The 65,872-nt window shown below is 64.1% G+C and overlaps 1 protein-coding gene across 1 annotated transcript; it reads right to left on the bottom strand.

Moving 5' to 3' along the window:
* Positions 1-27,905: 27,905 nt before the first annotated feature.
* On the bottom strand, positions 27,906-51,235 carry LOC138825160 (filaggrin-like; the record flags this gene model as incomplete). Its single annotated transcript, XM_070019565.1, has 3 exons — positions 27,906-27,950; positions 30,141-30,191; positions 51,173-51,235. Coding segments are annotated over 3 exons (159 nt in total), but the record flags the coding sequence as incomplete, so codon positions are not given.
* Positions 51,236-65,872: the final 14,637 nt, after the last annotated feature.

Genomic DNA, 65,872 nt, shown 5'->3' with positions numbered 1-65,872 from the left:
TGTCCCGCTGTGTCCTCTCTGTGTCCCCGCTGTGTCCCGCCTTGTATCACGCTGTGTCACGCTGTGTCCCCCCATGTGTCCTGCTGTGTCTCGCTGTGTCCCCCGCTGTGTCTCGCTGGGTCCCGCTGTGTCCCGCTGTGTCCCGCTGTTTCCTCGCTGTGTCCCTGCTGTGTCCCTCCATGTATCTCGCTGTGTCAATCTGTGTCCCCCGATGTGTCCCGCTGTGTCCCGCTGTGTCCCCCGTTGTGTCCCGCTGTGTCCCCGCTGTTTCCCCGGTGTGTCCTGCTTTGTCCCGCTGTGTCTCACTGTGTCCTCGCTGTGTCCCCCGCTGTGTCCCACTCTGTCCGCCGCTGTGTCCCCCGCTGTGTCTCGCTGTGTCCCGCTGTGTCCCCCTCTGTGTCCCGCTGTGTCCCGCTGTGTCCCCCTCTGTGTCCCAAAGTGTCCCCGCTGGGTCCTGCTGTGTCACAGCTGTGTCCCCGCTGTGTCCCTGGCTGTGTCTCGATGTGTCCCCGCTGTTTCCCTCGCTGTGTCCCCGCTGTGTCCCCCACTCTGTTCCCCGCTGGGTCCCACTGTGTCCTCTGCTGTGTCCCGCTGTTTCCCACGCTGTGTCCCGCTGTGTCCCCTGTGTCCCCGCTGTGTCCCACTGTGTCCCAATGTGTCCCGCTGTGTCCCCATGTGTCCTCGCTGTGTCCCCGCTGTGTCCCACCGTGTATCCCGCTGTGTCAAACTGTGTCCCCCAATGTGTCCCGCTGTGTCCCCCTGTGTCCCGCTGTGTCCCGCTGTGTCCTGATATGTCCCTGCTGTGTCCTGCTGTGTCCCAGCTGTATCCCCGCTGTGTCCGTCGCTGTGTCCTGATGTGTCCCCTCTGTGTACCCCGCTGTATCTCTCTGTGTCCCCCGCTATGTTCCGCTGTGTCGCCAGCTGTGTCCCCCTGTGTGCTGCTGTGGCCCGCTGTGTCCCCCGCTGTGTCCCGATGTGTCCCCGCTGTGTCCTGCTGTGTCCAAGCTGTGTCCCCACTGTGTCCCCCGCTGTTTCCCGATGTGTCCCCGCTGTGTCCCCCACTGTGTCCCGCTGTGTCCCCCGCTTTGCCCCGCTGTGTCCTGCTATGTTCTGCTGTGCCCACTGCTGTGTCCCGCTGTGACCCCGCTGTGTCCCGCTGTGTCCCCCGCTGTGTCCCCCCCTGTGTCACCACTGTGTCCCCCTGTGTTCCACTGTGTCCTCGCTGTTTCCCGCTGTGTCCCGCTGTGTACATGGCTGTGTCCCCGACTGTGTTCCGCTGTGTTCTGCTGTGTCCGGTGGTGTCTTGATTTGTCCCCCGCAATGTCCCCGGCTGAGTCCCCGCTGTGTCCCTGGTGTGTCCCGCTGTGTCCTCCCTGTGTCCCCCGATGTGTCCCGCTATCTGTCCCTCAGTGTCCCCCGCTGTGTCACACTGTGTCCCGCTGTTTCCTCGCTGTGTCGTCCGCTGTGTCCCGCTGTGTCCTCGCTGTGTCCCTGCTGTGTCCCCCCTGTGTCCCGCTGTTTCCTCGCTGTTTCCCCCGTTCAGTCCCGCTGTGTCCCCGCTGTGTCCAGATGTGCCCTCGCTGTGTTCCCCGCTGTGTCCAGCTGAGTCCCTGGTGTGTCCCGCTGTGTTCCCCGCTCTGTCCCCCGCTGTGTTCCGCTGTGTTCCCCTCTGAGTCCTGCTGTGTCCCGCTGTGTCCTCCGCTGTATCCCCGCAGTTTCCACACTGTGTCCCGCTGTGTTCCGCTGTGTCCCGTGGTGTCCTGCTTTGTCCCCCGCTGTGTCCCCCGCTGAGTCCCGATGTGTCCGGCTGTGTCCCGCTGTGCACCGCTGTGTCCTCACTATGTCCCCCGCTGTGTCCCCACTAAGTCCCACGGTGTGTACCTCTGTGTCTCCGCTGTGTCCCGCTGTGTCCCATGCTGTGTCCCGCTGTGTTCCTACAGTGACCCGGCTGTGTGCCCGCTGTGTCCCGCTGTGTCCCCGCTGTGTCACATGCTGTGTCCCGTTGTGTCCCCAGCTGTGTCCCGCTGTGTCCCTACATTGTCCCCGCTGTGTCCCGCTGTGTATCTCGCTGTGTCTCCCGCTGTTTCCCTCTGTCTCCCCGCTGTGTCCCGATGTTTCCCGCTGTGTCCCAGCTGTGTCCCCTCTGTGTCCCCCGCTGTGTCCCACTGTGTCCCCCGCTGTGTCCCGCTGTGTGCCGCTGTGTCCCCCTGTGTCCCCTGCTGTGTCCCGATGTGTCCCTGCTGTGTCCTGCTGTGTCCAAGCTGTGTCCCCGCTGTTTCCCCCGCTGTGTCGCTATGTGTCCCCGCTGTGTCCCCCACTCTGTCCCCAGTTGGTTCCTGCTCTCTCCTACGCTGTGTCCCGCTGTGTCCCGCTATTTCGCCACTGTGTCCCCCGCTGTGTTCCCGATGTGTCCCACTGTGTCCCGCTGTGTCCCGCTGTGTCCTCGCTGTGTCCCCCGCAGTGTCCCGCTGTATCCCGCTGTTTCCCCCTGTGTCCCCTCTGTGTCCTGCTGTGTCCCCCGCTGTGTCCCGCTGAGTCCCCCATTGTGTCCCCGCTGTGTCCCATGCTGTGTCCCGCTGTGTTCCCTCTGTGTCCCCCGCTGTGTCCCGCTGGGTCCCCGCTGTGTCCAGCTGTGTCCCACGCTGTATCCCGCTGAGTCCCCCGCTGTGTCCTGCTGTGTCTCAGCTGTGTCCCCGCTGTCTCCCGCTTTGCCCCCCCTTGTGTCCCGCTGTGTCCCGCTGTGTCCTGCTGTGTCCCGCTATGTCCTGCTGTGTCCCGCTCTGTCCTCTCTGTGTCCCCCCTGTATCCCCCTCTGTGCCGCCGCTGTGTCCCGCTGTGTCCCCCGCTGTGTCCCCCGCTGTGTCCCGCTGTGTTCTCTCTGTGTCCTCCACTGTGTCGCGCTATGTCCCCCACAGTGTCCCCCGCTCTGTCCCGCTGTTTCCCACGCTGTGACCTACTGTGTCCCGCTGTGTCCCGCTGTGTCCTCGCTGTGTCCCACGCAGTGTCCCGCTGTGTCCCGCTGTGTCCCCGCTGTGTCTCCGCTGTGTCCTGATGTGTCCCCGCTGTTTCCCCGCTGTGTCCCCGCTGTGGCCCACGCTGTGTCCCTCTGTGTCCACCTATGTGTCTCTCAGTGTCCCGCTTTGTCCCGCTCTGTCCCCCGCTGTGTCGCCCGCTTTGTCCCGCTGTGTCTCCCGGTGTGTCCCGCTGTGTCCTCGCTGTGTTTCCGCTGTGTCCCGATGTGTCCCGATGTGTCCCCCGCTGTGTCCCGCTGTGTCCCCCGCTGTATCCCGGTGTGTCCCGCTGAGTCCCCGCTATGTCCCCCGCTGTGTCCCGAAGTGTCCCCACTGTGTCCCCCGCTGTGTCCCGCTGTGTCCCCGCTGTGTCCCCGCTCTGTCCCCGGCTGGTTCCCGCTCTGTCCTCCGCTGTGCCCCGCTGTGTCCCGCTCTGTGTCCCACTGTGTCCCCTCTGTGTCCCCCTCAGGGTCCCGCTGGGTCCCCGCTGTATCCTGCTCAGTCCCGCAGTGTCCCGTTGTATCCTGCTTTGTCCTCGCTGTGTCCTCGCTGTGTCCCCGTTGTGTCCCGAAGTGTCCCCGCTCTGTCCCCCGCTGTGTCCCTTCTGTGTCCCCCGCTGGGTCCTGATGTGTCCCCTCTCTGTCCCCCGCTCTATCCCGCTGTGTCCCCGCTGTGTCCCCCGGTCTGTCCCCCGCTGGGTCCCGTTGTGTCCTCGCTGTGTTCCCCGCTGTGTCCCCATTGTGTCCCCGCTGTATCCCGCTGTGTCTCACTGTGTTCTCTCTGTGTTCCCTGCTGTGTCCCCGTTGTGTCCACGCTGTATCCCGCTGTTTCCCGTTGTGTCCCCGCTGTGTCCCCCGCTGTGTCCCGCTATATCCCCCGCAGTGTCCCCCGCTATGTCCCGCTATGTCCCGCTGTGTCCCCCGCTGTGTCCCTCGCTGTGTCCTGCTGTGTCCCCTTCTTGTTCCCCTGTGTCCCGCTGTGTCCCCGCTGTGTCCCCGCTGTGTGCCGCTGTGTCCTCGCTTTGTCCCCTGCTGTGTCCCGCTGTGTCCCGATGTGTTCCCTGCTGTGTCCCCACTGTGTCCCTGCTGTGTCCCTCTGTGTCCTAGTTGTGTCCCGCTGTGTCCCCGCTGTGTCCCCACTGTGTCCTCGCTGTGACCCCGCTGTGTCTCCGCTTTGTCCCGCGGTATCCCCGCTGTGTCCTGCTGTGTCCGCGCTGTGTCTCCCTCTGTGTCCCGCTGTGTTCCGCTGTGTCCCCCGCTGTGTCCCGCTGTGTCCCACTGTGTCCCGCTGTGTCCTGCTGTGTCCTCACTTTGTCCCCGCTGTGTCCCGCTCTTTATATCGCTGTGTCCAGCGGTGTCCTCGCTGTGTCCCGATGTGTATCCCGCTGTGTCCCGTGCTGTGTGTCCCGCTGTGTCCCCCGCTTTGTCTATACTGTGTCCCGCTGTGTTCCCGCTGTGTCCCCGCTGTGTCCCCACTGTGTCCTGCTGTGACCCGGCTGTTTCCCACTGTGTCCCACGCTGTGTCCTGCTGTGTCCCACGCTGTGTCCTGCTGTGTCCCCGGTTTGTCCCGCTGTGTCCTCGCTGTGTCCCCCGCATTATCCCGCTGTGTCCCGCTGTGTCTCCGCTGTGTCACCGCTGGGTTCCGCTGTGTCCCGCTGTGACACCACTGTGTCCCGCTGTGTCCCGCTGTTTCCCCCTTCTGTCCCTGCTGTGTCTCGCTGTGTCCCCGCTGTCCCCAGCTGTGTCCCCCTGTGCACTGCTGAGTTCCCCGCTGTGCGCCGGTGTTTTCCTGCTGTGTCTCCTTGTGTCCCCCGCTTTGTCCCCCGCTGTGTCCCGATCTGTCCCTGCTGTGTCCCCCGCTGTGTCCCGCTCTGTCCCCCGCTTTGTCCCGCTGTGTCCCGTTGTGTCCCGCTGTGTCCAGTCTGTGTCCCCCGCTGTGTGCTGCTCTGTCCCCACAGTGTCCCGCTGTGTTCCCCGCTGTGTCCTGCTGTGTCCCCCGCTGTATCCCGCTGTGTCCAGCTGTGTCCCCGCTATGTCCCGATGTATTCCCGCTGTGTCCCCCGCTGTGTCCACTGCTGTGTCCCCCGCTGTGTCCAAGCTGTATCCCGCTTTGTCCCCGCTGTGTCCCGCTATGTCCCCAAGGATTCCCGCTGTGTCCCGGCTGTGTCCCACTGTGTCCCACCTTGTGTCCCGCAGTGTCCCCCGCTTTGTCCCGCTGTGACCCGCTGTTTCCCCACTGTGTGCCCCGCTGTGTCCCTGCTGTGTCTCACTATGTCCCGCTGTTCCGGCTGTGTCCCCGCTGTGTCCCCGCTGTGACCCCCGCTGTGTCCCGCTCTGTCCCCGCTGTGTCCTGCTGTGTCCCCGATGTCCCCCGGTGTGTCCCTGCTGTTGCCCGCTATGTACCCCATTGTGTCCCGCTGTGTCTCACTGTGTCCCGCTGTGTCTCTGCTGTGTCCCCGCTGTGTCTCGCAATGTCCCCGCTGTCCTCCGCTGTGTCCCCGCTGTGTAAAGTTGTGTCCCGCTGTGTGGCCGCTGTGTCCCACCTGTGTCCCGCTGTGTCCTGCTGTGTCCCCCGCTGTGTCCTCCGCTGTGTCTGCGCTGTGTGCCTGCTGTGTCCCGCTGTGTCCCCCACTGTGTCCCCGCTGTTTCCCCCCCTGTGTCCCGATGTGTCATCGCGCTGTCCCTAGCTGTGTCCCGCTGTGTACCCGCTGTGTCCTGCTGTGTCCCTGCTGTGTCCCACTTTGTACCCGCTGTGTCTCGTTGTGTCCCCCTCTGTGTCCCCGCTGTGTCCCGATGTGTCCCCGCGCTGTCCCCTGTTGTGTACCCTCTGTGTCCCCAGCTGTGTCCCGGTGTGTCCCTGCTGTGTCCCACGCTATGTACCCACTGTGTCCCCGCTGTGTCCCGCTGTGTCCCCCGCTGTGTCCTGCTGTTTCCCCGATTTCCCCGCCTGTGTCCCCGCCTTGTCCCGCTGTGTCCCCGCTGTCCCCCGCTATGTCCACCTGTGTCCCCCGCTGTGTCCCCCTGTTTCCCCAATGTCCCCAGGTGTGTCGCCGCTGTGTCCCCCTGTGAAGCTGCTGTTTCCCCGCTTTGTAACGCTGTGTCCCCCGCTGTGTCCCCCGCTGTGTCCCACACTGTGGCCCACTGTGTCCCCGCTGTCCCCTGCTGTGTCCCGCTGTTTCCCCACTGTCCCCCGGTTTGTCACCACTGTCCCCGACTGTGTACCCCGCTGTGTCTCGATGTGTCCCGCTGTGTCCCACTGTGTACCGCTGTGTCCACACTGTGTCCCCCGCTTTGTCCCCACTGATTCCCACGGTGTGTCCCGCAGTCTCCGCTGTGTGCTTGCTGTGTCCCGCTGTGTTCCGCTGTGTCCACACTGTGTCCCGCTGTGTCCCCTGCTGTGTCCCGCTGTGTCCTGCTGTGTCCCCGTTGTATCCCCCACTGTGTCCCGCTGTGTCCCCCTGTGTCCGGCTGTGTCCCCTGCTGTGTCCCTGCTGTGTCCCCGCTGTGTCCCTGATGTGTCCCCGCTTTGTCCCACTGTGTCCTCGCTGTGTCACCCGCTGTTTCCTGCAGTGTCCCCGGCTGTGTCCCCCGCTTTGTCCTGCTGTATACCCGGGTGTGTCCCCGTCGTGTCTCGCTGTGTCCCCGCTGTCCCCAGCTGTGCCCCCTGTGCCCCGATGAGTTCCCTGCTGTGTCCCGGTGTGTCCCTGCTGTGTCTCCTTGTGTCCCCCGCTGTGTCCCCCGCTGTGTCCCGCTCTGTCCCCCGCTGTGTCATGCTGTGTCTCGCTCTGTCCCCCGCTTTGTCCCGCTGTGTCCCGTTCTGTCCCGCTGTGTCCCGTCTGTGTCCCCCGCTGTGTCCTGCTCTGTCCCCGCAGTGTCCCGCTGTGTTCCCCGATGTGTCCTGCTGTGTCGCCCGCTGTGTCCCGTTGTGTCCCGCTGTGTCCCCGCTGTGTCTTGCTGTGTCCTCGCTGTGTCCCCGCTGTGTCCCGCTCTGTATCCCGCTGTGTCCAGCTGTGTCCTCGCTGTGTCCCGATGTATTCCTGCTGTGTCCCCGGCTGTGTCCCGATGTGTCCTCGGTGTGTCTGCCGCTTTGTAGCGCTGTGTCCCCTGCTGTGTCCCGCTGTGTCCCCGATGTGTCACGCAGTATCGCGCTGTGTCACGCTGTGTTCCCCGAGGTGTCCCGTTGTGTCCCGCTGTGCTCTCCGCTGTGTCCCGCAGTGTCCCCGCAGTGTCCACACTGTGACACGCTGTGTCCCCCACTGTGTCCCCCGCTCTGTCCAGCAGTGTCCCCCGCTGTGTCCCACTGTGTCCCACTGTGTCCTCCACTGTGTCCCGCTGTGTTCCATGCTGTGTCCCGCTGTGTCCCCTCTGTGTCCCCTGCTTTGTCCCGCTGGGTGCCTGCTGTGTCCCGCTGTGTCCCCGCAGGGTCCCCGCTGTGTCCCACGCTGTGTCCCGCTGTGTCTCGCAGTGTCCCGATTTGTCCCGCTCTGTCCCCTATTGTGTCCCCCGCTGTGTCCCGCTGTGTCCTCCGCTTTGTCCCCCGCTGTGTCCCGCTGTTTCCCCGCTGTGTCCTGTGCTGTGTCCCGCTGTGTCCTCGCTGTGTCCCTGCTGTGTCCCCCCTGTGTCCCGCTCTGTCGTCGCTGTTTCCCCCTTGTGTCCCGCTGTGTCCCCCGCTGTGTCCCCGCTGTGTTCCACTGTGCTCTCGCTGTGTCCCACGCTGTGTCCCATTGTGTCATCGTTGTGTTCCCCACTGTATGGAGCTGTGTCCCCCGCTGTGTCCCACTGTGTCCCCTCTGTGTCCCCGCTGTGTCTCGCTGTGTCCCCTCTGTGTCCCCGCTGTGTCACGCTGTGTCGCCCGCTGTGTCCAGCTGAGTCCCCGCTGTGTCCCGCGGGGTCCCACTGTGTCCTCCGCTGTGTCCCGCTGTGTCCCGGCAGTTTCCCCACTGTGTCCCGCTGTGTTCCGCTGTGTTCCGTGGTGTCCTGCTTTGTCCCCCGCTGTGTCCCCCGCTGAGTCCTCGCTGTGTTCCGCTGTGTCCCCCACTGTGTCCCGCTCTATCCCCCGCTGTGATTCCTGCTTGGTCACCGCTGGGTCCCGCTGGGTCCCGCTGTGTCCCGCTGTGTCCCCCACTGTGTCCCGCTGTGTCCCTGCTGTGTCCCGCTGTGTCCCCGCTGTGTCCCGCGCTGTGTCCCCTGCTGAGTCCCAGCTGTGTCCCCACTGTGTCCCGCCGTGTCCTCCCTGTTTCCCCCGCTGTGTCCCGCTCTATCCCCCGCTGTGATTCCCACTTTGTGCCTGCTGTGTCACGCTGTGTCCGGCTGTGTCCCGCTGTGTCCCCCTCAGTGTCCCGTTGTGTCCCTCTGTGTCTTCGCTTTATCCCCCACTGTGTCCCGCTGTGTCCCGCTATGTCCCGCTGTGTGCCCCGCTGTGTCCAGCTGTGTCCCCGCTCTGTCCCGCTGTGTCCCGCTGTGTTCCCCGCTTTGTACCCGCTGTGTCTCTCGCTGTGTCCCGCTGTGTCCCCGCTGTGTCCCGCTGTGTCCCCGCTGTGTCCCCGCTGTGTCACCCGCTGTGTCCTGCTCTGTCCCTGCTGTGTCCTGCTGTGTCCCCACTGTCCCCCGGTGTGTCCCTGCTGTTCCCCGGTATGTACCCCACTGTGTCCCGTTGTGTCCCGTTGTGTCCCGTTGTGTCCTCGCTGGGTCCCCCTCTATGTCCCCACTGTGTCCCCCGCTGTGTCCCGTTATATCCCGCTGTGGCCCCCGCTGTGTCCCTGCTGTGTCCCGCTGTGTCCCGCGCTGTGTCCCGTTGTGTCCCCGCTGTGTCTCCTGCTGTATCCCGCTGTGTCCCACTGTGTCCCCGCTGTGTCCCGCGCTGTGTCCCCTGCTGACTCCCAGCTGTGTCCCCGCTGTGTCCCGCCGTGTCCTCCCTGTTTCCCCCGCTGTGTCCCGCTCTATCCCCCGCTGTGATTCCCGCTTTGTGCCTGCTATGTCACGCTGTGTCCCGCTGTGTCCCGCTGTGTCCCCCTCAGTGTCCCGTTGTGTCCCTCTGTGTCTTCGCTTTATCCCCCACTATGTCCCGCTGTGTCCCCAGCTGTGTCCCCTGCTGTGTCCCGCTATGTCCTGCTATGTCCCGCTTTGTGCCCCGCTGTGTCCAGCTGTGTCCCCGCTCTGTCCCGCTGTTTCCCGCTGTGTTCCCCGCTTTGTACCCGCTGTTTCTCACCCTGTGTCCCGCTATGTCCCCCACTGTGTCCCGCTGTGCTCCCCGCTGTGTCCCGCTGTGTCCCATCTGTGTCCGCGCTATGTGGCCCACTGGGTCCCGCTGTGCTCCCCGCTGTGTCCCCGCTGTGTCCCAGGTATGTCTCGCTGTGTCCTGCTGTGTCCTCCGCTGTGTTCAGCTGTGTCCCGCTGTGTCCGGCTGTGTCCCGATGTGTCCTCGCTGTGTCCCCCGCTGTGTCCCGCTGTGTCCCCGCTGTGTCCCGCTGTGTCCCCACAGTGTCCCCACTGTGTTCCGCTGTGTTCCGCTGTGTCCTGTGGTGTCCTGCTTTGTCCCCTGCTATGTCCCCCGCTGAGTCCCCGCTGTGTCCCGCTCTGTCCCCCGCTGTGTCTCCCGCTTTGTCCCCACTGTGTCCCGCTGTGTCCCGCTGTGTTCCCCTCGGTGTCGTGTTGTGTCCCTCTGTGTCCTCGCTGTATCCCCCACTGTGTCTCGCTGTGTCCCCAGCTGTGTCCACTGCTGTGTCCCGCTGTGTCCCGCTATGTCGCGCTGTGTGCCCCGCTGTGTCCCGCTGTGTCCCCGCTCTGTCCCGTTGTGTTCCCCGCTGTGTACCCGCTGTGTCTCTCACTGTGTCCCGCTGTGTCCCCTCTGTGTGCTGCTGTGTCCCCGCTGTCCCCAAGTGTGTCCCTGCTGTTCCCTGCTATGTACCCCACTGTGTCCCGCTGTGTCCCCGCTCTGTCCCGCTGTGTCCCGCTGTGTTCCCCGCTGTGTACCCGCTGTGTCTCTCGCTGTGTCCCGCTGTGTCCCCGATGTGTCCCGCTGTGTCCCCGCTGTTTCCCCCGCTGTGACCTGCTCAGTCCCCGCGGTGTCCCGCTGTGTCCCCCACTGTGTCCCCCTTTATCCCCCGCTGTGATTCCCGCTTTGTCACCGCTGTGTCCCGCTGTGTCCCGCTGTGTTCCCCACTGTGTCCCGCTGTGTCCCCGCTGTGTCTCCCTGTGTTCCTGCTCTGTCCCCACTGTGTCCCACTCTGTGTCCCCTGCTGATTCCCCGCTGTGTCCCCGCTGTGTCCCGCTGTGTCCTCCCTGTGTCCCCCGCTGTGTCCCGCTCTATCTGCCGCTGTGATTCGCGCTTTGTTCCTGCTGTGTCCTGCTGTGTCCCGCGGTGTCCCGCTGTTTCCCACTGTGTCCTCGCTGGGTCCCCCTCTATGTCCCCACTGTGTCCCCCGCTTTGTCCTGCTGTGGCCCCGCTGTGTCCCGCTGTGTCCCTGCTGTGTCCCTGCTGTGTCCCGCTTTGTCCCCGCTGTGTCACCTGCTGTGTCCCGTTGTGTCCCGAGCTGTATCCCACTGTGTACCCGCAGTGTCCCCGCTGGGTCCCGCTTTGTCCCGAGGTGTCCCGCTTTGTCCCCCGCTGTATCCACCGCTGAGTCCCCGCTTTGTCCCTGCTGTGTCCCGCTGTGTCCCGCTGTGTTCCCCTCGGTGTCGCTTTGTGTCCCTCTGTGTCCTCGCTGTATCCCCCATTGTGTCTCGCTGTGTCCCCAGCTGTGTCCCCTGCTGTGTACCGCTGTGTCCCGCTATGTCGTGCTGTGTGCCCCGCTGTGCCCCGCTGTGTCCCCGCTGTGTCCCGATGTGTCCCGCTTTGTTCCCTGCTGTGTACAAGCTGTGTCTCTCGTTGTGTCCCGCTGTGTCACCACTGTGTCGCGCTGTGTCCCCGCTGTTACCCGCTATGTACCCCACTGTGTCCCGCTGTGTCCCGCTGTGTCCCGTTGTGTCCTCGCTGGGTCCCCCTCTATGTCCCCACTGTGTCCCCCGCTGTGTCCCGTTGTGTCCCGCTGGGGCCCCCCGCTGTGTCCCGCTGTGTCTCCGCTGTGTCCCTTCTGTGTACTGCTGTGTCCCGCTATGTCCCGGGCTGTGTCCCGTTGTGTCCCCGCTGTGTCTCCTGCTGTATACCGCTGTGTCCAGCTGTGTGCCCCTGTGTCCCGCTGTGTCCGCTGTCTCCTCGCTTTGTCCCCCGTTGTGTCCCGGTGTGTCCTGGCTGTGTCCCCAGCTGCGACCCGCCGTGTCACCGCTGTGCCCCCTGCTGTGTCCCGCTGTGTCCCCACAGTTTCCCCGCTGTGTCCCGCTGTGTCCCGTGGTATCCCGCTTTATTCCCCGCTGTATCCACCGCTGAGTCCCCCCTTTGTCCCCGCTGTGTCCTGCTGTGTCCTACCTGTGTCCCCTGCTGTGACCCGGTCTACCCCTGCTGTGTACCCCGCTTTGTCCCTGCTGTGTCCCGCTGTGTCCCGCTGTGTTCCCCACTATGTCCCGTTGTGTCCCCAGCTGTGTACCCTGCTGTGTCCCGCTGTGTCCCTGCTGTATCGACGCTGTCCCCCGCTGTGTCCCACGCTGTGTCCCGCTCTGTCCCCGCTGTGTCTCGCTGTGTCCCGCTGTGTCCCCGCTGTGTCCCACTGTGTCCCCACTGTGTCCCGATGTGGTCCTGCTGTGTCCCCGCTGTGTCCCCTGCTGTGTCCCCCGCTGTGTCCCCGCTGTGTCCCCTGCTGTATCTCTCGCTGTGTCCTGCTGTGTCCTTGCTGTGTCCCGCTGTGTCCCGCTGTGTCCCCCCTCTGTCCCACACTGTGTCCCGCTGTGTCCATGCTGTGTCCTGCTGTGTCCCCCGCTGTGTCCCGCTGTGTCGCGCTGTGTCCCCCGCTGTGTCCCTGCTGTGTTCCCGCTGTGTCCCGATGTGTCCTGCTGTGTCACTCTGTGTCCCGCTCTGTCCCCGCTGTGTCCCACTTAGTCCCGCTTTGTCCCCGCTGTGTCCCGCTGTGTCCCCCGCTCTGTCCCCCGCTGTGTCCGGCTGTGTCCCCTGCTGTGTCCCGCTGTGTCCCTCTGTGTCCCGCTGTGTCCCCCGATTTGTCCCGCTCTGTCAACGCAGCGTCCCCTCTGTGTCCCGCTGTGTCCCACTTTGTCCCCTGGTGTCCTGCTTTGTCCCCCACTGTGTCTCCCACTGAGTCCCCTCTGTGTCCCCGCTGTGTCCCGCTGTATCCTCGCTGTGTCCCCCCCCTCTCTCCCGGTTTGTCTCCCGCTGTGTCCTGCTGTGTCCCGCTGTGTCCTCGCTGTGGCCCCAGCTGTGGCCTCCTGTGACCCCGCTGTGTCGCGCTGTGTCCCAGCTGTGTCTGCGTTATGTCCCCCACTGTGTCCCGCTGTGCTCCCCGCTGTGTCCCCGCTGTGTCCCAGCTATGTCGCGCTGTGTCCTGCTGTGTCCCCCGCTGTGTCCCGCTGTGTGCCGCTGTGCCCCCACTGTGTCCCGCTGTGTCCCCGCTGTAACCTGCTGTGTCCCCGCTGTCCCCCGGTGTGTCCCTGCTGTTCCCCGCTATGTACCCCACTATGTGGCGCTTTGTCCCGTTGTGTCCCGTTGTGTACTCGCTGGGTCCCCCTCTATGTCCCCACTGTGTCCCTTGCTGTGTCTCGTTGTGTCCCCCTGTGACCCCCGCTGTGTCCCTCTGTGTCCCCGCAGTTTCCCCACTGTGTCCCGCTGTGTTCTGCTGTGTCCCATGGTGTCCCGCTCTATCCCCCGCTGTAATTCCCGCTTTGTCCCGGCTGTGTCCCTCTGTGTCCTCCCTGTGTCCCCCGCTGTGTCCCTCTCTATCCCTCGCTGTGATTCCCGCTTTGTCCCTGCTGTGTCCCGCTGTGTCCCGCTGTGAACCCCTCCGTGTCCCGTTGTGTCCCTCTGTGTCCTCGCTATATCCCCCACTGTGTCCCGCTTTGTCCCCAGCTGTGTCCCCTGCTGTGTCCCCTCTCTGTCCCGCTGTGTCCCGCTGTGTAACCACTGCTTAGATCGCTGTGTCCCAATGTGTCACCGCTGTGTCCCGCTGTGTCCCCGCTGTGTCCCCCGCTGTGACCTGCTCTGTCCCCGCTGTGTCCTGCTGTGTCCCCGCTGTCCCCTGGTGTGTCCCTGCTGTTCCCCACTATGTACCCCACTGTGTCCCGCTGTGTCCCACTGTGTCCCGTTTTGTCCTCGCTGGGTCCCCCTCTATGTCCCCACTGTGTCCCCCGCTGTGTCCCGTTGTGTCCCGCTGTGGCCCCCGCTGTGTCCCTGCTGTGTCTCCGCTGTGTTCATGCTGTGTCCCGCTGTGTCCCTGCTGTGTCCCCCTGTGTCCCCGCAGTTTCCCCACTGTGTCCCGCTGTGTTCTGCTGTGTCCCATGGTGTCCTGCTTTGTCCCCCGCTGTGTCCCCGCTGAGTCCCCGCTGTGTCCCGCTGTGTCCCCCACTGTGTCCCGCTCTATCCCCCGCTGTGATTCCCGCTTTGTCCCCGCTGTGTCCCGCTGTGTCCTCCCTGTGTCCCCGCTGTGTCCCCAGCTGTGTCCTGCTCTGTCCCCGCTTTGTCCTGCTCTGTCCCCGCTGTCCCCCGGTGTGTCCCTGCTGTTCCCCGCTATGTACCCCACTGTGTCCCGCTGTGTCCCGCTGTGTCCCGTTGTGTCCTCGCTGGGTCCCCCTCTATGTCCCCACTGAGTCCCCCGCTGTGTTCCGTTGTGTCCCGCTGGGGCCCCCGCTGTGTCCCGCTGTGTCTCCGCTGTGTCCCTTCTGTGTACCGCTGTGTCCCTGCTGTGTCCCGCTGTGTCCCGCGCTGTGTCCCGTTGTGTCCCCGCTGTGTCTCCTGCTGTATCCCACTGTGTCCCACTGTGTCCTCGCTGTGTCCCGCGCTGTGTCCGCTGTCTCCTCGCTTTGTCCCCCGTTGTGTCCCGGTGTGTCCTGGCTGTGTCCCCAGCTGTGTCCAGCTGTGTCCTCGCTGTGCCCCCTGCTGTGTCCCGCGCTGTTTCCCGCTTTGTCTCCCGCTGTGTCCCGCTGTTTCCCACTGTGTCGCCGCTGTGTCCCCGCTGTGTCCCGCTGTGTCCCCGCTGTGGTACCTGCTGTGTCCTGTTGTGTCCCCAGCTGTGTCCCGCTGTGTCCCCACAGTTTCCCCGCTGTGTCCCGCTGTGTCCTCGCTGTGTCCCCCACTGTGTCCCCCGCTGTGTCCCTGCTGTGTCCCTGCTGTATCCTGCTGTGTCCCCGCTGTCCCCCGGTGTGTCCCTGCTGTTCCCCGCTATGTACCCCACTATGTCCCCTTGTGTCCCACTTTGTCCCGTTGTGTACTCGCTGGATCCCCCTCTATGTCCCCACTGTGTCCCTCGCTGTGTCTCGTTGTGTCCCGCTGTGGCCCCTGCTGTGTCCCTGCTGTGTCCCGCTGTGTCCCTGCAGTTTCCCCACTGTGTCCTGCTGTGTCCCATAGTGTCCGGCTCTATCCCCCGCTGTGATTCCCGCTTTGTCCCTGCTGTGTCCCGCTGTGTCCTCCCTGTGTCCCCCGCTGTGTCCCTCTCTATCCCCCGCTGTGATTCCCGCTTTGTCCCTGCTGTGTCCCGCTGTGTCCCCGCTGTGTCCCCCTGTGTCCTCCCTGTGTCTCCCGCTGTGTCTTGCTCTATTCCCCGCTGTGATTCCCACTTTGTCCATGCTGTGTCCCGCTGTGTCCTGCTGTTTCCCGCTGTGTCCCCCTCGGTGTCCCGTTGTGTCCCTCTGTGTCCTCGCTGTATCCCCCACTGTGTCCCGCTGTTTCCCCAGCTGTGTCCCCTACTGTGTCCCGCTGTTTCCCGCTATGTCCCGCTGTGAGCCCCGCTGTGTCCCGCTGTGTTCCCCGCTGTTTACCCGCTGTGTCTCTCGCTGTGTCCCTCTGTGTCACCGCTGTGTCCCGCTATGTCCCCGCTGTGTCCCCAGCTGTGTCCTGCTCTGTTCCCGCTTTGTCGTGCTCTGTCCCCGCTGTCCCCTGGTGTGTCCCTGCTGTTCCCCGCTATGTACCCCACTGTGTCTCACTGTGTCCTGCTGTGTCCCGTTGTGTCCTCGCTGGGTCCCCCTCTATGTCCCCACTGTGTCCCCCGCTGTGTCCCGTTGTGTCCCGCTGGGGCCCCCGCTGCGTCCAGCTGTGTCTCCGTTGTTTCCCTTCTGTGTACCGCTGTGTCCCTGCTGTGTCTCGCTGTGTCCCGCGCTGTGTCCCGTTGTGTCCCCGCTGTGTCTCCTGCTGTATCCCGCTGTAACCAGCTGTGTGCCCCTGTGTCCCGCTGTGTCCGCTGTCTCCTCGCTTTGTCCCCTGTTGTGTCCCGGTTTGTCCTGGCTGTGTCCCCAGCTGTGTCCCACTGTGTCCCCGCTGTGTCCCCTGCTGTGTCCCCCGCTGTCTCCCCCTTTGTCCCGGGCTGTGTCCCGCTGTTTCCCACTGTGTCGCCGCTGTTTCCCCCACTGTGTCCCACTCTATCCCCTGCTTTAATTCCCGCTTTGTCACCGCTGTGTCCCGCTGTGTCACGCTGTGTCCCCCACTGTGTCCCGCTGTGTCCTTGCTGTGTCCTACTTTGTCCCCGCTGTGTCCTACTGTGTCCCGTTGTGTCCCTCTGTGTTCTGCTGTTTCCCACTGTGTCCCCGCTGTGTCCCGCTGTGTCCCCGCTGTGTCCCCCTGTGTTCCTGCTTTGTCCCCGTTGTGTCCCCCGCTGTGTCCCCCAATGAGTCCCCGCTGTGTCCCCGCTGTGTCCCGCTGTGTCCTCCCTGTGTCTCCCGCTGTGTCTCGCTCTATCCCCAGCTGTGATTCCCGCTTTTTCCGTGCTGTGTCCCGCTGTGTCCCGCTGTGTCCCGCTGTGTCCCCCTCGGTGTCCCGTTGTGTCCCTCGGTGTCCTCGCTGTATCCTCCACTGTGTCCCCAGCTGTGTCCCCAGATGTGTCCCCTGCTGTGTCCCGCTGTGTCCCGCTATGTCCCGCTGTGAGCCCCGCTGTGTCCCGCTGTGTACCCGCTCTGTCCCGCTTTGTCCCGTTGTGTTCCCCGCTGTTTGCCCGCTGTGTCTCTCGCTGTGTCCCTCTGTGTCACCGCTGTGTCCCGCTATGTCCCCGCTGTGTCTCCAGCTATGTCCTGCTCTGTCCCCGCTTTGTCCTGCTCTGTCCCCGCTGTCCCCCGGTGTGTCCCTGCTGTTCCCCGCTATGTACCCCACTGTGTCCCGCTGTGTCCCGCTGTGTCCCGTTGTGTCCTCGCTGGGTCCCCCTTTATGTCCCCACTGTGTCCCCCGCTGTGTCCCGTTGTGTCCCGCTGGGGGCCCCGCTGTGTCCCGCTGTGTCTCCACTGTGTCCAGCTGTGCTCCCCGCTGTGTCCCCGCTGTGTCCCCCGCTGTGTCCCGCTCTGTCCCGCTGTGTTCCCTACTGTGTCCCGCTGTGTCCCCGCTGTGTCCTGCTGTGTCCCCGCTGTGTCCCACTTTGTCCCGTTGTGTCCTCGCTGTGTCCCACTGTGTCCCTCTGTGTCCCAGCTGTGTCCCGCTGTGTCCCCGATGTGACCCGCTGTGTCCCTCTGTCCCCCACTGTGTCCCGCTGTGTCTCGCTGTGTCCCCCGCTGTGTCCCCTTGTTGTCCCGCTTAGTCCTCGCTGTGTTCCGCAGTCTTCCACTGTGTTCTCGCTTTGTCCCCCGCTGTGTCCCGCTGTGTCCTTGCTGTGTTCCCCGCTGTGTAACGCTGTGTCCCCCGCTGTGTCCCCCGCTGTGTCCCCGCTGTGTCTCCGCTGTTTCCCGCTGTGACCTCCTGTGTCCACGATGTGTCACGCAGTGTCCTGCTGTGTCTCCGCTGTTTCCCTTTGTGTCCCCAGCTGTGTAACCCGCTGTGTTCCACTGTGTCCTCGCTGTGTTTCCCGCTGTGTAGCGCTGTGTCCCCCGGTGTGTCCCTCTGTGTCCTGCTGTGTCCCGCTGTGTCCTGCTGTGTACCCGATGTGTCACACAGTGTCCCGCTGTGTCCCTGCTGTGTCCCCACTCTGTCACGCTGTATATCACGCTGTGTCCAGCTGAGTCCCCGCTGTGTCCCGCTGTGTCCCCCACTGTGTCCCCCACTGTGTTCCGTTGTGTTCACCGATGAGTCCCGCTGTGTCCCGCTGTTTCCCCCGCTGTGTACCGCTGTGTCCCCACAGTGTCCCCACTGTGTTCCTCTGTGTTCCGCTGTTTCCCGTGGTGTCCTGCTTTGTCCCCTGCTATGTCCCCCGCTGAGTCCCCGCTGTGTCCCCGCTGTGTCCGGCTCTGTGCTCCGCTGTGTCTCCCGCTTTGTCCCCACTATGTCCCGCTGTGTCCCGTTGTGTCCTGCTGTTTCCCACTCTGTGTCCCGTTGTGTCCCGAGCTGTGTACACCACTGTGTCCCGCTGTGTCCCCGCTGTGTCCGGCTGTGTCCCGCTGTGACCCATTCTTTGTCCTGCTGTGTCTTGCTGTGTCCCGCTGTGTTCCCAGCTGTGTCCTGCTGTGACCCCGCTGTGTCCCGCTGTGTCCCAGCTCTGTCCCAGCTCTGTCCCCCGCTGTGTCCCGATGTGCTCCCCGCTGTGTCTCTGCTGTGTCTCCGCTGTGTCCCGCTGTGTCCCGCTGTGTCCCCGCTATATACCACTGTATCCCCGCTTTGTCCCTATGTGGCCGCGCTTTGTCCCCGCTGTGTCCCCTGCTGTGTCCCCTGCTGTGTCCCTGCTGTGTCCCCGCTCTGTCCCACGCTGTGTCCCCCTGTGTCCATGCTGTGTCCTGCTGTGTCTCCCGCTGTGTCTTGCTGTGTCACGCTGTCTCCCCCACTGTGTCCCTGCTGTGTCCCCGCTGTGTCCCGCTCTGTCCCTGCTGTGTCCCGCTTTGTCCCCGCTGTGTCCTGCTGTGTCCCCCGATCTGACCCCGTTGTGTCTGGCTATGTCCCCCATGTGTCCCACTGTGTCCCGTTGTGTCCCCTGATTTGTCCCGCTCTGTCCACGCAGTGTCCCCTCTGTGTCCCGCTGTGTCCCACTTTGTCCCGTGGTGTCCTGCTTTGTCCCCCACTGTGTCCCCCGCTGAATCCCCTCTGTGTCCCCGCTGTGTCCCGCTGTATCCTCGCTGTGTCCCCTACTCTTTCCCGCTTTGTCCCCCGCTGTGTCCCGCTGTGTCCCGCTGTGTCCTCTCTGTGTCCCGCGCTGTGTCCCGCTGTGACCCCGCAGTGTCCCGCTGTGTCCCAGCTGTGTCGCGCTGTGTACTGCTGTGTCCCCTACTGTGTTCCGATGTGTCCCGCTCTGTCCCGATGTGTCCCGATGTGTCCTCGCTGTGTCCCCCGCTGTGTCCCGCTGTTACCCCTCTGTGTCCCGCTTTGTCCCAACTGTGTCTGCGCTATGTCCCCCACTGTGTCCCACTGTGCTCCCCGCTGTGTCCCCGCTGTGTCCCAGCTATGTCCCGCTGTGTCCCGCTGTTTCTCCAACTGTGTCCCGCTCTGTCCCCGCTGTGTTCCTTTGTGTCCCCGCTGTGTCCCACTGTGTCCCGCTGTGTCCCCGCTGTGTCCCGCTGTGTCCCTCTGTGTCCCCGATGTGTCCCGCTGTTTCCCTGCTGTGACCCGATGTGTCCCGCTGTGTCCCCCGCTGTGTCCCCTGCAGTGTTCCGTTGTGTTCACCAATGAGTCCCGCTGTGGCCCGCTGTGCCCCCCGCTGTGTCCTGCTGTGTCCCCACAGTGTCCCCAAGATGTTCCGCTGTGTTCCGCTGAGTCCCGTGGTGTCCTGCTTTGTCCCCCGCTATGTCCCCGGCTGAGTCCCCGCTGTGTCCCCGCTGTGTCCCGCTCTGTCCCCCGCTGTGTCACCTGCTTTGTCCCCACTGTGTCCCAATGTGTCCCGCTGTGTCCCGCTGTGTCCCCACATTGTCCCCACTGTGTTCCGCTGTGTTCCGCTGTGTCCCGTGGTGTCCTGCTTTGTCCCCTGCTATGTCCCCCGCTAAGTCCCTGCTATGTACCCGCTGTGTCCCAGCTGTGTCCCGCTCTGTCCCCCACTGTGTCTCCTTCTTTGTCCCTGCTGTGTCCCGCTGTGTCCCTCTGTGTCCCGCTGTGTCCCTCTGTGTCCCGCTGTGTCCCCGCTGTGTCCCGCTGTGTTACCATCGGTGTAGCGCTCTGTCCCCCGCTGTGTCCCGCTGTTTCCCACTGTGTCCACTCATTGTCAACCGCTGTGTCCCCCGCTGTTTCCCCGCTGTGTCTCCCCTGTGTCCCGCTGTGTCCCGCTATGTCCAGGATGTGTCACGCAGTGTCCTGCTGTGTCCCTGCTGTGTTCCCGCTGTGTCATGCTGAATACCCCGCTGTGTCCAGCTGAGTCCCCGTTGTGTTCCTCTGTGTCCCCCGCTCTGTCCCCCGCTGTGTTCTGTTGTGTTCACCGATGAGTCCCACTGTGTCCCGCTGTGTCCCCCGCTGTGTCCCGCTGTGTCCCCGGATTGTCCCCACTGTGTTCCGCTGTGTTCCGCTGTGTCCCGAGGTGTCCTGCTTTGTCCCCCGCTATGTCCCCCGCTAAGTCCCTGCTGTGTACCCGCTGTGTCCCCGCTGTGTCCCGCTGTGTTCTCCCTGTGTCCCTCGCTGTGTCCCGCTCTCTCCCCCGCTGTGTCTCCCGCTTTGTCCCTGCTGTGTTCCGCTGTGTCCCGCTGTGTCCCCCGCTGTGTCCCGTTGTGTCCCCAGCTCTGTACCCCGCTGTGTCCCGCTGTTCCCCTGCTGTATCGACGCTGTGTCCCGCTGTGTCCAGCTGAGTCCCCGTTGCGTCCCGCTCTGTCCCCCGCTCTGTCCCCCGCTGTGTTCGGCTGTGTTCCCCGCTGAGTCTCGCTGTGTCCCGCTGTGTCCTCCGCTGTGTCCCGCTGTGTTCCGCTATGTCCCGTGGTGTCCTGGTTTGTCCTCCGCTGTGTCCCCTGCTGTGTCCTCCCTGTGTCCCCCGCTGTGTCCCGCTCTATCCACTGCTGTGATTCACGCTTTGTCCCCCCTGTGTCCCGCTATCCCGCTGTGTCACGCTGTTACCCACATTGTGTCCCGCTGTGTCCCCGCTGTGTCGTGCTGTGTCCCCGCTGTGTCCCACTGTGTCCCCGCTCTGTCCTGTTGTGTCCCGCTGTGTCCCCTATTTGTCCCGCTGTGTCCCCACTGTGTCCCATGTGTCCCCGCTCCGTCCCTGCATTTTCCCCCGCTGAGTACCCGCTTTGTCCCCACTCTGTCCCGCTGTGTCCTCCCTGTGTCCCCCATTGTGTCCCGCTCTATCCCCCGCTGTGATTCCCGCTTTGTCCCTGCTGTTTCCCGCTGTGTCCTGCTGTGTGGCGCTGTGGCCCGCTGTGTCCCCCTTGTGTCCCGTTGTGTCCCCAGCTGTGTACCCCGCTGTGTCCCGCTGTGTCCCCACTGTATCGACGCTGTGTCCCGCTGTGTCCCGCTGTGTTCCCCGCTGTGTAGCGCTGTGTCCCCCGTTGTGTCCCGCTGTGTCCCGCTGTGTCTCACTCTGTCTTCGCTGTGTCTGCCGCTGTGTCCCCCGCTGTGTCCCGCTGTGTCCACGATGTGTCACGCATTGTCCTGCTGTGTCCCCGCTGTTTCCCTACGTGTCCCCAGCTGTGTACCATGCTGTGTCCTGCTGTGTCCTCGCTGTGTTTCCCGTTGTGTAGTGCTTTGTCCCCCGCTGTGTCCCACTATGTCCCGCTGTGTCCCACAGGGTTCTCGATGTGTCACGCAGTGTCCTGCTGTGTCCCCGCTGTGTCCCCACTCTGTCACACTGTATACCCCGCTGTGTCCAGCTGAGTCCCCGCTGTGTCCCTCTGTGTCCCCCGCTCTGTCCCCCGCTGTGTTCCGTTGTGTTCATCGATGAGTCCCGCTGTGTCCCACTGTGTCCCCCGCTGTGTCCCTCTCTGTCCCCGCATTGTCCCCACTGTGTTCCGCTGTGTTCCGCTGTTTCCCGTGGTGTCCTGCTTTGTCCCCCGCTATGTCCCCCGCTGAGTCCCCGCGGTGTCCCCGCTGTGTCCCACTGTGTCCTCCCTGTGTCCCCCGCTATGTCCCGCTCTGTCCCCCGCTGTGTCTCCCGCTTTGTCCCAGCTGTGTCCCGCTGTGTCCCGCTGTGTCCTGCTATGTCTCCCGCTGTGTCCCGTTGTGTCCCCAGCTCTGTACCCCGCTGTGTCCCGCTGTGACCCCGCTGTATCGACGCTGTGTCCCGCTGTGTCCCCGGCTTTGTCCCGCTGTGTCCTGCTGTGTCCCTCTGTGTCCCCCGCTGTGTCCCGCTGTGACCCAGCTGTGTCCCGCTGTGTCCCACTGTGTCTCGCTGTGTCCGTGCTGTGTCCCGCTGTGTCCCGCTGTGTCCCCGCTGTGTCCCGCTGTGTCCCCGCTGTGACCCGCTGTTTCCCTCTGTGTCCCCCGCTGTGTCCTGCTGTGTCCCGCTGTGTCCTCGCTGTTTCCCCCGCTGTGTCCCGCTGTGTCCCCCGCTGTGTCCCGCTGTGTCCCCCGCTGTGTCCTGTTGTGTTCCCAGCTGTGTACCCCGCTGTGTCCCTGCTGTGTACCCGCTGTGTCCCGCTGTGTCCTCGCTGTGTCCCCCGCTGTGTCCTGCAGTGTCCCCCGCTGTGTCTCACAGTTTGCCGCTGTGTCCCCGCTGTGTCCTGCTGTGTCCCCGGTTGTGTCCCCCGCTGTGTCCCGCTGTGTCCTGCTGTGTCCACGATGTGTCACGCAGTGTCCTTCTGTGTCCCTGCTGTTTCCCTTTGTGTCCCCAGCTGAATACCCCGCTGTATCCAGCTGTGTCCCCGCTGTATCGACGCAGTGTCCCGCTGGGTCCTGCTGTGTCCTCGCTGTGTCCCCCACTGTGTCCTGCAGTGACCCCAGCTGTGTCCCCCGCTGTGTCCTGAAGTGTCCCCGCCTTGTCCCCCGCTGTGTACCGCTGTGTCCCTCTGTGTCCACGACGTGTCACGCAGTGTCCTTCTGTGTCCCCGCTGTTTCCCTTTGTGTCCCCAAATGTATTCCCCGCAGTGTCCTGCAGGGTTCTTGCTAGGTCCCGTTGTGTCCTCGCTGTGTCCCCCGCTGTGTAGCGCTGTGTTCCCGCTGTGTCCCCTGCGGTGTCCCGCTTTGTTCCGCTGTTTCCCCCGCTGTGTCCCAGCTGTGATCCCGGTGTTTCCCGCTGTGTCCATCTGTGTCCCATTGTGTCCCCCGCTGTGTCCCCCGCTGTGTCCTCGCTGTGTCCCAGTTTGTCCCACTCTGTCCCGCTGTGTCCCCCGCTGTGCCCCACTGTGTCCTGCTGTGTCCCGCTGTGTCCCCGATGTTTCACGCAGTGTCCCGCTATGTCCCCGCTGTTTCTCCACTGTGTCTCGCTGTGTTCCCCGCTGTGTCCCGATTTTTCCCCGCTGTGTCCTCCGCTGTGTCCCGCTCTGTCCTCGCTGTGTCCTGCTATGTCGCCCTCTGTGTCCTGCTGTGTGCCCCGCTGTGTCCCTGCTGTGTCCCCCCTGTGTCCCGCTGTGTCCTCGCTGTTTCCCCCGATGTGTCCCGCTGTGTCCCCCGCTGTGTCCCCGCTGTTTCCCGCTTTGTCCTCGCTGTGTCCCGCTGTGTCGCACTGTGTTCTCGCTGTGTCCCCCGCTGTGTCCCGCTGTGTACTCGCTGTGTTCCCCGCTGTGTAGCGCTGTGTCCCCCGCTGTGTCCCGCTGTGTCCTGCTGTATCCCCGATGTGTCACGCAGTGTTCCGCTGTATCCCCGCTGTGACCCCGCTGTGTCACGCTGTGTCCCCCGCTGTGTCCAGCTGAGTCCCCGTTGTGTCCCGCTCTGTCCCCCGCTCTGTCCCCCTCTGTGTTCCGCTGTGTTCCCCGCTGAGTCCCGCTGTGTCCCGCTGTGTCCTCCGCTGTGTCCCGCTGTGACCCCGCAGTTTCCCCACTGTGTCCCGCTGTGTTCCCCTATGTCCCATGGTGTCCTACTTTGTACCCCGCTGTGGCTCCGCTGTGTCCTCCCTGTGTCCCCCGCTGTGTCCCGCTCTATCCCCCGCTGTGATTCTCGCTTTGTACCCACTGTATCCCGCTGTGTCCCTCTGTGTCCTCCACTGTGTCCCGCTGTGTCCTCGCTGTGTCGTGCTGTGTCCCCGCTGTGTCCCACTGTGTCCCCGCTCTGTCCTGTTGTGTCTCGTTGTGTCCCCGATTTGTCCCGCTGTGTCCCCAATGTGTCCCCCTGTGTCCCCGTTCTGTCCCCGTTTTGTCTCCCGCTGAGTCCCCGCTGTGTGCCCGCTCTGTCCCGCTGTGTCCTCCCTGTGTCCCCCGCTGTGTCCCGCTCTATCCCCCGCTGTGATTCCCGTTTTGACCCTGCTAGTTCCCACTTGGTCCTTCCTGTGTCCCCCGCTGGGTTCCACTGTGTCCCCCGCTGTGTCCCCCTTTGTGTCCCCCGCAGTGTCCCTCTGTGTCCCGCTGTGTCCCCGCTTTGTCCCCCGCTGTGTCCCGATGTGTCCTCGCTGTGTCCTGCTGTGTCCCCCGATCTGTCCCGCTGTGTCCTGCTGTGTCCCCCGCTGTGTCCCTGCTGTGTCCCGCTCTGTCCCGCTGTGTCCCCTGCTGTGTCCCGCTTTGTCCCGCTGTGTCCCGATGTGTCCTGCTGAGTCACCCGCTCTCTCCCGCTTTGTCCCCCGCTGTGTCCCGCTGTGTCCTCGTTGTGTCCCCCGCTGTGTCCCGCTTTGACCCCACTGTGTCCCTCTGTGTCCCAGCTGTGTCCCCGCTATGTCTCCCACCGTGTCCCGCTGTGCTCCCCTCTTTGTTCCCCCTGTGTCCCCGCTGTGTCCCGCTGTGTCGCGTTGTTTCCCGCTGTGTCCCCCGCTGTGTCCCGATGTGTCCCGCTGTGTCCCCCGCTGTGTCCCGCTGTTTTCCCTGTGTGTCCTGCTGTGTCCCTGCTGTGTCCCCGCTCTGTCCCGCTGTGTACCCGCTGTGTCCCCGCTGTGTCCCGAACTGTGTTCCCTGCTGTGTCCCGCTGTAACCCGCTGGTTCCTCGCTGTGTCCCCCGCTGTGTACTGCTGTGTCCCCGCTGTGCCCCTCTGTGTCCCGCTGTGTCCCCGCTGTGTCCCGCTGTGTCCCCGCTGAGTCCCCCGCTGTGTCCCGCTCTGGCCCGCTGTGTCCCGGTGTGTCCCGCTGGGTCCCCGCCTTCCGCCGCTGTGTACCGCTGTGTCCCTGCTGTGTCCCCACTGTGTCCTTCTGTGTCCCCGCTGTGTCCCGCTGTGTCCTCCGCTGTGACCCGCTGTGTCCCCTGCTGTGTCATGCTGTGTCCCGCTTTGTACCGTTGTGTCCCTCTGTGTCCTCCCTATATCCTCGATGTGTCCAGCTGTCTGTCACACTGTGTCCCGCTGTGTCCCGCTGGGTCTCACTGTGTCCCCTGGTTTCCCACTCTGTCCCGCTGTGTCCCCCGCTGTGTCCCGCTGTGTCCCCGTTGTGTCCTGCTCTGTCCCCTCTGTGTCCTGCTGTGTTGCCCGCTGTGTCCCCGCTGTGTCCCCGTTGTGTCCCCACTGTGTCCTGCTGTGTCCCCGCTGTGTCCGCTGTGTCCCCCGCTGTGTCCAGCTGTGTCCCTGCCGTCCCCCGTGTGTCCCCGCTGTCCCCAGCTGTGTCCCCCGCTGTGTCTCGCTGTGTCCCCCGCTGTGTCCCCGCTGTGTCCCGCTGTTTCACCCTGTGTCCTGCTGTGTCCCCGCTTTGTCCCGGCTCTGTCCCCGCGCTGTCCTGCTCTGTCCCCGGCTGTGTCCCCGCTGTGTCCCCGATGTGTCCCACTGTGTTCTCGCTGTGACCCACGCTGTGTCCAGCTGTGTTCCCTCTGTGTCGCGGCTGTGTCCCTCTGTGTTGCGCTGTGTCCCCCGCTGTGTCCCGCTGAGTACCCTGCTATGTCCCGCTGTGTCCCGCTGTGTCCTCCCTGTGGAACCGCTTGTCCCGAGGTTTATCACGCTGTGTCCAGCTGTGTCCCCGCTGTGTCTCCGCTGTGTCTCGCTGTGTCCCGGGCTGTGTCCCCGCTGTGTCCCCGCTGTGTCCCGCTGTAATCTCGCTGTGTCCCCCGCTGTGTCCCTCTGTGTCCCGGGCTGTGTCCCCGCTGTGTCCCGCTGTGTCCTCGCTGTGTCCCCCGCTGTGTCCCGCTGTTTCCAAGCTGTGTCCCTGCTGTATCCCCGCTGTGTGCCGGTGTGTCCCGCTTTTTCCCGTGGTGTCCCGGTTTGTCCCCCGCTGTGTCCCCCGCTGAGTCCCCTCTGTGTCCCCACTATGTCCCGCTGTGTCCTCCCTGTGTCCCCCGTTGTGTCCCTCTCTGTCCCTGCTGTTTCCTGCTGTGTCCTCGCTCTGTACCCGCTGTGTCCCGCTGTGTCCTCGCTGTGTCCCCCCTGTCCCCAGCTGTGTCTTTGCTGTGTCCCGCTGTGTCCCGCTGTGTCCCGTTGTGTCCCCCGCTCTGTCCCGCTGTGTCTTGCTGTGTCCCACTGTGTCATAGTTGTGTCCCCGCTATGTCCCACTGTGTATCCCCCTGTGTACAGCTGTGTTCCCGCTGTCCAATTGAGTGTCCCCGCTGTGTCCCCGCTGTGTCTCGCTGTTTCCTGCTGTGTCCCACTGTGTCCTCACTGTGTCCCCCGCTGTGTCCCCGCGGTATCCTGCTATGTCACCTGCTGTGTCCACGCTGTGTCCCCGCTGTGTCCTGCTCTGTCCCGCTGTGTCCTCGCTGTGTCCCGCTGTGTCCCTGCTGTGTCTCCCGCTGTGTCCTACTGTGTCCCCTGGTTTCACACTCTGTCCCGCTGTGTCCCCCGGTTTTTCCCTGCAGTGTCCCCGCTGTGTCCCGCTGTGTCCCCCGCTGTGTCGCCCGCTCTGTCCCTGCTGTGTCCCGCTGTGTCCCCCGTTGTGTCCCGCTATGTCCCCGGCTGTTTCCCCCGCTGTTTACCACTGTGTCCCTGCTGTGTCCCCACTGTGTCCTTTGTGTCCCCACTGAGTCCCGCTGTGTCCCCCGCTGTGTCACGCTGTGTCTCGCTGTGTCCTGATGTGTTTGCTGCTGTGTCCCGGCTGTGTCCCCACTGTGTCCCGCTTTGTTCCACTGTGTCCCTCTGTGTCCTCGCTGTGTCCCCGATGTGTACCGTTGTGTATCCAGCTGTGTCCAACTGTGTCCCCGCTGTGTCCTGCTTTGTTCCCCACTGATTCCCCCGCTGTGTCCAATGCTGTGTCCCCGATGTGTCCCCGCTGTGTCCCCGATGTGTCGAGCTGTGTCCCACGCTGTGACCCTGCTGTGTCCAAGATGTGTCCCGCTGTGTCCCGTTGTGTCCCCGCTGTCACCCACTGTGTCCCCGCTGTGTCCCGCTATGTCCCCGCTGTGTCATCTCTGTGTCCCGCTGTTTCCCCGCTGTCCCCCGCTGTGTCCCCGCTGTGTCCCGCTGTGACCCGCTGTGTCCCTGCTGTCCCCGCTGTGTCCCGCTGTGTCCCTGCTGTCCCCTGCAGTGTCCGCGCTGTGTCCCGCTCTGTCCCACTGTGTCCCCCACTGTGTCCCCGCTGTTTCCCCCCCGTGTCCCGATGTTTCATCTCGCTGTCCCTCGCTGTGTCCCGCTGTGTCCCTGCTGTGTTCCGCTGTGTCCCCGCTGTGTCCTGCTTTGTACCCGCTGTGTCCCGTTGTGTCCCCCGCTGTCTCCCTGCTGTGTCCCGCTGTGTCCCCGGGCTGTCCCCTGCTGTGTCCCCTCTGTGTCCCCAGCTGTGTCCCGGTGTGTCCCTGCTGTGTCCCACACTATGCACCCGCTGTGTCCCCGCTGTATCCCGCTGTGTCCCCCGCTGTGTCCTGCTGTTTCCCAGATGTCCCCAGCTGTGTCCCCGCTGTGTCCCGCTGTGACCCCGCTGTCCCCCGCTATGTCTTCTGTGTCCCCTGCTGTGTCCCCTGTTTCCCCAATGTCCCCCGCTGTGTCGCCGCTGTGTCCACTGTGAAGCTGCTGTTTCCCGCTGTGTAACGCTGTGTCCCACGCTGTGTCCCACTCTGTGTCCAGTTTTGTCCGCAGCTGTGTACACCGCTGTGTAGCTCTGTGTCCCTGCTGTGTCCTGCTTTGTCCCGCTGTGTCCCGCTGTTTCCCCCGCTTTGCCCCGCTGTGTCCTGCTATGTCCCGCTGTGTCGACCGCTTTGTAACGCTGTGACCCCGCTGTTCCCCGTTGTGTCCCGCTGTGTCCTCCGCTGTGTCCCGCTGTGTCCCCCGCTGTGTCCCACTGTGTCCCCGCTGTGTCCCACTCTGTCCCCGCTGTGTCCCCCTGTGTCCCCGCTCTGTCCCCGCTGTGTCCCCCGCTATGTCCCTCAGTGTCCCCCGCTGTGTCCTACTGTGTCCCGCTGTTCTCCTGCTGTGTCGTCCGCTGTGTCCCGCTGTGTCCTCGCTGTGTCCCTGCTGTGTCCCCCCTGTGTCCCGCTGTTTCCTCGCTGTTTCCCCCGTTCTGTCGACGCTGTGTCCCCTGTGAAGCTGCTGTTTCCCCTTGTCCGCAGCTGTGTACACCACTGTGTCCCCCTGTGTTCCGCTGTGTTCCGCTGTGTCCCGTGGTGTCTTGCTTTGTCCCCCACAATGTACCCGGCTGAGTCCCGGCTGTGTCCCTGCTGTGTCCCGCTGTGTCCTCCTTGTGTCCCCCGATGTGTCCCCCGCTCTGTCCCTCAGTGTCCCACGCTGTGTCCCACTGTGTCCCGCTGTTTCCCCGCTGTGTCGTCCTCTGTTTCCCGCTGTGTCTTCGCTGTGTCCCTGCTGTGTCCCCCCTGTGTCCTGCTGTTTCCCCCGTTCTGTCCCGCAGTGTCCCCCACTGTGTCCAAGCGGTGTCCCGCTGTGCCCTCGCTGTGTCCGGCTGTGTCCCGTGGTGTCCTGAGTTGTCCCCCGCTGTGTCCCCCGCTGAGTCCCCGCTGTGTCCCGCTGTGTCCTCCCTGTGTCCCTCGCTGTGTCCCGCTCTATCCCCCGCTGTGATTCCCGCTTTGTCCCTGCTGTGTCCTGCTGTGTCCCGCTGTGTCCCGCTGTGTCCCCCACTGTGTCCCATTGTTTCCCCGCTGCGTCCTGCTGTTTCCCGCTGTGTCCCGCTGTGTCCCCGCTGTTTCCCCCTGTTTCCCCCCTCTGTCCCCGCTGTGTCCCCCGCTGTGTCCCCGCAGAGTCCCCGCTGTGTCCCCGCAGTGTCCCGCTGTGTCCTCCCTGTATCCCCCGCTGTGTCCCGCTCTATCCCCCTCTGTGATTCCCGCTTTGTCCCTGCTGTGTCCCGCTGTGTCCCGCTGTGTCCCGCTGTGTACCCCTCGGTGTCCCGTTGTGTGTCGTCGCTGTATCCCCCACTGTGTCCCGCTGTGTCCCCAGCTGTGTCCCCTGCTTGTCCCGCTGTGTTCAGCTATGTCCCGCTGTGTGCCCCGGTGTGTCCCGCTGTGTCCCGCTGTGTTCCCCGCTGTGTTCCCCGCTGTGTACCCGCTGTGTGTCTCGCTGTGTCCCGCTGTGTCACCGTTGTGTCCCGCTGTGTCCGGCTGTGTCCCCGCTGTGTCCCTGCTGTGACTCCGCTGTGTCCCGCTGTGTCCCCGCTGTGTCACTCTGTGTCCCGCTCTGTCCCAGCTGTGTCCCGCTTTGTCCCGCTTTGTCCCCGCTGTATCCCGCTGAGTCCCCCGCTCTGTCCCCAGCTGTGTCCGGCTTTGTCCCCCGCTCTGTCCCGCTGCGTCCCGCTGTGTCCCCCGATTTGTCCGGCTCTGTCCCCGCAATGTCCCCTCCGTGTCCCGGTATGTCCCACTGTGTCCCGTGGTGTCCCTCATTGTCCCCCGCTGTGTCCCCCGCTGAGTCCCCTCTGTGTCCCCGCTGTGCCCCGCTGTATCCTCGTTGTGTCCCCCACTCTCTCCCGCTTTGTTCCCCGCTGTGTCCCGCTGGGTCCCTCTGTGTCCTCGCTGAGTCCCCCGCTGTGTCCCGCTGTGCCCCTGCTGTGTCCCGCTGTGTCCAAGTTGTGTCCGCGCTATGTCTGCCACTGTGTCCTGCTGTGCTCCCAGCTGTGTCCCCGCTGTGTCCCCGCTGTGTCGCGCTGTGTCCTTCTGTGTCCCCCGCTGTGACCCCTGTGTCGCGCTGTGTCCTGCTGTGTCCCCAGCTGTGTCCCCAGCTGTGTCCCCTGCTGTGTCCCGCTGTGTCTCGCTATGTCCCGCTGTGTGCCCACCTCTGTCCCGCTGTGTCCCCGCTCTGTCAAGTTGTGTCCCGCTGTTTTCCCTGCTGTGTACCCGCTGTGTCTCTCGATGTGTCATGCTGTGTCCCTGCTGTGTCCCCCACTGTGTCCCGCTCTGTCCACGCTGTGTCCTGCTGTGTCCCCTCTGTCCCCCGGTGTGTCCCTGCTGTTCCCTGCTATGTACCCCACTGTGTCCCACTGTGTCCCGCTGTGTCCCGTTGTGTCCACGCTGGGTCCCCCTCTATGTCCCCACTGTGTCCCCCGATGTGTCCTGTTGTGTCCCTGCTGTGTCCTGCTGTGTCCCGCGCTGTGTCCCGTTGTGTCCCCGCTGTGTCTCCTGCTGTATCCCGCTGTGTCCAGCTGTGTCCCCGGTGTGTCCCGCTGTGTCCGCTGTGTCCTCGCTTTGTCACCCGCTGTGTCCCGCTGTGTCCTGGCTGTGTCCCCAGCTGTGTCCCCTGCTTTGTCCCCCGCTGTCTCCCACTTTGTCTCCCGCTGTGTCCCGCTGTTTCCCACTGTGTCCCCGCTGTGTCCTCGCTGTGTCCCGCTGTGTCCCCGCTGTGTCACCTGCTGTGTCCCGTTGTGTCCCCATCTGTGTCCCCGCAGTGTCCCCGCTGTGTCCCGCTGTGTCCCGTGGTGTTCCGTTTTGTCCCCCGCTGTATCCCCGGCTGAGTCCCCGCTTTGTCCCCGCTGTGTCCCGCTGTGTCCTCCCTGTGTCCCCCGCTGTGTCCCGGTCTGTCCCCCGCTGTGTCCCCCGCTTTGTCCCTGCTGTGTCCCGTTGTGTCCCCCCTGTGTACCGCTGTGTCCTCCCTGTGTCCTCCGATGTGTCCCCCGCTCTGTCCCTCCGTGTCCCCCGCTGTGTCCCAATATGTCCCTCTGTTTCTCCGCTGTGTCCTCCGCTGTGTCCCGCTGTGTCCTCGCGGTGACCCTGCTGTGTCCCCCCTGTTTCTCGCTGTGTCCTCGCTGTTTCCCCCGTTGTGTCCAGCTGTGTCCCCCGCTGTGTCCCCGCGGTGTCCCACTGTGTCCTCGCTGTGTCCCACTGTGTTCTCGCTGTGTTCCCCGCTTTGTCCCGCTGTGTCTTCTCTGTGTTCCCCGCTGTTTAGCGCTATGTCCCCCGCTTTGTCCCGCTGTATCCCGCTGTTTCCCCGATGTGTCACGCAGTGTCCCGCTGTGTCCCCGCTGTGTCCCCGCTGTGTTACTCTGTGTCCCCCGCTGTGTCCAGCTGAGTCCCCGCTGTGTCCCACTGTGTCCCCCGCTCTGTCCCCCGCTGTGTTCCGCTGTGTTCCCCGCTGAGTCCCGCTGTGGCCTGCTATATCCTCCGCTGTGTCCTGCTGTGTCCCCGCAGTTTCCCCACTGTGTCCCGCTGTATTCCGCTCTGCCCCATGGTGTCCTGTTGTCCCCGGCTGTGTCCCCCGCTGAATCCCTGCTGTGTCGCGCTGTGTCCCCCACTGTGTCCCGCTCTATCCCCCGCTGTGATTCCCGCTTTGTCACCGCTGTGTCCCGCTGTGTCCCGCTGTGTCCTGCTGTGTCCCCGCTGTGTCCCACTGTGTCCCGTTGTGTCCCGTTGTGTCCTGCTGTGTCCCGCTGTGTCCCCGCTATGTCCTGCTGGGTCCCCGATGTGTCACACAGTGTCCCGCTGTGTCCCCGCTGTGTCCCCGCTCTGTCACGCTGTATACCCCGCTGTGTCCAGCTGAGTCCCCGCTGTGTCCCGCTGTGTCCCCTGCTGTGTCCCCCTCTGTGTTCCGTTGTGTTCACCGATGAGTCCCGCTGTGTCCCGCTGTGTCCCCCGCTGTGTCCCGCTTTTTCCCCGCAGTGTCCCCACTGTGTTCCGCTGTGTTCCGCTGTGTCCCGTGGTGTCCTGCTTTGTCCACCGCTATGTCCCCCACTGAGTCCCCGCTGTCTCCCCGCTGTGTCCCGCTGGGTCCTCCCTGTGTCCCGCACTGTGTCCTGCTCTGTCCCCCGCTGTGTCTCCCACTTTGTCCCCACTGTGTCCCACTGTGTCCCGCTGTGTCCTGCTGTGTCCCACTCTGTGTACCATTGTGTCCCCAGATGCGTACACCGCTGTGTCGCGCTGTGTCCAATCAGTGTCCCGCTGTGTCCCACGCTTTGTCCCGCTGTGTCGTGCTATGTCCCGCTGTGTCCCCCGCTGTGTCCCGCTGTGACCCCGCTGTGTCCCGTTGTGGCCCTGCTGTGTCCCCGCTATGTCCCCCGCTGTGTCCCGCTGTGTCCCCGCTATGTTCTGCTGTGTCCCGCTGTGTCCCTGCTGTGTCCCCGCTGTGTCCCGCTGTGTCCCGCTGTGTCCCCGCTGTGTCCCACTGTGTCCCCGCTGTGTCCCGATATAGCCCCGCTGTGTCCCCGCTGTGTCCCCTTCTGTGTCCCCCGCTGTGTCCCCGCTGTGTCCCATGCTGTGTCTTTCGCTGTGTCCCGCTGTGTTCCCGCTGTGTCCCTGCTGTGTCCCCGCTGTGTCCCCCTCTGTGTCCCCCAGTGTATCCCACTGTGTCCAGCTGTGTCCCAGCTGTGTTCCCGCTGTGTCCCACCTGTGTCCCGCTGTGTCCTTGCTGTGTTCCCGCTTTGACCCTGCTGTGTCCCCGCTGTGTCCCGCTGTGTCCCCCACTGTGACCCTTCTGTATCCCCGCTTTGTCCTGCTGTGTGCCCCGCTGTGTCCTGCTATATCCCCGCTGTGTCCCCGCTGTGTCCCCCGCTGTGTCCCCCACTGTGTTCCGCTGTGTCCCTGCAGTGACCCGCTGTGTCACGCTTTGTCCCCCGCTCTGTCCCCGATGTATCCTGCTGTGTCCCGGCTCTGTCTCCGCTGTGTCCGCGCTATGTCCTGCTGTGTTCCCCGCTGTGTCCCGCTGTGTGCCCCGCTGTGTCCCGCTGTGTCCCCCGTTGTGTCCCTCGCTGAGTCCCCACTGTGTCCCCGCTGTGTCCCGCTGTGTCCTCGCTGTGTCCCCCGTTGTGTCCCGGCTCTGTCCCCAATGTGTCCTGCTGTGTCCCGCTGTGTCCTCGCTGTGTCCCCTGCTGTGTCCCGCTGTGTCCCCAGCTTTGTCCCTGCTGTTTCCCCGCTGTGTCCCGGTGTGTCCCGCTGTTTCCCGTGGTGTCCCGGTTTGTCCCCCGCTGTGTTCCCCTCTGAGTCCCCGCAGTGTCCGCGCCGTGTCCCGCTGTGTTCACCGCTGTGTCCTGCTGTGTCTTGGGCTGTGTCCCCACTGTGTCCCCGATGTGTCTTGCTGTGTCCCGCTGTGTCCTCGCTGGGTCCTCGCTGTGTCCCCCTTTGTGTCCAGCTGTGTCTCCCGCAGTGCCCAGCTGTGTCCCGCTGTGTCCCCATGTGTCCCCGCTGTGTCCCCCGCTGTGTCTCACTGTGTCCCCAGCTGTGTCCGGCTGTGTCACCCGCTGTGTCCAGCTGTGTGCCGCTGTGTCCCGCTGTGTCCCCCGGTGTGTCCCGATGTGTCCCCGCTGTGTCCTGATGTGTCCCAGCTGAGTACCTGCTGTGACCCGCTGTGTCCCTGCTGTCCCCCGCTGTGTCCCGCTGGTTATCAGGCTGTGTCCAGCTGTGTCCCGGCTGTGTCCTCGCTGTGTTCCGCTGTGTCTCGCTGTATCCCAGGCTGTGTCCCCGCCGTGTCCCGAGGTGTCCCGCTGTGTCCCGCTGTGTCCTCGCTGTGTCCCCCGCTGTGTCCCTCTGTGTCCAGGGCTGTGTCCCCGATGTGTCCACAATGTGTCCCGCGGTGTCCCGCTGTGTCCCCCGCTGTGTTCCGCTGTGTCCCCAGCTTTGTCCCCGCTGTGTCCCCGCTGTGTCCCGGTGTTTCCGGCTGTTTCCCGTGGTGTCGCGGTTTGTCCCCGGCTGTGTCCCCCACTGAGTCAGCGCTGTGTCCCCGCTGTGTCCCTAATGTGTCCCGCTGTGCCCCGCTGTGTCCTCGCTGTGTCCCCCGCTGTGTCCTGCTGTGTGTCCCGCTGTGTCCTCGCTGTGTCCCCCGCTGTGTCCCGCTGTGTCCTCAGCTTTGTCCCTGCTGTTTCCCAGCTGTGTCCCGGTGTGTCCCGCTGTTTCTCCTGGTGTCCCGGTTTGTCCCCCGCTGTGTTCCCCTCTGAGTCCCCGCAGTGTCCGCGCCGTGTCCCGCAGTGTCCACCGCTGTGTCCTGCTGTGTCTTGGGCTGTGTCCCCACTGTGTCCCCGATGTGTCTCGCTGTGTCCCGCTGTGTCCTCGCTGGGTCCTCGCTGTGTCCCCCGTTGTGTCCCGCCATGTCCCGCTTTGTCCCGATGTGTCCCGATGTGTCATGCTGTGTCCCCTGTGTAACCGCTGTGTCCCACTGTGTCCCGCTGTGTCCCGCTGTGTCCCGCTGTGTCCCACTGTGTCCCACGCTGTGTCCGGCTGTGTCCTGCTGTGTCCCCAGCTGAGTCCCGCTGAGTCCCGCTGTTTCCCCGCTGTGTCCCCCGCTATGTCCCCGCTGTGTCCCACTGTGTCACGCTTTGTCCCTCTGTGTCCTTGCTGTGTCCCCCGCTGTGTCCCGCTGTGTCCCGCTGTGTCCCCTCTTTGTCCCCGCTGTGTCCCGCTGTGTCCCATGCTGTTTCCCGCTGTGTCCTCTCTGTGTCCCCCGCTGTGGCCCGCTTGGTCCCTGCTGTGTCCTGCTGTGTCCCACGTTGTGTCCTGCTGAGTCCGCCGCTGTGTCCTACTGTGTTCCCGCTGTGTCCTCGCTGTGTCCCACGCTGTGTCCCGCTGGGTCCCCACTGTGTTCCCCTCTGTGTCCCCTTGTGTCCCCAGTGGTGTCCCTGCTGTGTCCCGCTCTGTCCCACTGTGTTCTCTCTGTGTCCCCCGCTGTGTCCCCGTTGTGAGCCCTGTATTCCGCTGTGTCCCGCTGTGTCCTCCCTGTGTCCCCCGCTGTGTCCCGCTATGTCCCCCGCAGTGTCCCCAGCTATGTCCCGATGTGTCCCACTCTGTGTCCCGCTGTGTCCCGCTGTGTCCCCCACTGTGTCCCGCTGTTTCCCCGCTGTGTCCCCCGCTGTGTCCCCACTGTGTCCCACTGTGTCCCGCTGTGTCCCGCTGTGTCCTCGCTGTGTCCCCCGCAGTGTCCGGCTATGTCCCGCTGTGTCCTGCTTTGTCCCCCGCTGTGTCCCGCGCTGTGTCCCGCTGTGTCCCGCTATGTCCCCTGTATCCACGCTGTGTCTCGCTTTGTCCCGCTGTGTCCCGCTGTGTCCCGCTGTGTCCTCGCTCTGTCCCCGCTGTGTCCTGCGGTGTATCCCGCTGTGTCAAGCTGTGTCCCCCGATGTGTCCGGCTGTGTCCTGACGTGTCCCTGCTGTGTCCCCCGCTGTGTCTCGCTGTGTCCCCCGCTGTGTCCTGCTGTGTCCCACGCTGTGTCCCGCTGTGGGCCGCTGGGTCCCGCTGTGTCCCCCGCTGTGTACCGCTGTGTCCCCGCTCTGTCCTGCTGTGTCTCCCGCTGTGTCCCGATGTGTCCCTGCTGTGTCCCGCTGAGTCCCGCTGTGTCCCCTGCTGTGTCCCAATGTGTCCTAGCTGTGTCCCTCTGTATACCCCACAGTGTCCCGCTTTGTCCCGCTGTTTCCCCACTGTGTCACCCGCTGTGTCCCCGCTGTGTCCCACGTGTCCCGCTGTCCAGCTATGTCCTAGCTGTGTCCCCCGCAGTGTCCCGCTGTGTCCCCGCTGTGTCCCGCTGTGTTCTCCGCTGTGTCCCCTGTGTCCCCCGCTGTGTCCCCTTGTGTCCCGCTGTGTCCCGCTGTGTCCTCGCTGTGTCCTTGCTGTGTCCCCGATGTGTCCCGCTGTGTATCCCGCTGTGTCCAACTGTGTCCCCGCTGTGTCCCGCTGTGTTCCCCACTGATTCCCCCGCTGTGTCCCCCGCTGTGTCCCGCTGTGGCTCCGCTGTGACCCCTGTGTCCCCGCTGTATCCCGGTCTCTCATCGCTGTGTCCCCACTGTGTCCTGCTGTGTTCCTGCTGTGTCCCGCTGTGTCACCCGCTGTTTCCTCCCCTCTGTCCCCCGCTGTGTCCCGCTGTGTCCTGCTGTGTCCCGCTGTGTCCGCTGCTGTGTCCCCGCTGTGTTCCCACTGTGTTCCGATGTGTCCTGCTGTGTCCCGAAGTGTACCGCTGTGTCCTTGCTCTGTCCCCGCTGTGTCCCCCTGTGTATCTCGCTGTGTCCAGCTGTGTCCCCGCTGTGTCCCGCTGTGTTCCCTGCTGTGTCCCCCACTGTTTCCCCCGCTGTGGTCCCCGCTGTGTCCCCGCTGTGTCCCGCTGTGTCCCCACTGTATCCCGCTGTGTCCCCGCTGTGTCCCCACTGTGTCATGCTGTGTCCCCGCTGTGTCGCGCTGTGTTCTCCGCTTTGTTCCCTGTGTCCCCCGCTGCGTCCCGCTGTGTCCCGTTGTGTCCCGCTGTGTCCCGCTGTGTCTTCGCTGTGTCCTCGCTGTATCGCCGATGTGTCCCGCTGTGTATCCCGCTGTGTCCAACTGTGTCCCCGGTGTGTCCCGCTGTGTTCCCCACTCGTTCCCGAGTTGTGTCCCCCGCTGTGTCCCCGCTGTGTCCCCGCTTATTCCCCCGCTCTGTATCTCGCTGTGTCCACCTTGTCCCCGCTGTGTCCCGCTGTGTTCCCCGCTGTGTCCAGCTCTGTTTCCCCCACTGTGTCCCCCGCTGAGTCCCCGCTGTGTCCCGCTGTGTCCGCGCTGTGTCCCACTGTGTCCCGGCTGTGTCCCCATTGTGTCCTCGCTCTGTCCCCACTGTGTCCCGTTGTGTTCCGGTGTGTCTCGCTTTGTCCCCCGCTGTGTCCTGCTGTGTCCCCGCTGTGTCATGCTGTGTCCCCGCTGTGTCCCCGCTGTGTCCTGCTTTGTCCCCTGGGTCCCAATGTGTCCCCAGTGTCCCCCTTGTGTCCAACTGTGTCCCGATATGTCCCGCTCTGTCCTCGCTGTGTCCCTGCTGTGTCCTGCCGTGTATCTCGCTGTGTCCCCCGATGTGACCCGCTGTGTCCCCGTGGGTCCCTCGCTGTGTCCTGCTGTGTCCCGCTGTGTCCCGATGTGTCCCCGCTTTGTCCTGCTGTGTCCCAGCTGTATCCCCTCTGTGTTCCCTGCTGTGTCCCGCTGTGTCCCACTGTGTACCCTGTGTCCCTGCGGTCTCCCGCTGTGTCCCGATGTGTCCTGCTGTGTCCTCACTGTGTCCCCGCTGTGTCCTGCCATGTATCCCGCTGTGTCAAGCTGTGTCACCCGATGTTTCCCGCTGTGTCCCCGCTGTGTCCCCCGCTGTGTCTCGCTGAGTCCCCCGCTGTGTCCAGCTGTGTCTGCCGGTGTGTCCAGCTGTGTCCCCCTGTGTCCTGCTGTGTCCCAGCTGTGTCCCCGTTGTGTCCCCCGCTGTGTCCCGCTGTGACCCGCTGTGTCCCCCTCTGTGTCCCGATATGTCCCCGCTGTGTCCCGCTGTGTCCTCGCTCTGTCCCCGCTGTGTCCCGCCTTGTATCCCGCTGTGTCAAGCTGTGGCCCCCGATGTGTCCGGTTGTGTCCTGATGTGTCCCTTCTGTGTCCCCCGCTGTGTCTCGCTGTGTCCCCCGCTTTGTCCCCGGCTCTGTCCGCTGCTGGATCCCGATGTGTTCTCCACTGTGCCCTGCTCTGTCCCATTCTGTGTCCCGCTGTGTCCACACTGTGTCTCCTGCTGGATGCTGCTGTGTCCCTGCTGTGTCCCGCTGTGTCCCACGTTGTGTACCGCTGAGTCCCCCGCTGTGTCCCCGCTGTGTCCCCGCTGTGTCCCCGCTGTGTCCCCAGGTGTGTCCCTCTGTGTCCCGCTGTGTCCACTGTGTCACCGCTGTGTCCTGCTGTGTCCCGCTGTGTCCCGATGTGTCCCGCTGTGTCCCGCTGTGTCCCCCCCTGTGTCCCGCTGTGTCCCGCTGTTTCCCCACTGTGTCCCCCGCTGTGTCTCACTGTGTCCCCAGCTGTGTCCGGCTGTGTCGCCCGCTGTGTCCAGCTGTGTGCCGCTGTGTCCCGCTGTGTCCCCCGGTGTGTCCCGATGTGTCCCCGCTGTGTCCTGCTGTGTCCCAGCTGAGTCCCCGCTGTGTCCCCCGCTGTGTCCCGCTGTGTCCCGCTGTGTAGCCCGCTGTGTCCCGATGTGTCCCCGCTGTGTCCCGCTGTGTCCTCGCTCTGTCCCCGCTGTGTTCCGCCGTGTATCCCGCTGTGTCAATCTGTGGCCCCCGATGTGTCCGGCTGTGTCCTGATGTGTCCCTTCTGTGTTCCGCGCTGAGTCTCGCTGTGTCCGCCGCTTTGTCCCAGGCTCTGTCCCCTGTGGGATCCCGCTGTGTCCTCCACTGTGATCTGCTCTGTCCCATGCTGTGTCCCGCTATGTCCACTCTGTATCCCCTGCTGGATCCTGCTGGGTCCCTGCTGTGTCCCGCTGTGTCCCACGCAGTGTCCCGTTGAGTCCCCTGCTGTGTCCCGCTGTGTTGTGCTCTGTCCCCGCTGTGTAACCGCTGTCCCCCCCTGTGCCCCCCGCTGTGTCCCCCGCTGTGTCCCGCTGTGTCCCCGCTGTGTCCCCCGCTGTGTCCCTCTGTGTCCCGCTCTGTCCCGCTGTGTCCACTGTGTCCCCGCTGAGTCCCGCTGTGTCCCGATGTGTCCCGCTGTGTACCGCTGTGTTCCTCGCTGTGTCCCGCTGTGTTCCGCTGTGTCCCCCCCTGTGTCCCGCTGTTTTCCCGCTGTGTCCCCCGCTGTGTCCCCGCTGTGTCCCACTGTGCTGGCTTTGTCCCGCTGTGTCCTTGCTGCGTCCACCGCAGTGTCCCGCTGTGTCCAGCTGTGTCCCCGCTGTGTCCCGCTGTGTCCCGCTGTGTCCCCGCTGTGTCCCGCTGTGTCCCGCTGTGTTCCTGCTGTGTCCCCGCTGTGTCCCCCCTGTGACCCACTGTGTCCCGCTGTGTCCCCTGTTTCCCCGCTGTGTCCCCCGCTGTGTCACCGCTGTGTCCCACTGTGTCCCGCTTTGTCCTGCTGTGTCCTTGCTGTGTCCCCCGCAGTGTCCCGCTGTGTCCCCTCTTTGTTCCCGCTGTGTCCTGCTGTGTCCCGCTGTGTGCCCACTGTGTCCCCTTGTGTCCCCCGCTGTGTCTTGCTGTGTCCCTCTGTTTCCCCGCTGTGTCCCCCGCTCTGTCCCGCTGTGTCCCTCTGTGTCGCGCTGTGTCCCCTGTGTCCCTGCTGTGTCCCGATGTGTCCCGATGTGTCCGGCTGTGTCCCGATGTGTCCTTGCTCTATCCCCGCTGTGTCCCGCCGTGTATCCCGCTGTGTCAAGCTTTGTCCCCCGATGTGTCCCGCTGTGTCCCCGCTGTGTCCCGCTGTGTCCCGCTGCATCTCTCTGTGTCATCCTCTGTGTCTCGCTGTGTCCCCCTCTGTGTCCCGCTGTGTCCCCCGCTGGATCCCGCTTTCTCCTCCACTGTTTCCTGCTGTGTCCCATGCTGTGTTCCGCTGTGTCCTCTGTGTTCCCCGCTGTGTCCCGCTGGATCCCCACTGTGTCCCGCTGTGTCCCACGTTGTGTCCTGCTGAGTCCCCCGCTGTGTACTGCTGTGTCCGGCTGTGTCCCCGCTGTGTTCCCGCTGTCCCCCCCTGTGTACCCCGCTGTGTCCCCGCTGTGTCCCCTGCTGTGTCCCGCTGTGTCCCCAGTGGTGTCCCTGTTGTGTCCTGCTCTGTCTCGCTGTGTCCCGCTGTGTCCTGCTGTGTCCTCGCTGTGTACCCCGCTGTGTCCAAATTGTGTCCCCGCTGTATCCCGCTGTGTCACGCTGTGTTCTCTCTGTGTCCCCCGCTGTGTCCCCGTTGTGTCCCCCTGTATTACGCTGTGTCCCGCTGTGTCCTCCCTGTGTCCCCCGCTGTGTCCAGTTATGTCCACCGCAGTGTCCCCAGCTATGTCCAGCTGGGTCCCACTCTGTGTCCCGCTGTGTCGCCCACTGTGTCCCGCTGTTTCCCCGCTGTGTCCCCCGCTGTGTCCCCGCTGTGTCCCACGGTGTCCCGCTGTGTCCTGCTGTGTCCTCGCTGTGTCCCCGCAGTGTCCGGCTGTGTCCCGCTGTGTCCTGCTGTATCCCCCGCTGTGTCACCCGCTGTGTCCCGCTGTGTCCCACTGTGTCCCGCTATGTCCCCTTTGTCCCCGCTGTGTCTCGCTGTGTCCTGATGTGTCCCGCTGTGTCCCCTGTTTCCCCGCTGTGTCCCCCGCTGTGTCACCGCTGTGTCCCACTGTGTCCCGCTTTGTCCTGCTGTGTCCTTGCTGTGTCCCCCGCAGTGTCCTGCTGTGTCCTGCTGTGTCCCCTCTTTGTCCCCGCTGTCTCCTGCTGTGTCCCGCTGTGTGCCCACTGTGTCCCGCTGTGTCCCCCGCTGTGTCTTGCTGTGTCCCTCTGTTTCCCCGCTGTGTCCCCCGCTGTGTCCCCCGCTGTGTCCCGCTGTGTCCCACTGTGTCGCGCTGTGTCCCCTGTGTCCCCGCTGTGTCCCGATGTGTCCCGATGTGTCCGGCTGTGTCCCGATGTGTCCTTGCTGTATCCCCGCTGTGTCCCGCCGTGTATCCTGCTATGTCAAGCTTTGTCCCCCGATGTGTCCCGCTGTGTCCCCGCTGTGTCCCGCTGTGTCCCGCTGCGTCTCGCTGTGTCCCCCTCTGTGTCTCGCTGTGTCCCCCTCTGTGTCCCGCTGTGTCCCCCGCTGGATCCCGCTGTCTCCTCCACTGTTTCCTGCTGTGTCCCCTGCTGTGTTCCGCTGTGTCCCCTCTGTGTTCCCCACTGTGTCCCGCTGGATCCCCGCTGTGTCCCGCTGTGTCCCACGTTGTGTCCTGTTGAGTCCCCCACTGTGTACTGCTGTGTCCGGCTGTGTCCCCGCTGTGTCCCCGATGTCCCCCCCTGTGTACCCCGCTGTGTCCCCGCTGTGTCCCCTGCTGTGTCCCGCTGTGTCCTCAGTGGTGTCCCTGTTGTGTCCTGCTCTGTACCGCTGTGTCCTGCTGTGTCCTCGCTGTGTACCCCGCTGTGTCCAGTTATGTCTCCTGCAGTGTCCCCAGCTATGTCCAGCTGGGTCCCACTCTGTGTCCCGCTCTGTCCCCCACTGTGTCCCGCTGTTTCCCCGCTGTGTCCCCCGCTGTGTCCCCGCTGTGTCCCACTGTGTCCCGCTGTGTCCCGCTGTGTCCTCACTGTGTCCCCGCAGTGTCCGTCTGTGTCCCGCTGTGTCCTGCTGTATCCCCCGCTGTGTCCCCCGCTGTGTCCCGCTGTGTCCCACTGTGTCCCGCTATGTCCCCTGTGACCCCCTGTGTCCCGCTGTGTCCCGATGTGTCCCGCTGTGTCCGCTGTGTCCTCGCTCTGTCCCCGCTGTGTCCCACCTTGTAGCCCACTCTGTCAAGCTGTGTCCCCCGATGTGTCCGGCTGTGTCCTGATGTGTCCCAGCTGTGTCCCCCGCTCTGTCTCGCTGTGTCCCCCGCTGTGTCCCGCTGTGACCTGCTGTGTCCCCCGCTGTGTCCCCCGCTGTGTCCCCTGCTGTGTCCCGCTGTGTCCCGCTATGTCCCCTGTGTCACCGCTGTGTCCCGCTGTATCCTGCTGTGTGCCGCTGTGTCCTGCTGTGTCCCCCGCTGTGTACCGATGTGTCCACGCTGTGTCCTGCTGTGTCCCCCTCTGTGTCCCGATGTGTCCCTGCTGTGTCCCGCTGAGTCCCGCTGTGTCCCCCGCTGAGTCCCAATGTGTCCCAGCTGTGTCCCTCTGTATCCCCCAGAGTGTCCCGCTGTGTCCCGCTGTTTCCCCGCTGTGTCCCCCGATGTGTCCCGCTGTGTCCCCCTGTGGTCCCCAGTGTCCCGCTGTGTCCCCCTGTTTCCCCCGCTGTGTCCCGATGTGTCATCGGTGTTTTCTGCTGTGTCCCAGCTGTGTCCCCGCTGTGTCTCCCGCTGTTTTCCGCTGTGTCCCCGCTGTGTGCCCCACTGTGTCCCCCGCTGTTTCCTGATGTGTCCTCCGCTGGTTCCCGCTGTGTCCTCCGCTGTGTCCCGCTGTGTCCCCCGCTGTGTCCCCATTGTGTCCCCGCTGTGTCCCACTGTGTCACGCTGTGTTCTCTCTGTGTCCTCGCTGTTCCCCCGCAGTGTCCCGCTATGTCCTGCTGTGTCCCCGCTGTGTCCCCGCTGTGTCCCAGCTGTGTCCCTGCTGTGTCCAGCTGTGTCCCGCTGTGTCCCCAGCTGTGTCCCGATGTGTCCCCGCTGTTTCCCCTGCTGTTTCTCCCTGTGTCCCCCGCTGTGTCCCGCTGTGTCCCCCACTGTGTCCAGCTGTGTGCCGCTGTGTCCAGCTGTGTCCCCTGTTGTGTCCCGATGTGTCCTCGCTCCGTCCCCGGTGTGTCCCGCCGTGTATCTCGCTGTGTTAAGCTGTGTCCCCCGATGTGTCTGGCTGTGTCCTGATGTGTCCCTGCTGTGTCCCCCGCTGTTTCTCTCTGTGTCCCCCGCTGTGTCCTGCTGTGTCCCACGCTGTGTCCCGCTGTGTCCCCTCTGTGTCCCGCTGAGTCCCGCTGTGTCCCCGATGTCTCCCGCTGTGTCCCCCGCTGTGTCCCGATGTGTCCCCGCTGTTTCCCCCGCTGTGTCCAGCTGTGTGCCGCTGTGTCCCGCTGTGTCCCATGTGTGTCTCCCTGTGTCCCGATGTGTCCCCGCTGTGTCCCTCTGTGTCCTCGCTCCGTCCCCTGTGTGTCCCGCCTTGTATCCCGCTGTGTTAAGCTGTGTCCCCCGTTGTGTCTGGCTGTGTCCTGATGTGTCCCTGCTGTGTCCCCCGCTGTTTCTCGCTGTGTCCCCCGCTGTGTCCTGCTGTGTCCCCTCTGTGTCCCGCTGAGTCCCGCTGTGTCCCCGATGTGTCCCGCTGTGTCCCCCGCTCTGTCCCGATGTGTCCCCGCTGTTTCCCCCGCTGTGTTTCGCTGTGTGCCCCGCTGTGTCCCGCTGTGTCCCCGCTGTGTCCAGCTGTGTGCCGCTGTGTCCCGCTGTGTCCCAAGTGTGTCTCCCTGTGTCCCGCTGTGTCCCCCACTGTGTCCCGATGTGTCCCCGCTGTGTCCCTCTGTGTCCTCGCTCTGTCCCCGGTGTGTCCCGCCGTGTATCCCGCTGTGTTAAGCTGTGTCCCCCGATGTGTCCGGCTCTGTCCTGATGTGTCCCTGCTGTGTCCCCCACTGTTTCTCGCTGTGTCCTCCGCTGTGTCCTGCTGTGTCCCACCCTCTGTCCCGCTGTGTGCCGCTGGGTCCCCCGCTTTATACCGATGTGTCCCCCCTGTGTCCTGCTGTGTCCCCCGCTGTGTCCCGCTGAGTCCCCTCTGTGTCCCGCTGAGTCCCGCTGTGTCCCCGCTGTGTCCCGATGTGTCCCAGCTGTGTCCCTCTGTGTCCTCCACTGTGTCCCCTTGTGTCCCGCTGTTTCCCCGCTGTGTCCCCTGCTGTGTCCACGCTGTGTCCCACGAGTCCCGCTTTGTCCCGCTATATCCTTGCAGTGTCCCCCGCAGTGTCCCGCTGTGTCCTCGCTCTGTCCACGCTGTGTCCCACCGTGTATCCAGTTGTGTTAAGCTGTGTCCCCCAATGTGTCCGGCTGTGTCCTGATGTGTCCCAGCTGTGTCCCCCGCTGTGTCTCGCTGTGTTCCCCGCTGTGTCCCGCTGTGTCCTGCTGTGTCCCCCGCTGTGTCCCGCAGTGTCACGCTGTGTCCCGCTATGTCCCTTGAGTCCCCGCTGTGTCCCGCTGTGTGCCGCGGTGTCCAGCTGTGTCTCCCGCTGTGTACCGATGTGTCCCCGCTGTGTCCTGCTGTGTCCCCCGCTGTGTCCCGATGTGTCCCTGCTGTATCCCGCTGTGTCCCCCGCTGTGTCCCAATGTGTCCCAGCTGTTTCCCGCTGTGTCCCCCACTGTGTCCCCTTGTGTCCCGCTGTTTCCCCGCTGTGTCCCCCGCTGTGTCCCTGCTGCGTCCCACGAGTCCCGCTGTGTCCCGCTATATCCTTGCTGTGTCCCCCGCAGTGTCCCGCTGTGTCCTGCTGTGTCCCGGCTGTGTCCCCGCTATGTCCCGCTGTGTCCCCCGCTGTGTTCCCCGCTGTGTCCCGCTGTGTCCCAACTGTGTCCCTTGTGTCCCCGCTGTGTCCTGCTGTGTCTCAGCTGTGTCCCCGCTGTGTCCTCCGCTGTGTCCCGCTGTGTCCCGCTGTGTCCACCGCTGTGTCCCGATGTGTCCCCGCTGTGTCCTGCAGTGTCACAGCTGTATCCCCGCTGGGTCCCCCGCTGTGTCCCGATGTCTCCCCGCTGTTTCCCGATGTGTTCCTGCTGTGTCCTGCTGTGTCCCAGCTGTGTCCCCGCTGTGTCCCCCGCTGTGTCCCTCTGTGTCCCCGCTGTGTCCCCCGCTCTGTCCCCTGCTGGTTCCCGCTGTGTCCTTCGCTGTGTCCCGCTATGTCCCGCTGTGTCCTATCTGTGTCCCCCGCTGTGTCCCGCTATGTCCCCCCTCTTTGTCCCCAGCTGTGTCCCGCTGTGTCCCACACTGTCTCGCTGTGTCCCGCTGTGGCCCAATGTGTCCAGCTGTTTACCCACTGTGTCCCCCGCTGTGTCCCCGCTGTGTCCCACTTTGTTCCGCTGTGTTCCGCTGTGTCTTCGCTGTGTCCCCCGCTGTGTCCGCTATGTCCTGCTGTGTCCCCTCTGTGTCCCCACTGTGTCCCGCTGTGTCCCTGCTGTGTCCCCACTGTGTCCCGCTGTGTCCCGCTGTGTTCCCCGCTGTGTCCCGATGTGTCTCCGCTGTGTCCCCCGCCGTGTGTCGCTGTGTCCCCCGCTGTATCTCGCTATGTCCCCCAATGAGTCCAGCTGTGTGCCGCTGTTTCCCGCTGTGTGCCCCGCTGGGTCCCGATGTGACCCCGCGGTGTCCTGCTGTCCACAATGTGTCCCGCTGTGTCCTCGCTGTGTCACCAGCTGTGTCCTGCTGTGTCCCCCGCTGTGTCCCGCTGTGTCTCGCTGTGTCCCTCTGTGTCCCCGCTCTGTCCCTCTGTGTCCCGCTGTGTCCTCGCTGTGTCCCCGCTGTCTCACACTGTGTATCCTGCTGTGTCCCTCTGTGTCCCCGCTGTCCCCCCGCTGTGTCCCGTTGTGACCCGCTGTGTCCCTGCTGTCCCCCGATGTATCCCGCTGTGTCCCCGCTGTCCCCTGGAATTTCCCCGCTGTGTCCTGCTGTGTCCCGCTGTGTTCCCGCTCCGGCCCCACTGTGTACCACTGTGTCCCGCTGTGTCCTCTGCTGTGTCCCCCGCTTTGTGCCCCGCTGTTTCCCCGCTGTGTCCTGCTGTGTCCCCGCTGTGTCCCCAGCTGTGTCCCGCTGTATCCCCCGGTGTGTCCCGCTGTGTCCCGCTGTGTCGTCTGTGTCCCGCTGTGACCCTGCTGTGTCCCTGATGTGTCCCGCTGTGTCCCGTTGTGTCCCTGCTGTCCCCCACTTTGTCCCCGCTGTGTCCCGCTGTGTCCCAGCTGTCCCCCACTTTGTCCCCGCTGTGTCCCGCTGTGTCCCAGCTGTCCCACCGCTGTGTCCCGCTGTGTCCCGTTGTAACCCGCTGTGTCCCTGCTGTCCCCCGATGTATCCCGCTGTGTCCCCGCTGTCCCCTGGAATGTCCCCGATGTGTCCCGCTGTGTTCCCACTCCGTCCCCACTGTGTACCACTGTGTCCCGCTGTGTCCTCTGCTGTGTCCCCCACTTTGTGCCCCGCTGTGTCCCGCTGTGTCCCCGCTGTGTCACCAGCTGTGTCCCGCTGTATCCCCCGGTGTGTCCCGCTGTGTCCCGCTGAGTCGTCTGTGTCCTGCTGTGACCCTGCTGTGTCCCTGATGTGTCCCGCTGTGTCCCGTTGTGTCCCCGCTGTCCCCCACTGTCCCCCCGCTGTGTCCCGCTGTGTCCCCGCTGTCCCCCCGCTGTGTCCCGCTGTGTCCCGTTGTGACCCGCTGTGTCCCTGCTGTCCCACGATGTATCCCGCTGTGTCCCCGCTGTCCCCTGGAATGTCCCCGCTGTGTCCCGCTGTGTCCCACTGTGTTCCCGCTCCGTCCCCACTGTGTACCACTGTGTCCCGCTGTGTCCTCTGCTGTGTCCCCTGCTTTGTGCCCCGCTTTTTCCCCGCTGTGTCCCACTGTGTCCCCGCTGTATCCTGCTGTGTCCCCACTGTGTCCTTCTGTGTCCCTGCTGTGTCCCGCTGTGTACTCCGCTGTGTCCCGCTGTGTCCCGCTGTTTCTCGCTGTGTCCCAATGTGTCCACTTCTGTGTCTCCGCTGTGTCTCCGCTGTGTCCCCGCTGTGTCTCCGCTGTGTCCCCGCTGTGTCCCGCTGTGTCCCTCTGTGTCCCGCTGTGTCCCGCTGTGTCCCCCATCTGTCCCGCTGTGGATCTCCTGTGTCCAACTGTGTCGCCGCTGTGTCCCGCTGTGTTCCCCACTGATTCCCCCGCTGTGTCCCCCGCTGTGTCCCCGCTGTGACTTGCTGTGTCACCGCTGTGTCCCCGCTGTGTCCCGGTGTGTCCCGCTGTTTCCCGTGGTTTCCCAGTTTGTCCCACTTTGTGTCCCCCGCTGAGTCCCCGCTGTGTCCCCGACGTGTACCGCTGTGTCCCCCGATGTGTCCCGCTGTGTACCGGTCTGTGTTTCCTCTGTGTCCCCAATGTGTCCCGCTGTGTCCTCGCTGTGTCCCCAGCTGTGTCCAGCTGTGTCCCCCGTTGTGTCACGCTGTGTCCCCCGCTGTGTCCCGCTGTGTCCCGCTGTGTCCCCAGCTCTGTCCCGCTGTGTCCTCGCTGTGTCCCCGCTGTGTCCCACTGTTAATCCCGCTGTGTCCAGCTGTGTTCCAGGTGTGTCGCCGCTGTGTCGTCTATGTCCCGCTGTGTCCCACGCTGTGTCCCGCCGTGTCCCGCTGTGTCCCATTGTGTCCCCGGCTGTGTCCCGCTGTGTCCTGCTGTATCCCGCTGTGTCCTCACTATGTCACCGCTATGTCCCCCTGTGTAACACGCTGTGTCCAGCTGTGTCCTCGCTGTGTCCACGCTGTTTCCCGCTGGTTCTCCTGCTGTGTCCCTGCTGTGCCTCAATGTGTCCCACTGTTTCCCTCTGTGTCCTCACTGTGTCCCCCACTGTGTCCTTATGTGTCCCCCGCTGTGTCCTGCTGTGTTACCCGCTGTGTCCCGCTGTGTCCCGCTGTGTCCCCGCTGTGTCCCCGCTGTGTCCTCGCTCTGTCCCCCGCTGTGTCCCGCTGTGTCCCCCGTTGTGTCCCCTGCTGTGTCCCACTGTGTCCCCGATCTGTCCCGCTGTGTATCCCGCTGTGTCCAACTGTGTCCCCGCTGTGTCCCGCTGTGTTCCCCACTGATTCCCCCGCTGTGTCCCCCCTGTGTCCCCGCTGTGTCCCACTGTGTCCCCGCTGTCCCATTGAGTGTCCCTGCTCTGTCCCTGCTGTGTCTCGCTGTGTCCTGCTGTGTCCCACTGTGTCCTAGCTGTGTCCCCGCTGTGTCCCGCTGTGTCACCCTGTGTCCTACTGTGTCCCCTCTGTGTCGCCGCTGTGTCCCCGATTTGATCCACTGTGTCCCCCGCTGTGTCCCCGCTGTGTCCACGATGTGTCGCGCTGTGTCCTCTCTGTGACCCTGCTGTGTCCCGCTGTGTCCTGCTTTGTCCCGTTGTGTCCCCGCAGTCACCCACTGTGTCCCCGCTGTGTCCCCGCTGTCCCCCCGCTGTGTCCCACTGTGTCCCGCTGTGACCCGATGTGTCCCTGCTGTCCCCCGATATGTCCCGCTGTGACCCCGCTGTCTCCTGGAGTGTCCCCGCTGTGTCACCGCTGTGTCCGGCTGTGTTCCCGCACTGTCCCCGCTGTGTACCACTGTGTCCCGCTGTGTCCCCCGCTGTGTCCCCCGCTTGTGTCCCGCTCTTTCCCCGCTGTGTCCCGCTGTGTCCCCGCTGTATCCTGCTATGTCCCCACTCTGTCCCCACTGTGTCCTTCTGTGTCCCTGCTGTGTCCCGCTGTGTACTCCTCTGTGTCCCGCTGTGTCCCCCGCTGTGTCCCGCTGTGTCTCGCTGTGTCCAACTGTGTCGCCGCTGTGTCCCGCTGTGTTCCCCACTGATTCCCCCGCTGTGTCACCCGCTGTGTCCCCCGCTATGTCCCCGCTGTGACTCGCTGTGTCCCCGCTGTGTCCCCTCTGTGTCCCGGTGTGTCCCTCTGTTTCCCGTGGTGTCCCGGTTTGTCTCACTTTGTGTACCCCGCTGAGTCCCCGCTGTGTCCCCGACGTGTACCGCTGTGTCCCCCGATGTGTCCCACTGTGTACCGGTCTGTGTTCCTGCTGTGTCCCCAATGTGTCCCGCTGTGTCCTCGCTGTGTCCCCAGCTGTGTCCAGCTGTGTCCCCCGTTGTGTCACGCTGTGTCCCTCGCTGTGTCCCGCTGTGTCCCGCTGTGTCCCCAGCTCTCTCCCGCGGTGTCCTCGCTGTGTCCCCGCTGTGTCCCGCTGTTAATCCCGCTGTGTCCTGCTGTGTCCCGCTGTGTCCCGCTGTGTCCCCAGCTCTGTCCTGCTGTGTCCCCGCTGTGTCCTGCTGTGTCCCGCTGTTTCCCGTGGTGTCCCGGTTTGTCCCCCGCTGTGTCCGGATTTGTCCCCCGCTTGTCCCGCTGTGTACCGGTCTGTGTCCCCGCTGTGTCCCCGATGTGTCCCGCTGTGTCCCGCTGTGTCCTCCCTTTGTCCCCCGTTGTGTCCCGCTGTGTCCCCTGCTGTATTCCCCGTTGTGTCCCTGCTGTGTCCTGCTGTGTCCCACTGTGTCCTGCTGTATCCCCCGTTGTGTCCCGCTGTGTCCCCGGCTGTGTCCCCCGCTGTGTCCTGCTGTGTCCCTGCTGTGTTCCGCTATGTCTTGCTGTGTCCCCCTCTCTGTCCCTGCTGTGTCCCGCTGTGACCTCGCTGTGTCCCCCGCTGTACCCCTCTGTGTCCCGCTGTGTCCTCGTTTTGTCCCCGCTGTGGCCCGTTGTGAATACGGCTGTGTCCAGCTGTGTCCCGCTGTGTACCTGTGTGTCACCGCTGTGTCCCGCTGTGTCCCCCGCTGTGTCCCCACTGTGTCCCCGATATGTCCTGCTGTGTCCCGCTGTGTCCTCGCTATGCCCGCGCTGTGTGTTGCTTTGTCACCCGCTGTGTCCCGCTGTGTCTCGCTGTGTCCTCGCTGTTTACCCTGCTGTGACCCTGTGTGTCCCGCTGTGTCCCGCTGTGTCCCACTCTCTCCCCGCTGTGTCCTGCTGTGTCCCCCGCTGTGTCCCTGCTTTGTCCCGCTGTGTCCCGCTGTGTACCGCTATGTCCCGCTGTGTCCCCCGCTGTGTCCCCGCTTTGTCCCGCTGGGTCCCTATGTGTCCCCGCTGTGTCCCGCTGTGTCCCTCTGTGTCCCCGCTTTGTCCCCGCTGTGTCCCGCTTTGTCCCTAGTTGTTTCCCGCTGTGACCACCGCTGTGTCCCCCACTGTGTCCCGCTGTGTATCAAGCTGTGTCCAGCTGTGTCCCCACTGTGTCCCGCTGTGTCCCACGCTGTGCCCCGCTGTGTCCCGCTGTGTCCCACTGTGTCACCTGCTGTGTCCACGCTGTGTCCCCGCTGTGTCCTGCTCTGTCCTGCTATGTCCCACTGTGTTGCGCTGTGTCCCGGCTGTGTCCCGCTGTGTCCCCTCTGTGTCCCCCGCTGTGTCCCCGCTGTGTCACACTGTGTACCGCTGTGTCCCGCTGTGTCCCTCATTGTGTCCCGCTGAGCCTCCCACTGTGTCCCCCACTGTGTCCCCCGCTGTGTCTCCCGCTGTGGCCCCGCTGTGGCCCGTTGATTCCCGCTGTATCCCCTCTGTCCCCCTTTGTGTCTCAGCTGGGTCCCGCTGGGTCCCCGCTGTGTCCTGCTGTGTCCCACTGTGTCCCATGCTGTGTCCCGCTGTATCCCCCGCTGTGTCCCGTTGTGTCCCCGCTGTGTCCCCCGCTGTTTCCCACTGTGTCCCCGCTGTCCCCCGCTGTGTACTGCTGTGACCCGCTGTGTCCCTGCTGTCTCCCGCTGTGTCCTGCTGTGTTCCCGCTGTCCCCTGGATTGTCCCGCTGTTTCCGCACTGTTTCCCACTGTGTATCCCGCTGTGTCCAACTGTGTCCCCGCTGTGTCCCGCTGTGTTCCCGGCTGTGGCACGCTGTGTCCCCGGCTGTGTCGCGCTGTGTCCCCCCCTCTGTCCAGCTGTGTCCCACTGTATCCCGCTGTGTCCTCGCTCTGTCCCCGCTGTGTCCCGCTGTGTATCCCGCTGTGTCCAGCTGTGTTCCCTCTGTATCGCCGCTGTGTCCCTCTGTGTCGCGCCGTGTCCCCCCCTGTGTCCCGCTGAGTACCCTGCTATGTCCAGCTTTGTCCTTGCTGTGTCCCTCTGTGTCCTCGCTGTGTAACCGCTTGTCCCGCTGTTTATCATGCTGTGTGCAGCTGTGTCCCTGCTGTGTCCCCGCTGTGTCCCCGCTGTGTCCCCGCTGTGTCCCCGCTGTGTTCCCGCTGTTTCTCGCTGTGTCCCGGGCTATGTCCCTGCTGTGTCCCCGATGTGTCCCGCTGTGTCCCGCTGTATCCTCGCTGTGTCCCCCGCTGTGTTCCTCTGTGTCCATTGCTGTGTCCTCGCTGTGTCCCCGATGTGTCCCGCTGTGTCCCGCTGTGTCCCGGGCTGTGTCCCTGCTGTGTCCCCGATGTGTCCCGCAGTGTCCCGCTCTTTCCTCGCTGTGTCCCCCACTGTGTCCCGCTGTGTCCCACGCTGTGTTCCTGCTGTGTCCCTGCTGTGTCCCGCTGTGTCCCGCTGTTTCCCGTGGTGTCCCGGTATGTCCCCCACTGTGTCCCCATCTGAGTCCCCGCTGTGTCTCTGCTGTGTCCCGCTGTGTCCTCGCTGTGTCCCCCGTTGTGTCCCGCCGTGTCCCCTGCTGTTTCCCCCGCTGTGTACCACTGTGTCCCTGCTGTGTCCCCACTGTGTCCTTCAGTGTCCCCGCTGTGTCCCGCTGTGTCCTCCGCTTTGTCCCGCTGTGTCCCCCGCTATGTCACGCTGTGTCTCGCTGTGTCCCGATGTGTCCGCTGCTGTGTCCCCGTTTTTCCCCACTGTGTCCTGCTGTGTCCCGCCTAGTCCCACTGTGTCCCTCTGTGTCCTCGCTGTGTCCTCGATGTGTCCCGCTGTGTCCTCACTGTGTCCCGCTGTGTCCCCGCTGTGTCCCGCTGTGTCCCCGCTGTATCCTGCTGTGTCCCCGCTGTGTCACCACTGTGTCCTTCTGTGTCCCCGCTGTGTCCCGCTGTGTACACCGCTGTGTCCCGCTGTGTCCCCCGCTGTGTCCCGCTGTGTCTCGCTGTGTCCCGATGTGTCCACTGCTGTGTCCCCACTGTGTCCCCGCTGTGTCCCGCTGTGTCCTGCTTTGTCCCGCTGTGTCCCGCTGTGTCCTCGCTGTGTCCCCGATCTGTCCCGCTTTGTATCTCGCTGTGTCCAACTGTGTCCCCACTGTGTCCCGCTGTGTTCCCCACTGATTCCCAGGCTGTGTCCCCCGCTGTGTCCCCGCTGTGTCTCGCTGTGTCCCTGCTGTCTCCCAGCTGTGTCCCTGTGTGTCTCGCTGTTTCCGGTCGTGTCCCGATTTGTCCCACTTTGTGTCCCCCACTGAGTCCTTGCTGTGTCCCCGACGTGTTCCGCTGTGTCCCCCGTTGTGTCCCTGCTGTGTCCCGCTGTGTCCACCCCTTTGTCCCCTATTTGTCCCGCTGTGTCCCGCTGTGTACCGCTATGTCCCGCTGTGTCCCACGCTGTCTCCCGCGCTGTGTCACACGCTGTGTCCCCCGCTGTGTCCGGATGTGTCCCCCGCTGTGCCCCGCGGTGTACCGGTCTGTGTCCCCGCTGTGTTCCCGATCTGTCCCACTGTGTCCCGCTGTGACCTCGTTGTGTCCCCCGCTGTGTCCCGCTGTGTCCCCCGCTGTGTCCCCCTGTGTCCCCCCCTGTGTCCCGACGTGTCCCCGCTGTGTCCTGCTGTGTCCAAGCTGTATCCCCGCTGTGTCCTGCTGTGTCCTCGCTGTGTCTCCCGCTGTGTCCCGCTGTGTCCCCTTCTTGTTCCCCCGTGTCACGCTGTGTCCACGCTGTGTGCCCATTGTGTGCCGCTGTGTCCTTGCTTTGTCCCCTGCTGTGTCACGCTGTGTCCCGCTGTGTTCCCTGCTGTGTCCCTAATGTGTCCCTACTGTGTCTCTCTGTGTCCTAGTTGTGTCCCGCTGTGTCCCCCGTTGTGTCCCGCTGTATCCCCGCTGTGTCCTGCTGTGTCCTTGCTTTGTCCCCGCTGTGTCCCGCTCTGAATCTCGCTGTGTCCAGCTGTGTCCTCGCTGTGTCCCGATGTGTATCCCGCTGTGTCCCGCGCTGCGTTGTGTCCCCCGCTTTGTCCATGCTGTGTCCTGCTGTCTTCCCACTGTGTCCCCGCTGTGTCCACACTGTGTCCCGCTGTATCCCGGCTGTTTCCCACTGTGTCCCCGCTGTGTCACCGCTGTGTTCCGCTGTGTCCCGCTGTGTCACCACTGTGTCCCGCTGTGTCCTGCTGTTTCCCCCTTATGTCCCCGCTGTGTCCCCATTGTGTCTCGCTGTGTCCCCGCTGTCCCCAGCTGTGCCCCCTGTGCCCCGATGAGTTCCCTGCTGTGTCCCAGTGTGTCCCTGCTGTGTCTCCTTGTGTCCCCCGCTCTGTCCTCCGCTGTGTCCCCCTCTGGCCCCCGCTGTGTCATGCTGTGTCCTGCTCTGTCCCAAGCTTTTTCCCGCTGTGTCCCGTTGTGTCCCTCTGTTTCCCATTTCTATTCCCCGCTGTGTCCTGCTCTGTCCCCGCAGTGTCCCGCTGTGTTCCCCGCTGTGTCCTGCTGTGTCCCCCGCTGAGTCCCGTTGTGTCCCGCTGTGTCCCCGTTATGTCTTGCTGTGTCCTCCCTGTGTCCCCGCTGTGTCCCGCTTTGTATCCCGCTGTGTCCAGCTGTGTCCCCGCTGTGTCCCGCTTTGTATCCCGCTGTGTCCAGCTGTGTCCCCGCTGTGTCCCGATGTATTCGCGCTGTGTCCCCCGCTGTGTCCACTGCATGTGTCCCCCGCTGTCTCCATGCTGTATCCTGCTTTGTCCCCGCTGTGTCCCGCTGTGTCCCCAAGGTTTCCCGCTCTGTCCCAGCTGTGTCACACTGTGTCCCACCTTGTGTCTGCCAGTGTCCCCCGCTTTGTCCCGCTGTGTCCCGCTGTTTCCCCGCTGTGTCCCCCGCTGTGTCCCCACTGTGTCCCACTATGTCCCGCTGTGTCCCGCTGTGTCCTCGCTGTTTCCTCACAGTGTCCCGCTGTGTCCCGCTGTGTTCTCTCTGTGTCCCCTGCTGTGTCCCGCTATGTCTCCTGCAGTGTCCCCTGCTGTGTCCCGCTATGTCCCACGCTGTGTCCCGTTGTGTCCCGCTGTGTCCTCTGCTGTGTCCCCGCTGTGTCCACACTGTGTCACCGCTGTGTCTCGCTCTGTATCCCGCTGTGTCCCCGCTGTTTCCCGATGTGTTCCCCGCTCTGTCCCCCGCTGTGTCCCCCGCTGTGCCCCCCTCTGTGTCGAAGATGTGTCCTGCTGTGTCCCTGCTGTGTCCTGCTGTGTCCTGCTCTATCACGCTGTGTCCTACTGTGTCCTCGCGGTGTCCCCTGCAGTGTCCCGGTGTGTTGCGCTGTGTCCCCGCTGTGTCCCGCTGTTTCCCCGCGGGGTCCCCGCTGGGTCCCCGCTGTGTCCCACGCTGTGTCCCGCTGTGTCCACTTATGTGTCTCACAGTGTCCCACTTTGGCCCGCTCTGTCCCCCGCTGTGTCCTCGCTGTGTCTCCTTTCTGTCCATCGCTGGATCCCGCGGTGTCCTCAGCTGTGTCCCATGCTGTGTCCCACTGTGTCCCCTCTGTGTCACCTGTTGTGTCCCGCTGTGTCCCCGCTGGGTCCCGATGTGTTCCCCGCTGTGTCCCCCGCTGTGTCCCCCGCTGTGTCCAAGATGTGTCCCGCTGTGTCCCGTTGTGTCCCCGCTATGTCTCCACTGTGTCCCACTCTGTCCCGCTGTGTCCCACTGTGACCCCCTGTGTTCCCCGCAGTGTGCCGTTGTGTCCCGCTGTGTCCCCGCTGTGTCCTGCTGTGTCCCCGCTGTGTCCCCCCTGTGTCCCCGCTGTGTCCCACGCTGTGTCCCGCTGTGTCCCCCGATGTCTCTCGCAGTGTCCCGCTGTGTTCCCGCTCCGTCCCCACTGTGTACCACTGTGTCCAGCTGTGTCCTCTGCTGTGTCCCCCGCTGTGTCCCACTGTGTCCCGCTGTGTCCCCAGCACTGTTCCGCTGTGTCCTCGCTGTGTCCCCGCGGTGTCCCGCTGTTAATCCTGCTGTGTCCAGCTGTGTTCCAGGTGTGTCACCGCTGTGTCGTCTATGTCCAGCTGTGTCCCCCGCTGTGTCCCGCTGTGTCCCCCGCAGTGTTCCGCTGTGTCCCACGCTGTGTCCTCACTATGTCACCGCTATGTCCCCCTGTGTAACACGCTGTGTCCAGCTGTGTCCTCGCTGTGTCCACGCTGTTTCCCGCTGGGTCTCCTGCTGTGTCCCCCACTGTTTCCCCCGCTGTGTCCCCCGCTGTGTCCCACTGTGTCCCCCGCTGTGTCCCTCGCTGTGTCCCGCTGTGTCACAAGCGGTCTCCCCGCTGTGTCCCACTGTGTCCCCCTGTGTCCTTCTGTGTCCCGGCTGTGTCCCACTATGTCCCCCGCTGTGTCCTGTTCTGTCCCCGCTGTGTCCCGCTGTGTCCCGCTGTGTCACCTCTGTGTCACTGCTGTGTTCCGCTGTGTCCCGTTGTGTCCCCGCTGTATCCCACTGTGTCCCGCTGTGTTCTCTCTGTGTCCCCTGCTGTGTCCCGCTGTGTCCCACGCTGTGTCCCGTTGTGTCCCGCTGTGTCCTCTTCTGTGTCCCTGCTGTGTCCTCACTGTGTCCCCGCTGTGTCCCGCTCTTTCCCGCTGTGTTCTCTCTGTGTCCCCTGCTGTGTCCCGCTATGTTTCCCGCTGTGTCCAACTGTGACCCCGCTGTGTCCCGATGTGTTCCCCGCTGTGTCCCCCGCTGTGTCCCCCGCTGTGCTCCCCTCTGTGTCGAAGATATGTCCTGCTGTGTCCCCAATGTGTCCCGCTGTGTCCTGCTGTATCACGCTGTGTCCTACTGTATCCTCGCTGTGTCCCCCGCAGTGTCCCTGTGTGTCCCGCTGTGTCCCCGCTGTGTCCCACTGTGTCCCGCTGTTTCCCCGCGGTGTCCCCGCTGTGTCCCACGCTGTGTTCCGCTGTGTCCCCCTATGTGTCTCGCAGTGTCCCGCTTTGTCCCGCTGTGTCCCCCTCTGTAACCCGCTGTGTCCCCCGCTGTGTCTCGCAGTGTGCCGCTGTTTCCTCGCTCTGTCCCCTGCTGTGTCCCGCTGGGTCCCCGCTGTGTCCCCCGCTGTATCCCGCTGTGTCCTGCTGTGTAACCTGTGTCCCCGCTGTGTCCTGCTGTGTCCCAATGTGTCCCGCTGTGTCCCGCTTTATCCTCGCTGTGTCCCCGCTGTGTCCCGCTCTGTATGCCGCTGTGTCCAGCTGTGTCCCCGCTGTGTCGCGCTGTGTCCCCGCTGTGTCCAGCTGTGTCCCCGTTGTGTCCCCGCTGTATCCCGCTGTGTCCCGCTGTATTCTCTCTGAGTCCGCCGCTGTGTCCCGCTATGTCCCCTGCAGTGTCCCCCGCTGTGTCCCGCTGAGACCATGCTTTGTCCTGCTGTGTCCCGATGTGTCCTCTGCTGTGTCCCCGCTGTCTCCTCGCTGTGTCCCCGCTCTGTCCCACTCTGTATCCCGCTGTGTCCAGCTGTGTCCCCGCTGTGTCCCGATGTGTTCCCCGGTGTTTCCCCCGCTGTGTCCCCCGCTGTGCCCCCCTCTGTGTCAAAGATGTGTCATTCTCTCTGCCTTTCAAGGGTAGCCCGATTCTTACTTTACAAATTTCAGTAAAAACCAGGCCTCAATTTGTTCCATTCCTAGGGTCTATACTTAATGTTTCTTAGGTTACCTGGACTTGTTTGTCCAAGTTAAATGTCATTCTTCCTTGGTCCAATTAATACTCTATTTGTTTAATTTAACCTCGTTGTAACAAAGTGGAGTTGTAGTAGAGTACTACAAAAAAGTTCAGGGACAGTGTTCAGGTTCTGAGTTCAAGCCCAAGGGGGAAAAAAAAGAAGAGAGAGAAAAAAAAGAAAGCAAAATAAAAACGGACAAAAATAGAACCAGGAAATTTTTTTTTTTTTTTTGTCGGTCGTGGGGCTTGAACTCTGGGCCTGGGCGCTGTCCCTCAGCTCTTCAGCTCAAAGTGAGCGCTCTACCACTTGAGCTACAGCGCTACTTCCAGTTTTCTGGTGGTTTATTGGAGATAGGAGTCTCACGGTCTCTCCTGCCCGGGCTGGCTTTGAACCGCGATCTTCAGATCTCAGCCTCCTGAGTGGCTAGGATTACAGGCGTGAGCCACCAGCGCCTGGCTAGAACCAGGAAAAATTTAAAAATTAGAGACTATTGAACTTTAGAATATTTGGAAATCTAGGGGGGAGGGGGGAGGCTGGGAAGGGATGTGAAGGGTAAACAAAGGAGGAGGCTGCAATGCTTGGTAAGAAATGTACGCATTATCCTGCCCATGTAATTGTAACTCCTCTGTACAGTATGTTCACAAATAAAATAAAATAAAATTTTAAAAAAAAGAAAAAAAAAAAGATGTGTCATTCTGTGTCCCCGCTGTGTCCCGCTGTGTCCTGCTGTATCACGCTGTGTCCTACTGTGTCCTCGCTGTGTCCCCCGCAGTGTCCAGGTGTGTCCCGCTGTGTCCCCGCTGTGTCCCGAAGTTTCCCCACTGTGTCCCCGCTGTGTCCCGCTATGTCCCGTTGTGTCCCGCTGTGTCCTCTCTGTGTCCCCCCCGTTTCCCCCGCTGTGTTCCACGCTGTGTCCCACGCTGTGTCCCGCTGTGTCCCCCTATGTGTCTCGCAGTGTCACGCTTTGTCCCGCTCTGTCCCCCGCTGTGTCCCCCGCTGTAACCCGCTGTGTCCCCCGCTGTGTTTCGCAGTGTTCCACTATTTCCTCGCTCTATCCCCCGCTGTGTCCTGCTGGGTCCCCGCTGTGTCCCCCGCTGTGTCCCGCTGTGTCCCGCTGTGTCCCGCTGTGTCCCCTGTGTCCTCGCTGTGTCCCGCTGTGTCCCGATGTGTCCGGCTGTGTCCCGCTGTGTCCTCGCTTGTCCACGTTGTGTCCCGCTCTGTATGCCGCTGTGTCCAGCTGTGTCCCTACTGTGTCCCGCTGTGTCCCCGCTGTGTGCAGCTCTGTCCCCGCTGTGTCCCGCTGTGTCCCGCTGTGTCCTCGCTGTGTCCCCGCTGTGTCCCACTCTGTATCCCGCTGTGTCCAGCTGTGTCCCCGCTGTGTCCCGATGTGTTCCCCATTGTGTCCCCCGCTGTGTCCCCCGCTGTGTCGAAGATGTGTCCTGCTGTGTCCCCGCTGTGTCCCGCTGTGTCCCCGCTGTGTCCCGCTGTGTCCCCACTGTGTCCTGACTGTGTCTCACTCAGTGTCCTGGTGTGTCCCGCTCTGTCCCCCCTGTGTCCCCGCTGTGTCCCACGCTGTGTCCCGCTGTGTCCCCCGATGTGTCTCGCAGTGTCCCGTGTTGTCCCGTTCTGTCCCCCGCTGTGTTCCGCTGTGTCCCCCGGTGTGTCTCACAGTATGCCGCTGTGTGCTCCCTGTGTCCCCCGCTGTGTCCCCCGTTGTGTTCCGCTGTGTCCCGCTGTGTCCCCTGTGTACACTCTGTGTCCCGCTGCGTCCCGATGTGTCCCGCTGTGTCCCGCTGAGTCCTCGCTGTGTTCCCGCTGTGTCCCTCCGTGTATCCCGCTGTGTCAGCTGTGTCCCCCGATGTGTCCTTCTGTGTCGTCCTGTGCCCCCCGCTGTGTCTCGCTGTGTCCCCGCTGTGTCCCCGCTGTGTCCCGCTGTGTCCCGCTGTGTCCTCGCCGTGTCCCCCGCTGTATTCCGTTCTGTCCCCCGCTGAGTCCCCTGCTGTGTCTGGCTGTGTCCCCCGCTGTGTCCCGCTGTGGCCCCTGTGTCCCCGCTGTGTCCCGCTGTGTCCCCGCTCTGTCCCACACTGGATCCCGCGGTGTCCTCAGCTGTGTCACGCTGTGTCCCATGCTGTGTCCCGCTGGGTCCCTTCTGTGTCCCCCGCTGGGTCCCGCTGGGTCCCTGCTGTGACCCGCTCTGTCCCACGCTGTGTCCCTCTCTGTCGCTACCGCCTCGACCAGCAAGGAGACGCGACACCGGACTCTTCTCTCTGCCGTTTATTCAGGACCTTTTTTAATCTTGTGACCCCAACCCCGGGGAGAATTCCCCACAGCCTTAAGTACCCGCTGGGTAGCCAACCCTGATACGCCACGTGGGAACCGCCAATAGGTTCAGGTGCGCGGAAGCAAGCCAGATTCTTTGCCTTAGCCATATCAGGAGTTGTTTACCACGAGAGCACTCGCCATCGGGAAGGCGGAGGGCGGAAGCCGGCACCATCTTCCAGGTGCGGCCTCTCGCAGCTCTCTGCACCTCTCTGTCCCCCACTGTGTTCCGCTGTGTCCCGCTGTGTCCCCGTAGTCTCCCGCTGTGACCCCCGGTGTGTTCCGCTGTGTCCCGCTGTGTCCCCCGCTTTGTTCACCACTTTGTCCCGCTGTGTCCCGCTATGTCCCGTTGTGTCCCGCTGTGTCCTCTCTGTGTCCCCCCCTGTTTCCCCCGCTGTGTCCCACTGTGTCCCCCGCTGTGTCCCTCACTGTGTCCCGCTGTGTCAGCAGCGGTGTCCCCGCTGTGTCCCACTGTGTCCCGCTGTGTCCTTCTGTGTCCCGGCTGTGTCCCACTGTGTCCCCGCTGTGTCCTGTTCTGTCCCCGCTGTTTCCCTCTGTGTTCCGCTGTGTCACCGCTGTGTCACTCCTGTGTTCCGCTGTGTCCCGTTGTGTCCCCGCTGTATCCCCCTGTGTCCCGCTGTGTTCTCTCTGTGTCCCCAGCTGTGTCCCGCTATGTCTCCCACAGTGTCCCCCGCTGTGTCCCGCTGTGTCCAACGCTGTGTCCCGTTGTGTCCCGCTGTGTCCTCTGCTGTGTCCCCGATGTGTCCTCACTGTGTCCCCACTGTGTCCCGCTCTGTATACCACTGTGTCCAGCTGTGTCCCCGCTGTGTCCCGATGTGTTCCCCACTGTGTCCCCGGCTGTGTCCCCCGCTGTGCGCCCCTCTGTTTCGAAGATGTGTCCTGCTGTGTCCCTGCTGTGTCCCGCTGTGTCCTGCTGTATCACGCTGTGTCCTACTGTTTCCTCGCTCTGTCCCCCACAGTGTCCCGGTGTGTCCCGCTGTGTCCCACTCTGTGTCCCGCTGTGTCCCCCTATGTGTCTCACAGTGTCTCAATTTGCCCGCTCTGTCCCCCGCTGTGTCCCCCACTGTGTCCTCGCTGTGTCCCCACTCTGTCCCGCTCTGTATCTCGCTGTGTCCAGCTGTGTCCCCGCTGTGTCCCGATGTGTTCCCCGCTGTGTCCCCCGCTGTGTCCCCGCTGTGTCCCGCTGTGTCCCCGCTGTGTCTCCACTGTGTCCCACTCTGTCCCGATGTGTCCCACTGTGACCCCCTGTGTCCCCCGCAGTGTGCGGTTGTGTCCCGCTGTGTCCCCGCTGTGTCCTGCTGTGTCCCCGCTGTGTCCCCCCTGTGTCCCCGCTATGTAACACGCTGTGTCCCGCTGTGTCCCCCGATGTGACTCGCAGTGTCCCGCGTTGTCCCGCTCTGTCCCCCGCTGTGTCTCGCAGTTTGCTGCTGTGTGCGTGCTGTGTCCCCCGCTGTGTCTCGCTGTGTCCCGCTGTGTCTCCACTGTGTCCCACTCTGTCCCGCTGTGTTCCACTGTGCCCCCTGTGTCCCCCGCAGTGTGACGTTGTGTCCCTCTGTGTCAGCGCTGTGTCCCCGCTGTGTCCTGCTGTGTCCCCGCTGTGTCCCCCCTGTGTCCCCGCTGTGTCCCACGCTGTGTCCCGCTGTGTTCCATGATGTGTCTCGCAGTGTCCCGCGTTGTCCCGCTCTGTCCCCCGCTGTGTCTCGCAGTTTGCCGCTGTGTGCGCTCTGTGTCCCCCGCTGTGTCCACCGCTGTGTCCCGCTGTGTCCCGCTGTGTCCCCTGTGTCCCCGCTGTGTCCCGCTGTGTCCCCTCTCTGTGCCCCGCTGGATCCCGCGGTGTCCTCAGCTGTGTCCCATGCTGTGTCCCGCTGTGTCCCCTCTGTGTCCCCCGCTGTGTCCCGCTGGGTCCCTGCTGTGACCCGCTCTGTCCCACGCTCTGTCCCGCTCTGTCCCCCACTGTGTTCCGCTGTGTCCCGCTGTGTCCCCCGCTTTGTTCCCCGCTTTGTCCCGCTGTGTCCCGCTATGTCCCGTTGTGTCCCGCTGTGTCCTCTCTGTGCCCCCCCTGTTTCCCCCCCTGTGTCCCCCGCTGTGTCCCATTGTTTCCCCCACTGTGTCCCTTGCTGTGTCCTGCTGTGTTACCAGCGGTGTCCCCACTGTGTCCCACTGTGCCCGCTGTGTCCTTCTGTGTCCCAGCTGTGTCCCACTGTGTCCCCCGCTGTGTCCTGCTCTGTCCCTGCTGTGTCCTGCTGTGTCCCGCTGTGTCACCGCTGTGTCACTGCTGTGTTCCGCTGTGTCCCGTTCTGTCCCCGCTGTATCCCGCTGTGTCCCGCTGTGTTCTCTCTGTGTCCCCTGCTGTGTCCCGCTATGTCTCCCGCAGTGTCCCGCTGTGTCCCAAGCTGTGTCCCGTTGTGTCCCGCTGTGTCCTCTGCTGTGTCCCCGCTGTGTCCTCACTGTGTCCCCTCTGTGTCCCGCTCTGTCCCGCTGTGTTCTCTCTGTGTCCCTGCTGTGTCCCCACTGTGTCACGCTGTGTCCTGCTGTATCACGCTGTGTCCTACAGTGTCCTCGCTCTGTCCCCTGCAGTGTCCCTGTGTGTCCCGCTGTGTCCCCGCTGTGTCCCTGCTGTGTCCCTCTGTTTCCCCGCGGTGTCCCCGCTGGGTCCCCGCTGGGTCCCACGCTGTGTCCCGCTGTGTCCCCGTATGTGTGTCGCAGTGTCCCGCTTTGTCCCGCTGTGTCCCCCGCTGTAACCCGCTGTTTCCCCCGCTGTGTCTCGCAGTGTGCCGCTGTTTCCTCGCTCTGTCCCCTGCTGTGTCCCGCTGGGTCCCCGCTGTGTCCCCCGCTGTGTCCCCCTGTGTCCCGCTGTGTCCCGCTTTGTCCCCTGTGTCCCCACTGTGTCCCGCTGTGTCCCGATGTGTCCCGCTGTGTCCCGCTTTGTCCTTGCTGTGTCCCCGCTGTGTCCCGCTCTGTATACCGCTGTGTTCAGCTGTGTCCCCGCTGTGTCCCGCTGTGTCCCCGCTGTGTCCAGCTGTGTCCCTGTTGTGTCCCCACTGTATCCCGCTGTGTCCCGCTGTGTTCTCTCTGAGTCCGCCGCTGTGTCCCGCTATGTCCCCTGCAGTGTCCCCCGCTGTGTCCCGCTGAGACCACGCTTTGTCCTGCTATGTCCCGCTGTGTCCTCTGCTGTGTCCCCGCTGTCTCCTTGCTGTGTCCCCGCTCTGTCCCACTCTGTATCCCGCTGTGTCCAGCTGTGTCCCCGCTGTGTCCCGATGTGTTCCCCGCTGTGTCCCTCACTGTGTCCCCCATTGTGTCCAAGATGTGTCAGGCTGTGTCCCCGCTGTGTCCCGCTGTGTCCCCGCTGTGTCTCCACTGTGTCCCACTCTGTCCAGCTGTGTCCCACTGTGACCCCCTGTGTCCGCCGCAGTGTGCCGTTGTGTCCCGCTGTGTCCCCGCTGTGTCCCCGCTGTGTCCTGCTGTGTCCCCGCTGTGTCCCCCCTGTGTCCCCGCTGTGTCCCACGCTGTGTCCCGCTGTGACCCCGCTGTGTCTCGCAGTTTGCCGCTGTGTGCTCGCTGTGTCCACCGCTGTGTCCCCCGCTGTGTCCCGCTGTGTCCCGCTGTGTCCCCTGTGTCCCTGTTGTGTCCCGCTGTGTCCCCGCTCTGTCCCACGCTGGATCCCGCGTTGTCCTCAGCTGTGTCCCGCTGCGTCCCATGCTGTGTCCCGCTGTGTCCCCTCTGTGTCCCCCGCTCTGTCCCGCTGAGTCCCTGCTGGGTCCCGCTCTGTCCCACGCTGTGTCCCACTCTGTCCCCCGCTGTTTTCCGCTGTGTCTCGCTGTGTCCCCGCTGTGTCCCCCGCTTTGTTCCCCGCTTTGTCCCGCTGTGTCCCGCTATGTCCCGTTGTGTCCCGCTGTGTCCTCTCTGTGTCCTCCCCTGTTTCCCCCGCTCTGTTCCACGCTGTATCCCACTGTGTCCCCCGCTGTGTCCCCCGCTGTGTCCCGCTGTGTCACCAGCGGTGTCCCCGCTGTGTCCCACTGTGTCCCGCTGTGTCACTGCTGTGTTCCGCTGTGTCCCACTGTGTCGCCCGCGGTGTCCTGCTCTGTCCGCGCTATGTCCCGCTCTGTCCCACTGTGTCACCGCTGTGTCACTACTGTGTTCCGCTGTGTCCCATTGTGTCCCCGCTGTATTCCACTGTGTCCCGCTGTGTTCTCTCTGTGTCCCCTCCTGTGTCCCGCTATGTCTCCCGCAGTGTCCCCCTCTGTGTCCCGCTGTGTCCCACGCTGTGTCCCGTTGTGTCCCGCTGTGTCCTCTGCTGTATCCCCGCTGTGTCCTCGCTGTGTCCCTGCTGTGTCCCGCTCTGTATCCGGCTGTGTCCAGCTGTGTCCCCGCTGTGTCCCGATGTGTTCCCCGCTGTGTCCCCCACTGTGTCCCCCGCTGTGCCCCCCTCTGTGTCGAAGATGTGTCCTGCTGTGTCCCCGCTGTGTCCCGCTGTGTCCTGCTGTATCACACTGTGTCCTACTGTGTCCTCGCTGTGTCCCCCGCAGTGTCCAGGTGTGTCCCGCTGTGTCCCCGCTGTGTTCCGCTGTTTCCCCGCTCTGTTCCCGCTCTGTCCCCGCTGTGTCCCACGCTGTGTCCCGCTGTGTCCCCCTATGTGTCTCGCAGTGTCACGCTTTGTCCCGCTCTGTCCCCCGCTGTGTCCCCCGCTGTAACCCGCTGTGTCCCCCTCTGTGTCTTGCAGTGTGCCAATGTTTCCTCGCTCTGTCCCCCGCTGTGTCCCGCTGGGTCCCCGCTGTGTCCCCCGCTGTGTCCCGCTGTGTCCCGCTGTGTCCCCTGTGTCCCTGCTGTGTCCCGCTGTGTCCCGATGTGTCTCGCTGTGTCCTCGCTGTGTCCCCGCTGTGTCCCGCTCTGTATGCCTCTGTGTCCAGCTGTGTCCCCTCTGTGTCCCGCTGTGTCCCCGCTGTGTGCAGCTCTGTCCCCGCTGTGTCCCGCTGTGTCCTCGCTGTGTCCCCCTGTGTCCCACTCTGTATCCCGCTGTGTCCAGCTGTGTCCCCGCTGTGTCCCGATGTGTTCCCCGCTGTGTCCCCCGCTGTGTCCCCCGCTGTGTCGAAGATGTGTCCTGCTTTGTCCCCGCTGTGTCCCGCTGTGTCCCGCTGTGTCCCCCACGGTGTCCCGTTGTGTCCCTCTGTGTCCTCGCTGTATCCCTCATTGTGTCCCGCTGTGTCCCCTCTTTGTCCGGGCAGTGTCCCCACTGTGTTCCGCTGTGTTCCGCTGTGTCCCACAGTGTGTCCTGCTTTGTCCCCCGTTATGTCCCAGGCTTAGTCCCCCCTGTGTCCCCGCTTTGTCCCGCTGTGTCCTCCCTGTGTCCCCCGCTGTGTCCCACTCTGTCCCCCACTGTGTCTCCGGCTTTGTTCCCACTGTGTCCCGCTGTGTCCCGCTGTGTCCTCCTGTGTCCCACTCTGTGTCCCGTTGTGTCCCCAGCTGTGTAAACCGCTGAGTCCTGCTGTGTCCCCGCTGTGTCCCGCTGTGTCCCGCTGTGTCCTGTTATGTCCCGCTGTGTCCCCCGCTGTGTCCCGCTGTGAGCCCGCTGTGTCCCGCTGTGTCCCAGCTGTGTCCCCGGTATGTCCCCAGCTGTGTCCCGCTGTGCTCCCCGCTGTGTCCCTGCTGTGTCTCTCGCTGTGTCCCACTGTGTCCCCGCTGTGTCCGGCTGTGTCCCTGCTGTGTCCCCGCTTTGTCCCGCTGAGTCCCGCTGTGTCGCGCTGTGTCCCACTCTGTGTCCCATTGTGTCCCCAGCTGTGTACACCGCCATGTCCCGCTGTGTCCCCGCTATGTCGGGCTGTGTCCCGCTGTGTCCCACTGTCCCACGCTGTGTCCCAGCTGTGTCCCCGCTGTGTCCCCCTCACTGTGTCCCACTGTGTCCTCGCTGTGTCCCGCTGTGTCCGGCTGTGACCCCGCTGTGTCCCGCTGGGTCCCGCTGTGTCCCCTGTTTTTCCCGCTGTGTCCCCGCAGTGTCACTGCTGTGTCCCCCTGTTTCCCGCTGTGTCCCATTGTGTCCAGCTTTGTCCCCCCTGTGTCCCTCGCTGAGTCCCCTCTGTGTCCTCTCTGTGTCCTGTTGTGTCTTCACTGTGTCCGCGACTGTCCCCCGCTTTGTCCCCCGCTGTGTTCCATTCTGTCCCCGGCTGTGTCCCCCGCTTTGTCCCTGCTGTGTCCCGCTGTGTCCCCGCTGTGTACCGCTGTGTCCTCCCTGTGTCCCCTGATGTGTCCCCCGCTCTGTCCCTCAGTGTCCCCCGCTGTGTCCCACTGTGTCCCGCTGTTTCCCCGCTGTGTCCTCCGCTGTGTCCCATTGTGTCCTCGCTGTATCCCTGCTGTTTCCCCACGTGTCCCGCTGTGTCCTCGCTGTGTCCCTGCTGTGTCCCCCCAGTGTCCCCCGCTGTGTCCCCGCGGTGTCCCGCTGTGTCCTCACTGTGTCCCGCTGTGTCCCACTGTGTTCTCGCTGTGTCCCCCGCGGTGTCCCGCTGTGTCCTCTCTGTGTTCCTCGCTTTGTAGCGCTGTGTCCCATGCTGTGTCCCGCTGTGTCCCGCTGTGTCCCCGATGTGTCACGCAGTGTCCCGCTATGTCCCTGCTGTGTTACGCTCTGTCCCCCGCTGTGTCCAGCTGAGTCCCCGCTGTGTCCCGCGGTGTCCCCCGCTCTGTCCCCCGCTGTGTTCCGCTGTGTTCCCCATTGAGTCCCGCTGTGTCCCGCTGTGTCCCCGCAGTTTCCCCACTGTGTCTCGCTGTGTTGCGCTGTGTCCCGTGGTGTCCTGCTTTCTCCCCCGCTGTGTCCCCCGCTGAGTCCCCGCTGTGTCCCCGCTGTGTCCCGCTGGGTCCTCACTGTTTCCCCCGCTGTGTCCCGCTCTATCCCCTGCTGTGATTCCCGCTTTGTCCCCGCTGTGTCCCGCTGTGTCCCCCACTGTGTCCCGTTGTGTCCCCGCTGTGTCCTGCTGTGTCCCCACTGTGTCCCACTGTGTCCCGTTGTGTCCCGCTGTTCCTGCTGTGTCCCCGCTGTGTTCCCGCTGTGTCCCCGCTCTGTCCCCCGCTGTGTTCCGCTGTGTTCCCCATTGAGTCCCACTGTGTCCTGCTGTGTCCCTCTGTGTCCCCGCAGTTTCCCCACTGTGTCTCACTGTGTTGAGCTGTATCCCATGGTGTCCTGCTTTCTCCCCCTCTGTGTCCCCTGCTGAGTCCCCGCTGTGTCCCCGCTGTGTACCTCTGTGTCCTCACTGTTTCCCCCGCTGTGTCCTGCTCTATCCCCTGCTGTGATTCCCGCTTTTTCCCCGCTGTGTCCCGCTGTGTACCGCTGTGTCCCCCACTGTGTCCCGTTGTGTCCCCGCTGTGTCCTGCAGTGTCCCCGCTGTGTCCAACTGTGTCCCGTTGTGTCCCGGTCTGTCCCGCTGTGTCCCCTTTGTGTCCCCCGCTGTGTCCCCCGCTGAGTCCCCGCTGTGTCCCCGCTGTGTCCCTTTCTATCCCCCGCTGTGATTCCCGCTTTGTCCCTGCTGTGTCCGGCTGTGTCCCGCTGTGTCCCCCTCGGTGTCCCGTTGTGTCCCTCTGTGTCCTCACTGTATCCCTCATTGTGTCCCGCTGTGTCCCCAGCTTTGTACCCTGCTTGTCCCGCTGTGTCCCGCTATGTCCCGCAGTGTGCTCCGCTGTGTCCCGCTGTGTCCCCGCTCTGTCCCGCTGTGTCCCACTGTGTTCCCCTCTGTGTACCCGCTGTGTTGCGCTGTGTCCCGTAGTGTCCTGCTTTCTCCCCCGCTGTGTCCCCTGCTGAGTCCCCGCTGTGTCCCGGCTGTGTCCTTCTGTGTCCTCCCTGTTTCCCCCGCTGTGTCCCACTCTATCCCCCGCTGTGATTCCCGCTTTGTCCCGGCTGTGTCCCGCTGTGTCCCGCTGTGTCCTGCTGTGTCCCCTACTGTGTCCCGTTGTGTCCCCGCTGTGACCTGCTGTGTCCCCGCTGTGTCCCACTGTGTCCCGTTGTGTCCCGCTGTGTCCTGCTGTTTCCCTGCTTTGTCCCTGCTGTGTCCTTGCTCTGTCCCTGCTGTGTTCCCCGCTGTGTCCCCCGCTGAGTCCCCGCTGTGTTCCCGCTGTGTCCCGCTGTGTCCTCCCTGTGTCCCCCGCCGTGTCCCGCTCTATCCCACGGTGTGATTCCCGCTTTGTCGCTGCTGTGTTCCGCTGTGTCCCCCTCGGTGTCCCGTTGTGTCCCTCTGTGTCCTCGCTGTATCCCTCATTGTGTCCCGCTGTGTTCCCAGCTGTGTACCCTGCTTGTCCCGCTGTGTCCCGCTATGTTCCGCTGTGTTATCGGCTGTGTCCCTCTGTGTCCCCGGTCTGTCCCGCTGTGTCCCACTGTGTTCCACGCTGTGTACCCGCTGTGTCTCTCGCTGTGTCCCCCTGTGTCAACGCTGTGTCCCGCTGTGTCCTGCTGTGTCCCAGCTGTGTCTCCGCTGTGTCCCATGCTTGTCCCGCTCTGTCCCCGCTGTGTCCTGCTGTGTCCCCGCTGTCCCCCGGTGTGTCCCTGCTGTTCCCCGCTATGTACCCCACTGTGTCCCGCTGTGTC

Source organism: Dipodomys merriami, unplaced genomic scaffold, assembly GCF_024711535.1.
Source record: "Dipodomys merriami isolate MVZ:Mamm:240054 unplaced genomic scaffold, mDipMer1.0.p SCAF_1356, whole genome shotgun sequence".
In the NCBI taxonomy this organism is placed as follows: domain Eukaryota; kingdom Metazoa; phylum Chordata; class Mammalia; order Rodentia; family Heteromyidae; genus Dipodomys; species Dipodomys merriami.
Note: the sequence above shows the minus strand (reverse complement) of the source record. Positions and strands in the feature narration are given on the sequence as shown.